The 60,317-nt window shown below is 40.5% G+C and overlaps 4 protein-coding genes across 7 annotated transcripts; all 4 read left to right on the top strand.

Annotated features, from left to right (window-relative positions):
- The first annotated feature begins 2,175 nt into the window (after nucleotides 1-2,175).
- Nucleotides 2,176-21,301, top strand: SLC30A5 (solute carrier family 30 member 5). Its single transcript, XM_010395364.4, has 16 exons — nucleotides 2,176-2,456; nucleotides 2,622-2,744; nucleotides 5,167-5,233; nucleotides 6,543-6,628; nucleotides 8,014-8,101; nucleotides 9,853-9,940; nucleotides 10,740-10,816; nucleotides 11,916-12,086; nucleotides 12,722-13,010; nucleotides 13,373-13,581; nucleotides 14,588-14,745; nucleotides 15,365-15,494; nucleotides 15,900-16,125; nucleotides 17,480-17,706; nucleotides 19,630-19,758; nucleotides 20,339-21,301. The coding sequence occupies exons 1-16, from the start codon at nucleotides 2,383-2,385 to the stop codon at nucleotides 20,507-20,509; spliced, it is 2,313 nt and encodes a 770-aa protein (XP_010393666.2). The 5' UTR covers nucleotides 2,176-2,382; the 3' UTR covers nucleotides 20,510-21,301.
- A 2,325-nt stretch (nucleotides 21,302-23,626) lies between these two features.
- On the top strand, nucleotides 23,627-31,960 carry CENPH (centromere protein H). 2 transcript variants are annotated; one of them, XM_039567061.1, is made up of 9 exons: nucleotides 23,627-23,959; nucleotides 24,708-24,763; nucleotides 25,980-26,028; nucleotides 26,406-26,480; nucleotides 27,149-27,205; nucleotides 28,060-28,123; nucleotides 28,421-28,472; nucleotides 29,657-29,817; nucleotides 31,100-31,960. In XM_039567061.1, the coding sequence occupies exons 1-9, from the start codon at nucleotides 23,916-23,918 to the stop codon at nucleotides 31,184-31,186; spliced, it is 645 nt and encodes a 214-aa protein (XP_039422995.1). In that variant the 5' UTR covers nucleotides 23,627-23,915; the 3' UTR covers nucleotides 31,187-31,960. The 2 variants fall into 2 exon arrangements, with proteins under 2 accessions (XP_039422995.1, XP_010393667.2); XM_010395365.4 differs by lacking the exon at nucleotides 23,627-23,959 and adding an exon at nucleotides 24,407-24,612.
- Nucleotides 31,961-32,087: 127 nt separating this feature from the next.
- MRPS36 (mitochondrial ribosomal protein S36) lies at nucleotides 32,088-37,744 on the top strand. The gene is made up of 4 exons (XM_010395366.3): nucleotides 32,088-32,157; nucleotides 33,198-33,261; nucleotides 36,019-36,221; nucleotides 37,467-37,744. The coding sequence occupies exons 1-4, from the start codon at nucleotides 32,119-32,121 to the stop codon at nucleotides 37,482-37,484; spliced, it is 324 nt and encodes a 107-aa protein (XP_010393668.2). The 5' UTR covers nucleotides 32,088-32,118; the 3' UTR covers nucleotides 37,485-37,744.
- Nucleotides 37,745-39,654: 1,910 nt separating this feature from the next.
- On the top strand, nucleotides 39,655-59,687 carry CDK7 (cyclin dependent kinase 7). Of its 3 annotated transcripts, XM_039566889.1 has the most exons (12): nucleotides 39,655-39,805; nucleotides 39,998-40,057; nucleotides 43,498-43,531; nucleotides 45,376-45,443; nucleotides 46,763-46,831; nucleotides 48,159-48,269; nucleotides 49,420-49,538; nucleotides 50,555-50,654; nucleotides 52,404-52,490; nucleotides 54,214-54,363; nucleotides 56,549-56,696; nucleotides 59,459-59,687. In XM_039566889.1, exons 1-12 carry the CDS (start codon nucleotides 39,746-39,748, stop codon nucleotides 59,482-59,484), a joined length of 1,032 nt encoding a protein of 343 aa, XP_039422823.1. In that variant the 5' UTR covers nucleotides 39,655-39,745; the 3' UTR covers nucleotides 59,485-59,687. The 3 variants fall into 3 exon arrangements, with proteins under 3 accessions (XP_039422823.1, XP_039422824.1, XP_039422825.1); XM_039566890.1 differs by lacking the exon at nucleotides 48,159-48,269; XM_039566891.1 differs by lacking the exons at nucleotides 39,655-39,805; nucleotides 43,498-43,531 and having other exon boundaries at nucleotides 40,010-40,057.
- The last annotated feature ends 630 nt before the right edge of the window (nucleotides 59,688-60,317 follow it).

Genomic DNA, 60,317 nt, shown 5'->3' with positions numbered 1-60,317 from the left:
TCTTTGAGGGGTAACAAAGACATCCTAGGACCACCGCTAACATTTCAACTACCCTTTCCCCCAGATTTCTAATCTTTTATATACTCTGATTTCACAATTTAAGTCTTCAGGAGTATGCAACATTCAGGCAAACAGAAACCACAGCTAATACACATCTAGAATTAAATGAAACAATAGATGTTTATACTTTATTTTATGTCTCGATTTTCTTACCTTTCCTGCATGTTTTGCAGGGATTAAATAAGAGTCAGCTCAAATCCTATCCAAGAACTCCTTACCCTGCATATGGTTTCTTTTTCAATCATGAAGTCTCTGGGTTTAGGTCTATTCATTCTGGGACTTTAACTTCTCTCTCCTTCATCTATTCCTCATCTCATTAGAAGTCATTTATTTTCACCATTCCCTTGAACAACCCTAACCAATTTGACCGTGTGGTTTTTGATTCTGCAGTTTTGGTTTTTAGGTACCTGCCCCCCATCTTTGCAGCAGGATAGAAGCCATCTGTGTGTGCAGTGGTGCTCCACTGGAACATATGAACATGCACATCTGATAGACCCTGGCAGGGCCTAGTAATGTGTATTTTCAAAACTCACAGAGTTATTACATGCTTTCACACGTGATAAAGTTCACATGCTGACACCAAGACACCTCTCGGCCAAACCAAATACAGCTGCACCAGGCTGACAAGCCAGGAGTGGATTTCCAGTATGTCAAGATTATGCACAGGTCTAAGTTCATGTCCTAGGTATATTTATGTATATACAGGTGAGACAGGACTGCTGATGTGGCAGGACACAGGTCCTCCCAGGAGGTTCCTTTGAGCCAGAGGTCCTGCTGGAGTGCAGAGCCTAGGCAGGGGTGTCTTGCCACCGCTCCAGCCTGGGACACCCAGCACCCAAGAGGATGCCACCTGGCAAAGGTGCTTGAGACATGTTGGGGAGGCACCCACTGGGGACCAGCTAAGTGAACTGGCAGGCCAGTGACTTAACACCACTCAGCTTGTGTGAGCAGTCACTGCACAAGTCACTGGAGAGCCAATGATGGGCAGCAGGCTGCCCCAGCATGCCGCATATACCAACCCTCAGAAAGCATTGAGGATGCATGCCTGCATCCCCTGGTCTTTGCAATGCTGTCATTCAACTCACACATTTGCTTTTGGTGTTTCCCCCTGTTTTGGTCGCAGGAAGTTCTCCCCCGTGCCTTACTAGCCTTTTGCTCTTCCTTTCTCTGCATGTTTCTGACCCAGTGCCCTGATTCTCACTTTCTCCCTTCTTCCACATCACTCGGTCTCCCTACCCGGCTCCCGGGCTATCCACCCACTCCCGCCTCTCGTTTGCGCTCCGCTCACTTGTGCTGTTTGCCAACACCTCCATCTCCCGGACACAGCGTACACGGCACGTAATAAAACTTTTTTTCACCCCTCCCCTACTTAAAAACATTATCGACATCCTGTGGTTGATCCATGGGCTTCAGGGACTCCGAGTTCCACAGGAGACAAGGCCTGTGGATTAAACTTTGAATGGGTCTTTACAAAGCAGAGACGGCATTTCACCTAATATGCTTATGCTTGCCATGCTGAGGTCTTCACCTGCACTGGGAACAATTTGAAAATCTCTAAATAATTTTTAAAAATCTTTGATTTTTGACTATTGAAATTCTGGAAATTTCATTTGCCAGCAGTCATACCCCTCTGTGCTCCCATCTCTGTATCTCTTCCTAGTTAAACTCTACCCAAGTCTGTTTCAAAGAAATCCAATATGCAGCTGACCATTGGTGAGCTAATTCAATACATCAGTACATTCTTGATTTCTTTTTCCTGCCTCAGTACTGAACTGCGTACCAAAAATCATGTGTTGCGAACCAAAACCAGAGAGCTTGATACACGGCTGGAAGAAAGCAGCTAGCTCACAATACGGACATTTCCAATTTTCTTTCTCAGTTTTCCCATTAGTTTCAACTGGACATTTGAAGCCGTCGGCAGGGAAACAGTCTCCTGACGCTTGATACTGGCGCAGGGCTTTGTGCCACAATAACACAAAATAAACTGATTTGCATTAAAAATAAATAAATAACCGCTATCGCCGCCCCCCGCCGCGCCCCGAGGGGAGGGAACCGCGCCCCTCACAGCCCCGGCCCCGCCCCCCGCTGCGGCGCCTGCGCACTGCTCGCGCGCACGCGCGCTGGCGGGCGCTCTGCATCGCGTACTTCCCGTTCCCGGTTCCCGTGCCGCTGCTCCCGTTCCCGTTCCGCTCTCCCCTGTTCCCGTCTCGCCGCTCTGCCCGCGGGCGATGCGGTGCTCCCGGCGCAGGGCAAGCGGGCCGCGCCTGCGCGCCTGAGCGCTCGCAGCCGTTCCCTGCAGGAGCTCGCTGCCTCCGTCCCGCCATGGAGCAGCCGTACGGCGGGCAGGCCCTGGCCGGCGGCGGCGCGCTGGGGCCTGTGGATGTGCCCAGCGCCCGGTAACGGTGGCGGGGGGGAGCGGCCGCCCTGCCGTCTTCAGGGGGGCAGTGGGCATCGCCCCGCGTCCCCTTGGAGGCGGGGGTGCCGGCGGCCTCCGCTGAGGCGTCGGGGCCGGGCTTGGGCGGCGGCGTGGCAGGTGCCAACCGGCCTCTCTCCTTCTGCAGGCTGACTCGGTACATCGTGCTGCTGTGCTTCGCCAAGGTTTTGAAAGCCGTGGGGCTGTTTGAATCCTATGATCTCCTGAAAGTGGTCCACCTCGTGCAGTTTATCTTCGTAGTGCAGCTGGGGTGAGTGTGCAAGCGTTGGAGCCTTGTTCCCCACTGCTTTGGTTCTTTGTCAGCATCAAACTTGTAATCCTGCATTATGTTGTTATCGTTTACTCGAAGAGAAGAAGGCATAATAGTGAATCCGGGAAGTTCATAGCAGTGTTTTTGCTTCACATTTCTGTTCACTGCAATTTCAGTATCTTGGAATGTCTCAAGTTGGAAGTGACCCATAAGGTCCATTGAGTCCAACTCTCTGCTCCTCATACAAATATCTGAAACTTAAACATATGATCAAGAGTGTTGTCCAGATACTCCTTGAGCTCTGACAGGCTTGGAGCTGTGACACTCCTGGGGAGCCAGTTACCACCTGGAGGCCGGCCACCCTCTTAGTGAAGAACCTTTCCGTAATGCACAGTGTGGATTTACTCTGATGCAGTGTTAGTCCATCTCATGCCCTGTCATTGGTCACCAGAGATCAGCACCTGCCCCTCTACTGAGGAAGGTGCCACGAGGTCACCCCTCAGCCTTCTCTAAGCTGAGCAAACCAAGTGACCTCAGATACTCCTGTTGCCCTTGAGACCTTACACCATCTCGGCTGCCTCCCCCAGACACAGTCTAACAGTTTCTAGCATGGAGGCTCCTAAAACTGCACACAAGACCTGAGCTGAGACCACATCAGTGCATTGCAGAGCATTGCAGTCATGTCCCTCGAGCAGCTGGTGATGCTGTGCTTGAATGCAAATGCACCCCAGGACACAGCTGACCCTTTTTGTTGACCTATATTCAACTTGCCATCAACCCAGACCTCCAGATTTCTTTCTGTGGGGCTGCCTTCCAGCCTTTTGTTCCCTTCTTCGTGCATACAAGCAGGGTTATCCCACCACAGATGGAGAATCCAGCACTTTCTCTTGTTAGATTTCATATTGTTGGCAGTTGTCCAGCTCTCTAGTCTTTCCAAATGTCTCTGTAAGGCCTCTCTGTGCTCGAGAAACTTCAGTGTTTTTCCAGCTTCAAAGGTGGGCCTACTCTGACAGTGCTCACAGTGCTGGTGGTCATGGTGTGACTGTTGCTCCAACTGGCAATCAAGTATGACACAACTGTGCCCTCACTTTCCCCCATCCCAGGGGGCTAGGGAGAAGAATCAGGAGGAAAACAAAAAGAAAAACTCGTGGGTTGAGATAAGAAGAGTTTAATAATTGAAATTAACAAGTTAATGAATTATTAATAAGTTAATAAGCCAAATATAGTAATAAAAGGAAGGGAGAGAGAAAACTTGATAAAAACAAGTGACATACAATGCAACTGCTAACCACACAATGACTGATACCCAGCCCACCCCCAAATCACAATCAGCCCCCCTTCTGGATAGCTTCCTCAGTTTATATACTGAGTATATGGCATTTATGGTCTGGAACATCCCTTTGGCCAGTTCAGGCCAGGCCTCCAGCCCATCCTGCCTTCCAGCTTGTTGTGCACCTGCTTGCTGCCAGAGCATGTGAAACTGAGAAGTCCTTGATTTTGGATAAGCGGTACTAAGAAACTACCAAAACTGTGTTATCAACATTGTTCTCACACTGAATCCAAAACACAGCACTGCACCAGCAATAGCACTGGAGTAGCAGCTACTGAGAAAAAAATGTCTCAGTCCAAGCTGAAATCAGGACACTTGGGCACATCCAAATTTTGTTAACAAGGGTGTAGAGGATAAGCTTTCTTTTTTATAGTTTGTGTTCCTGTAGTTCTTATCAGATTCAGTTGTTGTTTTTCCCAGATTGAGGGCTGAGGTATGAAAGCTGATAGCAAATACGCAGAAACAACCTTTACAGACAAAATCCTGCTTCCTGTTTACTTGATGAGATGTAGAGGAGCATTAATGTAATAAACTTGACAGAGTTGGAACAGTTGGAACTCCTGTTTTTTCCTTTTATTTCATATTCATGTACATTTCTGGACTTCTCTCTTGCACCATAGGTTTTTTTTTTGCCCATCACTTTTGATCCCACTTGAAAAAGTTGTGTGCTGTGTCTTCTATTCCTACAGGACTGTGTATTCAGCATTCTATATATGAGTAAGCCTTTTGGTATATCTATCTTGCTAATAAAAATCAGTATTATTTCTCTTCAAAACTTCTGAGATCAGTTATTTTGATTTTTGTAAATAACAAGTCGACTTCTTATTAGCCATTTTCTCGAGAACTGGCATTTGAAGTCGACCAGAACTGAAGTTCATTGTCATCATTGTAGTACTGGTATTTGACACTGGTAATGCAGCAGGGAAAATAAAATCAGTGGATGTGGTCAGTGTGGCCTGTTAATGGAAAAAATTGTGGAGGAAGCCATTTTGTAAACTGAGCCAGATATGAGAGACCTAGTTGTTTAGATCTGGTTTGAATAAAAAGCTGACTGCTAATACACTAATAGACAAAACTTTCTCCTTTTGACAGGTCTGCTTTTTTTATGGTTTTGTTCCAAAAACCGTTTTCTTCTGGAAAAGTGGTAACCAAGCGTCAGGTGAGTTGACATATGTAAGAGTGACTTGCATCTTTGTAAATATTCTTGGCAATATGGCTTTTGCCAAAAGTGAAAGGGGAACAAAGATTACTCCACTTAAAAGATGTGGTTACAGTTTCTAGAGGTGTGCAACTAGCTCAGTGTCTTGTGGGCTAAAACACTCAATGTTCTTAGCTTTTGTCAGCTTCTTTTGAGAGTGTAGTGAAAAGACTGGTCCTTATTGCCATTCAAGCATCTACTTTGAGGAGTGGATTTTCAAAAAGAGTCTTAAGCTTAGTCAAAAAGCTAAGTCTACTTAGCTGACTTTGACAGTTAGACAGGCAATTTCTGGACTGCCAGAATGTTGAAATGCTCCAGTCTTGTCCCTCAGAACAGAAGAGTCCTTTCTGCATGTGATGAGGGCCTGATCTAACTGCTTGTCAAACCTTTGTGAGTTCCCAGTATCCCAAGGAGTTGAGAGTGGGGTCGGGTTGGAACCTGCTGATTTGTAAGAAATAAATTTTCTTCACCTGCTTCATATTCATCTTGGATTTATGTAATTATGTGTGCAAAAACTTGATCCAGTGTGTACGCTAAGTAGACAGAATCTGAAGGAAAGGCTCAAAGTGTTCCTTGTGTCAGCTGCTTTCATGACTAGATATGTATAGCAGAATTTTAAAAGTGTGAATAGGAATAAATGGCATCTTTGATTTGAATTCAGAAAAATCTGTCCATACATGGTTTTACTGTTGCTAAAAAAATTTAAATTCTAGATTTCGAAGATATTATATTTGTTGTAGGTACTTTGTCTTGTTTAACATATTTCCAAAATTAATTTCTTTTCTTCTAAAACTTGCATTTAAAGTTAATAATGTATTGAATATCTGAATTACAGCCTGCTTCCTGAAGAAAGAATTTAACATATGCATAAATATTTGTAAGCATAAGGTCTTAGTCTCAATTTTGTATGGTTTATCTAGTTCTTTTTATGTTTATCCAGTATATACAATAGATTAAAAAGTAGGTAAATGGACTTGCTATTTTTTTCAACCATTTTTCAGGCTTTTTGTTGGAGAGAACGCAAACAATGTTACAGAATCTAGTACTGTGGTAGAAAAAAAAATTCTGGTTCACAGTATGTCCAAATAAATCTTAGTTGCCTGGCAAAGTAGCTAAGAAGACAATCATACTTTAAATTGTAATTATAGAACTTACAAAGCACATATCTTCCCCTCAATTTCTACAGCTATTGTGTTAAAACAATGCTAGTAATAGGGTGTTTATTTTGAAACTCTGGAGAAAATGATAATGAAATACCTTTCTTTTGTAGTGGATCAAAATTTTTAAGCATGCTGTTGTTGGATGTATCATTTCACTCTTGTGGTTTTTTGGCCTCACTCTTTGTGGACCACTGAGGTAAATACATATCTACTGTAAATACTGTTTTTCTTTTGTGATCCTTCCCTGTCTTGCTCCTTTGCTTTTTGTTTTCTGTCCGTCAGATCATGCTGCTAGCCACTTAATGTATATTTCGAAAATTTATTGAGTCCTTATGAATTTTCCTGTGAAATCTTTAGTGCTTGGAAGAAAGTACATATACTTTCTGTAGGTATTTAAGTGTGTAATTTTCTTCACTGCTTCTTTTATGAGATGCCAGTGAAATTCTTGATAATGCTTAAACACTTGATGTGAGTGATACATCAAGGTCACAGAATGTATTTTTTGTCATTTCCCTGCCATTAGTGTAATGCCAATTGTTTATTTACCTGTTTGGAGTCCATGGCTTGACGGCTAGTGCTAGCAGCTGGTATTCCTTTGACAGGCAAATAGAATCAATTTCTGCACTGGTTGCGGGGTACTTCTTTATCTGGTTGGCTGTGTGCTCTGTGTTGAAATTGGGTAACATTAGTGCATGTACAGGTAAAACCATTTGTGCTGTGTGTTAGCACTATTGACTGAGTAATTATACAAGAGTAGCTAGACTTACAAAAATGAAGGTTAATATATTGGAAAGCATGTTTCACAAGAGAGAGGAAAGTAAAGCCTTAAATTATACATTTATGAATGTGAAGTTTTATCATCTACACAGGAGAAGGCATACCTGAGAGTAATAATGCTGTGATTAAGTTATTACTCTCATATCTTTCTGGATGCTGGCAGCCTGCCCAAACAGAACCATTTACATGGGTCCTAGCATGTTGTATTGCTATGCAGAGGATTGCAAAAGCACTTGGTAAACTTGACAGCAATAATTACTTCCATGTTCTGCTCAGAAAAGCTGTCCTTACAGCTTGTTAGGCAGCCTTTGCTGTCTCAAGGAGGTAGTGTGTCAGCTAGACTTTTTTATTTTGAGCAATTAAGAGGTTTTGGCATAAGCTACTAGGTTATCAGCCCCTCAATAAACAGAGTGCCATGCAACAGAGCAGGATGTCTTTTTTTCTCTGGGAGCAGAAGCTGGTTTAGAGGAGGTATTGTAGTGGGAATATTAAGTCCATCTTGAGTAAGTTAGTATCTTGTGTTGTTAGAAGAAAATACAATTTAAAGTTATTTGTAAATTAATAATTTTAATCTGTTCCTTGATTTAGGAAGTTCTTGTTTTGTAACATGTATAAATGTCTGCAGCTAGATCTATTGCTGGTGAAGGGAAATTGATCTGTGTTTATTCTTTTTAATTGCTTAAACCTGCTGTTGTAATCACAGGATAAATCTTCGTTGTGTCATTAATTTTAGCTGAAATAGTGTATATCAAGGTTGTGAGGTAAACTCATGGTAAATGGAGTATTTATTTCACTTTTTTATAGAACGTTGTTACTGTTTGAGCACAGTGATGTGGTTGTGCTGTCACTCCTTAGTGTCTTGTTCACAAGCTCAGGTGGAGGACCAGCAAAGGTATTTAAAAATCTATTTTACCAAACGTAAAACATACTGAATCCTATAAATTCAAGTACTTCTTTACCTGAAGCAAACCGTGGTTCAGATCCATGTTCATAGAAATATGTGCTTTTTTAGTTTAATTAGTGGTGGAATTTTAAGATGTACTACTTGAATTAATAAATACGGCATTGAGAGGTAACCAGTACGTGAAGGTGTTGGATATCCATGGCAGATACCTGAGAAGTTTTTCTGTTTATGGGCAGAAAAGAACCTTGAGAATTATTTTTGCACTTCAGCATTCTTTGTAATGGGATTTTGGGTTCAAACTGGCAAAAGAACATCGTGCATGTAGTGGTCCTGACCCTTAGACATTGAAGTCCAGCAATGCAGTCTCCAGTTCCTGGCCTAGAATCTTCAGTGTGTTTAGCTTTTCACATACATCATTTCTTTCTGCCAGGAAGTTCTCTTAAGTACTTTTATGTCTGCATGATCCTGTGTGTGCTGAATACTTAGGCCCTTTCATTTAACTGAAGACCTATACTTGAGGCGTGCTCTGTCTCCAGTCCTGCTGTACATACTTTTGCAAGGTGTTCTCTAAATGTGCCCAATCAGCCCTAAATTGAATGAACTTATCCCAATACCTAGCAGTTTTGAGCACTTTCACTCAAAAACAGTAACAGGTGGAGGAAAATACCTGCTGTTATATACCTGAGGCGAGAAGGGAAGTCTCAACTTTGGTACCATCTCAGGCTGTAAGTTCTGAAATCTGTGTCTCATAACTGCACTGGAATCCCCTAAGCACTTTCAGGCAGCCTTAGAGTAAAGTCACAGTCATCTGCACTGACAACTCTATGCTCACCCCATGCAAATTGAGAAGCTTAGGGCATCCAGCATGAAGATCATGCTGAAGACAAATTATTTTCTCCAGCCAGCTACCAAAAGGATAGATGTAGAGCTTCAGAGATTCTTTGTCAATCTGTATCTTAGTGGGCCACATTTGGTAATTAAGCTGCATATCTTAAGGCAGCAGAAACAAGGGAGCAATAACCCTGTCCTCTGAACGTTTCAGCTTTATGAAATGAACTGATCAGATAACTTTCTGAAACAAGAATGTGATAGCTCTATTGGACTTTAGAAGATTGTAATAGTATTTTTCAGACACAGAGCTCAGTATGTAGCTAAGATAATGAATACCAAAAATTGCAGTGGTTTAAATCTGGGTGGTGAAAGCTGTGGGAGCTGGGATTTCATCACTACCTCTGTCCTTTCCCCACAAAAGCACCTCAGAGCTGTTCTTTCCCTTAGTCTTTGCATAATTCCCTAGCCTTTAGGTCCTGTAAGACAAAATTCAGTAGTTTGTACAGATCTTGTTTGTAGCTCATTGAAGCTACAAAACATTGAATCATCAGGCTGAAGTAGCAGTGCATTCTGGCAGGCAGAAACACACCATGAAGAAGAAAGTAATCACACTTAAAGTTTGTAGGATACCAGCTTCTAGCTTGCTACAGTGGTGATGTGTCCTGAGTTATCTGGTAAGTCTGAAAATCAGAAAAAATGTGAAATGATATTGTCATGGCCACTTTCTTAAAAATAATAGGGGTTTCATTCATGGTTTTCTTTCTGCAATATGTTACATAGATCAGGAAGCAGGGAAGGAGGGGACTTACTTCCTGGATTTTTTGATAGTAATCTATTGTAGCAGATTGTAGAAATACTTAGGGGTTTTTGTTGTTTGGTTGTTTATTGTTTGTTTGGTTTTTTTACAGACAAGAGGTGCTGCATTTTTCATCATAGCTGTCATCTGCTTACTACTTTTTGATAATGATGACCTCATGGCTAAAATAGCAGAACATCGTATCCTTTCTTGTTACGTGTAACAGCAAGTGACTCTTACTACTGGAGCAGAGAAAATGTGAAATTGAGTGTACTGAATTAAATTATAATTCGACTGTTTACCCAGCACTGCCAAGCACACCACTAAATCGTGTCCCTAAGTGCTACGTCTTCATGTCTTTTAAGAGCTGCCAGAGATGTTCACTCAGCCACTTCGCTAGGCACCCTGTTTCAGTGTTTGATAATCCTTTCTGTGAAGAAAAGATCAACACTGCCACCGAGCTTGGTGCCACCTGCCAACTGCCTGAGGATGCACTTGATCCCCTTGCTCAGATCACTGATAAAGGTATAAAACAGGACTGGCCCCAGTACTGAGCCCTGGGGAACAGCGCTGGTGACTGAACCGCAGCTGGATATAACTCCACAAATCACCACTCTGGGCCCAGCCATCCAGACGGTTTTTTACACAGTGAACATGCACCTGTCCAAGCCAGGAGCAGCTGGTTTCTCTGTGAAGATTGTGTGGGAAATGGTGTCCAAGGCTTTACTGGAGCCCACGCATCCACAGCTTTTCCTTCATTCACTAGGCAGGTCACGTTGTCATAGAAGATCAGGTTGGTCAGTCAGGACCTGCCTTTCACAAACCCATGCTGGGGGCTGGGCGCAATCCCCTGGTTGTCCTGCACATGCCAACACACCATAAAGCTCAGTTTGCTTACATCTGCTTTCTGTGTTCTGCTACCTTTGCGTATTCTTGTTGTTCCTGGTTAAAAAAAAAAAAAGAAAATCAAATGAAACTCTTCCTTAATTTTTTATTTAGCTGAGGGGCATCATGACAGTGCTCTCACTCATGTTCTGTATACAATCATTGCTTTCCTGGGTGTTGCAGATCACAAGGTAAATAAGTATTTTAGAATATCTATCTAAAGTTTTGTAGGTAAGCTATTCACCAGCTCAGAGCTAATCCATGCCGGAATGAAAACCAAAAGGTTGAACATCCCCACCCCATATTGGAACTGAACTAGCACTGTAATTTTTGCATACTGATCAGAGTATGAAGAGCTTCAATAAAGCAAGCTAAACCATGTAATATTCAACCTCTGAAGCTGGTAAGGACTTCGCTGTAGTGCATAACCTAAAAAGTCTCATTAAAATTACCATGAAATATTCTGTCATCAGTGTTCTGGATTTTTATAATGCTTTGTGTACAAGCCATTTCTTACTTTTGTTGCCTGTGTTTTGTTGGTGCATCTTTAGCTTTCCCTAGTTTTTCCTTTACATTAAACTGGTATTTGAAGACCCAGATTCTGATACCTCTCAGTAAGATAGTCCAGTTGTAATTGGTGGTATGAATAGCTGTCTATCATAACCTTACTATATGGGGTTACCTGGCTGATTGAGTTGTGTTAGCTTAGTCTTGCTGAAGTGGCTTCATTAAGGACTAAAACAGAAAAAAGATGTGGAGCAACTGAGAAAGTGTTACTATAAAAATAAACCAAATGTTAGAAAGACTGGTTAATGGTGCACAAAAGCAAGTGTGATCTAAGGGAGATGAGATGCTGTGTATCTTGTAATTAATTTACAGAACAATTTTGAAAGAGTATATTGTAAAGAAATGTGATACAATATGATCAAAGGTAAGTAGATGAAAAGGTTATGAAAGGTCTAGAGGACAAGATATGTGAACCTTTGGGGGTTTATGTATGCTTTCAACACAATTTTAATAATGGAAGATGGAAAAAACAAGCTTTGGGTGATTTTTCTTCCTCAGGTGGTGTTTGCTACCGTTTTGCTGCTGGTGTATGCCAATGAACACTATCGAGAGTTTAAAATTCAGCTCATATTAGGCTGTTGGGAATAGTGCTAAGCTATCCTAGTTTTGGTTTTTGTTGTCAGGTTAAGAAAAGCACATTAATCTTCTCTCCATGTGTCACTGTGTTTGGAGTGAGGTTTTTGGTACTTAAGAAATGCTAATGGAATCCCTTTATGTCTCCAGGGTGGAGTACTGCTTCTGGTACTCGCATTGTGCTGTAAGGTTGGTTTTCACATGGCATCCCGAAAACTATCTGTAGATGTAGGTGGAGCCAAGCGTCTTCAAGCTTTGTCTCATCTTGTTTCCGTCCTTCTTTTGTGCCCATGGGTTATTGTTCTCTCTCTGACAACAGAGGTAAGGTAATAAATACAAAGATAAATTTTATTTTTAAATGCTTTTGAAGTGCAATTTAAATATTTCCTTTAAGATACCTTTAAAATTACCAAAGTTGCTGTCTTTATTTTTTAGTAAGCTTTGTTTGAATTTTTTCCATTACGCTTTTCTTCTATATTTGTTTTTGTGTGATACTATCTGTGTGATACTTTAATTTCCTCTTTTGTGTGATAACTGTATTTCATCCTTCTAGTTCAGAAATTTTATCTTGAGTTCATCTACTAACTTTTCACAAGCATTAATGACTATATAAATACAGCGCTCTTTTATCCCTAAGAAGTAGATTATTTATTGTCATTTTAAAAAATGCTCTTTCTGCCTGCATGCATAGGGAGAGTGGGCCTTTGCAACCATGGCATTGCATATGGTATTCCTTTAAAGAATGTGAAAGTATTTAAAATAAAGTACTTTAGTGCACTTTAGACCTATGTCTCTTTCTATATCTGGAATGATGTGTTTATATGATAAAGTCTAAAAGTATTTATGTTTTATGGATTAGTGAAAACACTTGTAATTCAAGTTAACAAGCTTTAATGCTATAAATACAATCACTCTTCTGGTGAGCAGTCCTGTTTGAAATTTATTTTTTGTTGCAGAGTAAAGTAGAGTCTTGGTCTTCTCTCATCATGCCTTTCGTAACAGTCATCTTCTTTGTTGTGATCCTGGATTTCTATGTGGAGTCCATATGCTCTGTGAAGATGGAAGCTTCCACGTGTGCTCGATACGGATCCTTTCTTATTTTCATTAGTGCACTGCTTTTTGGCAACTTTTGGACACATCCAATAACAGACCAGCTACGAGCTATGAACAAGCCACCTCACCATGAAAGCACAGAGCATGTTCTTTCTGGAGGGGTGGTAGTGAGTGCTGTCTTCTTCTTTTTATGTACGTATTCTAAATTGTGGTTAAATCTGTGGTCTTGTGTAACTGGAAGGCCAGTTAGAAAATTGAGGTGTGCGGAATTCTTTTGGATGAGCTTTTATGGATTCTTTTGAATAAGGCAGCCTGTAGCTTTTCACTCTTTTACTGTCTGTCGGGAAGGAAAAAAAGGAATGTGATAGATCTTTTGTGGAAGTGATGATCTAATTTTACATAGCAATGAAATCTAATGATAAATCTCAAGATGAAGTTGACAATCACTTTGTTGCCTGCAAACTTCATGTAAACTTTGATTGTTGATTAAACACATTATAAACTAGCTGTGAAGCTTAGAAACAGCAACAAAAACTTCAATACTTTCCTTGCAGCTGCCAATATCCTGTCCTCCCCCTCCAGGAAAGGGCAGAAGGGTACCCTTATTGGCTATTCCCCTGAAGGCACTCCTCTCTATAACTTCATGGGTGATGCGTTACAGCAGAGCTCTCAGTCATTGCCCCGGTTTATTAAGGAGTCACTGAAACAAATCCTTGAGGAGTATGATTCTAGGCAGATCTTCTATTTCTTGTGCCTAAATCTGGTAAGTGCATGGCTTTTTTCTTCAAACCAATCACAGTAGTGCATATATAATACAATAAGAAGAGTCATTCTTTAAAAGATTCCCATAATCAACTGGTTTGACAGTGACCTTTGATAGAGTAATTTAATTAGTGGTCACTGTTTTATTGTCACAGTGTCACACTGGTTCTATGTATAAGGGTTGCACCAGTAACTGAATATGTGTATGACAGTATGTTTAAGGTTGACTTCAATGTTGCCAGCAGATAAGGTGAAACTGATAAGGTCTTCAAGGATGGGGACGACAAAATAGAAGGTGTGGGATTGATTAGGGTCATTTTGGAGTAGGCTAGTTTTATTTCTAGCTTCTCTTTCTTGAAAGGAAAAGATGATGCAGTATCAAATTTGATAGAACCTCATTTGTAAAGATCTCCAGGAAAATAAGGGGAGAAACTTGAAGTATCCTTGTTAACTGTAAGGAATTCCATTATGGAATATGAAAGATTGGAAAAAAGTTTTTAGGCAGATGAATTAATAGTAGTAAAATGTATGTGGTAAATGTATGTATTAAAAATGATTCCTTGTGTATCCTTCTCAAAATCAGTTCCTAAGATTTAAACAGTCAACTTACTGGTGGAGAAAATGTTGGCATAACAGATTTATAGACAGCATTACTTTTACACTAATGATATGTCAGATCAGAGCTCTTCCATTTTTAATGATAAAATGCTTAGAATTTTGTCTGCAGAATGTTAGTTTAAAATTCAAAATGAAAACTTAAATTCACTCCTGTAAAGAGTTGGGTTTTTATGTGTGAGGCTGTAAGGAGAGTAGGTTCAAAAATGTCTCTTCATAGACTTGGAATGCGTCACGGATTTCACTGGAGGAGAGAAAAAATGGTCTAGAAATACTTTGAACAATAGCTCTGAAAAATATTGAGGGTTCTGTGAAAAGAATATCCTTCTATCTACAAAAACATTAATATAGAAGTTAATATTTGAAAAATTAAAACTCTTATTTTGTTTTAGGCTTTCACTTTTGTGGAGCTTTTTTATGGAGTATGGACCAACAGCCTTGGTCTTATTTCTGACGGCTTTCACATGCTTTTTGATTGTTCTGCGTTAGTGATGGGGCTTTTTGCAGCTCTGATGACAAGGTGGAAAGCAACTCGCATATTTTCATATGGGTATGTATCTTGGGTTCTTTAAGGACTATTTGAAACTTAATTCTTGCTCATTTTCAAAATGTCCTTGTTTGGGATATTTTACTAATGCATGCTTCTGTGGGCTTTTTACTGTGTCTCTTCTGTTCTATTTGTGCTCATGCTATTCTCTTCTTACCTCTGCAAAAAATATGTCTGAAATGTAATTTTCACTTACCTCTACAAGTAAAACTTCTATCAATGTGAGTATCATTTAGAAATTACCTCATTCTATGTGTTTATGTCAAACAAAAATCTATGTTAAAAATCAGTGTTCACATGAAGATCTAGATTCAGCTGATATAATTAAACTTATATGTTTGCATAACAGTTTAGCAATTTGAAGCCCTGAATGGGCAGTATATTTAAGAGAATTCTTCTATACTGCTTTATCCTAATGGAGTTTGGACAGTTGGAAACTGGCAACCTCTTGATCAGAAAAAAAATAACTTAGAAATTCAGGTGCGATTCCGTGACATTGAGGAAAAAAATCATAGCAATCTTAATGCTGTATTAAAAGAATTACAACTTTATTTATTATAACTTTGACATTTGTTCAGAGTACCTATTCTTCACTCTCAAAAGTATGTGTATTTACTTTCAGGTATGGACGTGTAGAAATTCTCTCTGGATTTATTAATGGCCTCTTTCTGATGGTGATTGCTTTCTTTGTCTTCATGGAATCAGTGGCTAGACTGGTGGATCCTCCAGACATAGATACAAACATGCTAACTGTAAGTTTTGTCCTTCTGTTTCAGTGTAGTTTTGCAGTTAATGGTTAATTTATGTTTATCTCCAGGGTGTTAGTCCTTCCAGTATCTGAAGGGAGCTTTCAGGAGAGCTGGAGAGGGACTTTTTACCAGGGCATTTAGCGACAGGACAAGAGGGAATGGCTTCAAACTGAAGCAGGGTACGTATAGATTAGATACTAGGAATGAATTAGATATTAGGAAGGAATTCTTTACTGTGAAGACGGTAAGGCACTGGAACAGGTTGCCCAGAGAAGTTGTGGACTTCCACAGTTTTCCTTAATTAAGTGCATGGTGTTTCTGGTTCTAGAAAAATAAGTTTGTTCTAGAAAATGAGTTTGAATACCTGTGAGGATGCAGTGAAGTTAAAGACTTTTCTCCCTTTCACAGCCGGTTTCTGTTGGAGGGCTGATTGTAAACCTTGTTGGTATCTGTGCCTTCAGCCACGCTCACTCCCACGGGGCTTCTCGGGGAGGCTGTCCTGCACATGATCACAGCCATTCTCACCATGGCCACAGCCACAGCCACGGGCACGGCCATTCCCACAGTGACCATGGCCACAGCCATGGACATTCTCATGGATCCTCTGGAGGAGGCATGAACACCAACATGAGAGGCAAGTACAGATTGTTGAATCATAAGTGATGTACATGATTTCTAGGAGACTGAAGATTTTCAGAATCAGACCTATGCAGTACTATGCATCAATCTAAAAAGTGCTCTCAAGGAGTGATCTGACAGCCATTAAATGTGCTATACAGGAATTGCTCAAACCATTAATGAATTTAACTTGAAGAAACTTTAAATGTTTCTATGCATATATCTTTAATACATAAGGAACTATAAAAAGCAGTAATCTACAGTCTTCACTAACATTAATAAAGATCACTGTAAACCATAGTCAAAAAGCTTAAAGTCCTCATTTCTAAGTTCAAACTGGAAATGAAGGTACAAGGTCTCTATTATTATAAAGATGCTACCATGCTTCTAGGTGTCATGTGACAGCTGGTTGTAAAAACCAGGGAAGGGGATAAGAAGCAGGAGAAAAAATACAGACCAGCAATAGAATATGCTTTTATTTGTGATTCAGAAGATAAGGTGCTAAAGAAAAACTTCCAAATCAAAAATCATAAGCTAACTGAGAAGGGCACTCTATATAAAACTTCAGCATAGGATTTTTTCTCTAGTATTTAGAAAGCAGTTATTTACCAACTGTCTGGCTTATAAAAAAAACCTATGAAGGAATGATGTTTTCTGTGTAAGCTTGTCAGAATATGGTAAATAGTCTCATGCTTCATAGGTTATTTTATGTCTTAACTCAGTTGGTTATCCTGATTATTCATATTCATTATGTCTGTCATTTTTGTAAAGTCTGCCTATACTCATGTTTCAATATTCTTTAAAATCCTGACACTTAACTAGCACTAATCTTACCAATGGTTGGAGAGTATTTTTCTATGCCCGTTGAGTGTACATTGAGAATGAACCCACAATTAAAGCAGTAGAAGGTATAACATTCATAGCAGTAGCACAAAGACAATGCTCTTGTAAAATTGGAGTAGAATTGGCATACAAAAACCAACCAGTACATTCATGTGTGTCCACATTAGCAAGTCAATGCATGTACACTGATCTTTTAACTCTCCATTAAGGATCAATGAGTCCTTATGTACAGTGTTAAATGATTATGCTATATTGTACAAATCCCACTAACAATTTACAGACTATTCTCATATACTTTAGTCTGTGGATGCCTACCTAGATCATTGCCCTATAGAGTAAAAATTGTTTTTACATTAATTTGTAATTAAACATTAGAAAAGCGAAATATTTAGTGTATTTTGTCCCAGGTTAGGCAGAGAGTCATCTCTGTTTGAGGATATTTAGTAAGCCTTACTAAGTTTCTGCTGTTGAACATATATGTACATTTTAGACAGAACTGTTAATTACTTTGTTTGTTTTGGTTTTAGGTGTGTTTCTGCATGTGTTAGCAGACACTCTTGGCAGTGTTGGTGTTATTGTATCCACGATATTTATTCAGCAATTTGGATGGCTCATAGCTGATCCACTCTGCTCTCTCTTTATTGCTACATTGATTTTTCTTAGTGTTATCCCACTATTGAAAGATGCCTGTCAAGTGCTTTTGTTGAGGATACCTCCAGAGCAGGAAAAAGATCTGCATGCTGCTTTGGAAAAGGTAAAATTATAAACGTTTTCGTATACAAACATACAAAGCTGTAACTGTTTTTAATGATTATTAAACTCAAGCCGTTTGGTCAGACAGCTTCTGTTGCCTTAGACAACTTCATGTCTCAGGTTGTTTAAAATCTATTTTGCAGAGAAGTGACAAAATGACTAGTTCTAATGATAAAAGTGGGTTTGCAGCTAAAAAGACTTCCATTGTTTTTTGCTTTTATGAGTAGCCCATGATTTCAGACAAGTATGGTAACAGTGTGGTAAATGTACCACACTGTAGTACTAAGAAAGTAATAATGGCACTTCCCCAAACCTGCCTTTTTAAACTTACGAACATTCAGGCTACAGGATTATATAATGAGCTTGTAATGTCAAGGTTTCTGATTTGTCCGTATCATGAAGGGTATACTGGTTCACAGTAGGTAGGATGGCAAAAAAAGAGCTGTTTCTTTCTAATTACCTTCTGTTTCTAGTCTGTTCTCTTCCTGTCTGGTGCAGTATGGCATCAGCTGTGAGGCTGTACCTAGTCTTTGCTATTGCTTCATTTGAAGTTCCTGACCAGAATCATAGTGTGGACCTCAGTGTGGAGAACTCCTCTCTGTAAAAGAATGAGTTAAAAGTTCTTTGAGGATGCTATCAACTAGAGGCTTCAAGGAAGAGTATGCTTATGGTGTCCTGTCAGTTAGTAGAGGGGGAAGTATGTTCTTGTCTGCATGAGAAAGAAGGGAATGGGAATTGTCTGGGAGAGATTTTTTATGTAGCGAAAGGAAAGTAAGGTGCAGAGTGTGGTTTCACTTTTTCATGAAGGAAGACTAATTCTGAGAGACTGGAGAAGAAGAAAGTACTTTTTGAGAACAATCAAAGGCCAGTTCATTAAAAAATAGAAGGAAAGCATTTTAAAAATTACATCACAGTAAAACAGTGTGCTTGCTGTAGGTTGACCTCGGCCAGCAGCCAGATATCCATACAGCCACTTGCTCACTCCCCTCCTTTCCCACCACCACCACTGCTAGTGGGTCAGGGGAGCATAAGCAAGAAAACTCAGGAACAATTTAACAGATGAAGGAAGAGCAGTGGAAAAAAGGAAAAAAAAGTGGTGTACCACCTCCCTCAAGCAGACCGATACCCAGACGGTCTCCCAACAACAGCCACCTTGGAAGCCAGAATCCCCACTTCATTCTCTACCCCAGCTTTTACTGCTGAACAAGGTGTTATATGGCACGCAGTGTTCCTGTGGACAACTTGGGTCAGCTGCCCTGGCTGTGTCACCTCCCTACTTCTTGTCCATCCCCAGCCTACCCACTAGGGCAAGGGCAAAGTGGGAAAAATACAAAGCCTTGAAACTGTCTGATAGCAAAGAGAAAGCCAGAACAGTCCAGCAATAGCTGGTGTGATAACACACATTGGTGTGTTATCAAAAAGGTTTTAGGCAGAAATCCAAAACACAGCACCTTACCAGCTGCTCTGAAAAACCATCACAGCCAATCCAGAACAAAGATCAATTTGAAAAAATCATAAATTATGGAAAAGAAGTTATGTCTCTGAATTAAGTTCAGCTATGATAACTAAATATAGCTGCTAAACAGTGAGGTAACAAGTGCCCTGGTAGATGCCAAACCAGCATTCTGATTAGTCTATCCATATATGTTCCTATGATCTGTTTACTAAATCAGGGGATTTTTTTCCTCATCCTGTTTAGCATTGATCTTCTGGGGTTTTCATTTAGTTTGACTTTTACCTTCTAGAATTTTACGGTAGTAGCAAGATGACCGACCTTTCAAAACAAGATATTTCTGAATATAGCTTATTTGGAAAGCTGCTGTGCTACACAGTTTTGTTTCCTTGTAAAATATTATCCACCAATAGCCATGTACATATACAAGTTTAAAATTACTTAATTGTTGCTAATGAAATTTCTTCACAGATTCAAAAAATAGAGGGAGTCATATCCTACAGAGATCCTCACTTTTGGTGTCACTCTGCAACTGTTGTGGCAGGCACAGTACATGTGCAAGTAGTATCGGATGTGATGGAACAGAGAATTGTACAGCAGGTAAAGTGCAAGGTTTTTAGACTCTTAATTTCCTACTCGACATCTCCCTTTCAGTCATAGACCGAAGTTTCAAGCTGACACGTATGATTTTTTTTTTGTAGTTCTCCATTATTGTCTGAGAGCTGATCTCTAACGCTGTACTGCCCCTTGCCTGCTAGCTTGAAATTAGCTGTGTAAAGAGTTGTTTTCTAGAACATCTGCCAAAACACTCACTGGTGAAAGTCGCACTCTATCTGCTCTGAGAAAAAAAGGGGAGGTGGAAAAACAGGCCTGCAAAACAGGGAATAAACAGTAGGGATATCTGGATGCTAATCACGCATTTATAACTGGATAGCCACTACCTGTCTGCCGTGGGTTTCTCTTTTCCTTAAAAAGATACATATTTCCTTATGCACCCAGTGTGCAGAAGTTGCAAAGCCATACCCTCTTAAGGTACTCTTTGCTTTCCAGAGAGTTGAATTCTTCACAGTGGTATACGGGGGGGGGTGATGTTTACGGCATTTCAGAGCCAGAATACTGCAAGTTACTGTGAGATACATATGAAGTACAATGCTGAGGTTAACTGTACCATTCTGTTCAGGTCACAGCAATTCTGAAAGATGCTGGCGTAAACAACTTAACTGTCCAAGTGGAGAAGGAAGCTTATTTTCAACACATGTCCGGACTCAGTACAGGATTTCAGGATGTTCTCGCAATGACTCAGCAACTAGAATCCATGAAATACTACAAAGATGGTACTTACATCATGTGATACAAAGTTATATTTGCCAAAGGAGATGTAAATGGTCAAACTGTTGGATTCCCTATTGTATTTTTGCCAGGAAATCTTGCACATACATGTACAGAAACAAATGTACTATATATTCAAATTTTTGTAAGTGTACTATCTTTGTTAATTGGATTGAGATGCTTTTATAAAGGAAATAAGAAGGACTTGAGTACTTGCTGTATATGTGAAAATAGTCAAAATCCTATATACTATACTTGGTGTTTATTAAACAGAAGTCTTGCAAATTGTAGATGAGCACAGATATATTCCATACTTTCTTTCAAGTGTGGAACATCGGTTTTGTAATTTCTTGTTAGCAGTCAGAAATAGAAGTAGTTTATATTGGAATGCAAACATAATCAACTGGGAAATATTTTTCCTTTAAAGGATAGCTTGAAGACTCTTGGAATGAAAAAAAAGTTTATTATGGGGAGTAAAAAACATGAAATCCTGTGTTTTGCATAAATATACAGTTTTTACATTATGTCTCAGCATACAAATCTGATTTCTACACTTAATGCACCAGAGCAAATATACATTACCATTTTGCATTTGTATTGAACTATTTTTTTTAAGAAGAGAAATCCACAGATTTAACAGTGAGAAATAAGGAAGGGGGAAAAAATGAAGACACTTTTCTCTTTCCTGGGAAGACTCAGAATCATAAACCACTCTGTAAAATAAATCTTTTGTACTTTTTGTATGAATAACTGCAAATGCTAAGTTTGAAGGCTAGAATTAATAAATCAGTGAGCATCCTAGCACTCAACCAAACTTCATCTCTTCAAGATATGTTATCCTGTACTTTACTTGATTTTTTTTAGTAATACCATGATAGCTGCATGTGTACTGTAGTCAACTGTACCTCCTGTACTACCCAGGGAAGAAGTTCAGGTTTAGAATGCTAAACTGCAACAGTAGTCTTAGACTTGACAAGTTGCTGAAATGAACAGTAAATTGAGACTTCTTGACTGGAAAGTGAAAGAGAGCGTCTTTAACAAAGAATTATGGATGAGGACTTAATACTGCAAAGAAAACAAATCTGTGTATTTAGTGAAAACCTGTCAATGGGGGAGTAACATACATCTTCAGAAGTAGTTGTCCTTACATCTGTTTACAGGCTTCTTGTGCCCCCTTTTCTCCTTGTCTGTAGCACGTCAATATTTTCCTTGAAATTCAAGAAATTAATTCAGTGGTTAACACGGATGAATACATCTTTCATCACCCTATGTATCACAGCAGTATTATTTTGTCATACTGTTTTCTTGTTTCTGGTATTCAGTGGTTCTTGAATACCATTATAATAAGAATAGACTTGATGTTAGTGAAATTGAAGGACAGGACAGAGTCATAAAGGAATTACATAATCAGAGCAGATTTACCAGGATGTTCTTGAGCCATTTTGCTTACCTTGTGATCAGACTGTTTATACAAATCTGCATGGTTTGTTTTGTTACTCTTCTTCGAAGGAGTTCCTCCCGTGCTATGTTAAAACACTATCTGCAGTACAAGACTGACTGGGAAAACTGTGGTCAGAAGATTTCTAGAAGTTGCACTGCATTTGTGTAGAGTGATGACGATAAAGTGCATAAATCACAGTCCCTCGTCTCAGGATGGTACTGGAGAGTCAGCCACCTCCTCAAAGCTGAATCCTGTTTTTTGCCCATTTACACATTTGTCAGTGGTTTTCTTACCTTGCCTCATCCAGAAGGCTCGTCACTTGACAAGCTACAGTTATGCTCAGTCTAGAACTAGGATGATATTTTGGTTTTGAAACCAATCTCAAACAAAAAGCTTCAGTTAATGTTTACAATGTGCCACTCCTGTTTTGAGGTGGTTGTACTAGACTTGACAGTATTTCAGCAAACCCTATTGTGACATGGAAATGAAGATGATGAAAATGGAGGTGATTCTGTCTTTCAAATCATTATCTTAACATAATTGTAAAGCTTTTGTGCTTGCCACAGTTTTCTCTGAGCAAATAGTGATTTCCCATTTCAGCTGCTAGCGACAGAACCCAAAACAAATCCAAGGTGGCTGGCACTGTGACCATGGTAGTGAAGATGAGCCCATACCTGGATACTTCACAGGCAAGTGCAAATCTACATCTTAGCTTGCACTTGGCAGGTTTTTGCATGTTACCCAGTACACATGTACAGTGTTCTTCGTGGCTGTCCTGCCAGGAAGACAATGGCAATTAGCATTGTCTATCTTAACAGCATCTATCTTAAATTTGTTTAGTCTGTCAATAATCCTCCGAAGAGGGGTTCAGGATTCCCCACAAGATTTATTGGAACTGTGCTATGTGGCGGGTTTTCAAATCACAGGTGCGGGCCAGTTGATTCATATCTTAATACTGGGAGGGCATGGGGAGCTTCAATCTAGTCACCTGATCTGTATGCAGAGAGTTGCAACAAAACACTTTGAACAACTAAACAGGTTTGAAGGGAACTCCGAGCGAGCAGTACATGTGTACCGAAGGAGGAAAATGTCAGTGTTTTCCAGTAATGTTTTATGTCCTGTGTCTTGGCTTCCCCGGTTACAGAAGCCATGGGGGCGTAAGCAAGGCCCGAGTTACGGGCCCGAGAGCGGCCCGCCCGTGGCCGCGGCGGCAGCACCGCGCCCCGTCCTACTGCTCTCGGGTGCCCGGCAAGGTCACCCGGGTACGTGCGCGATGGGTCCGGCTCGGCGTGGGGTGAGCGGGGTGTCACCGTGACTCCGGAGGAGGCAGCCGGGCGCCCCTTCGTGTCCTGCTCTGCCCTCCCCTTCCCTTCCCCTCCATGCAGCTTGGCGGGCAGTGCGGAGTACAGCCGCGGGCAGCCCGGTTTTGGCTTGGCGGGGAGGGTGGTGGGTGTGTCCCTGTTTCACTTTCTTCTGGGACAACCTATTGGTTCCCTCGCTCTCCTCCCCTTCAGCCCTCTTCGGTGCGAAGGGGAGCGCTCGGGAAGCTCCTCAGCTCTGCACGTACGGAGCCGTGCGGTCTTGCCCCGGCTCCGCTCCTCCAGCCCGCCGTCGCTGCCTGCAGCGCTGCCCCTATTCTCCCGTTCCCGCGGCCCGGGGACGCGGCGGTGCAGCTCACACCCACACGCGCCGTCCCCTGACCGCCCTTCTCTCGCCCTCCCCTGCAGTCTCGCTGCGCAGCCGATCCCTCAGACAAGAGGAGCGCGCCGCCCATCCCCGAGAATGGGACGGCGGCCGCCCCCGCGATGGGGCTGCGCCCCCGTACCGCCCTGGGGGACATCAGTAACTGCGTGGCTGAGCCGAAAGTGCGGCCAGTCGCCAAGAAGTTGACGTTGGAGGGGGACCAAGGGCAGCCGAGTGTCAAGTACGCCCCCGTCCCGGAGAGGATGGTCGCTAAGGAGGCTGCTGAGGTTTTCCGCAAAGGAAAATGTGCCTCCGCCAGCCCCGGAGCCCCAGACAGAACCCTGACAGGTACCGTCTGCGGCCTCCTTGTGCTGTGCACCCCTTTCCCAGCCCAGTGCTCGGCTGCTGCTGCGGCCATGCCTTCCTCTGGTGCCCTGACATAGGGGTCGCGAGCCCCTGCAGTGCCGATGGGCCCTGTTCCACCCACGGAACCCTCCCTTCCTGCTGTGGGCAGGCAGAGCAGCCCAGCTCCCCCTCTCCAGTGCAGCCGAGACTCAGCTAAAGCTGCACCGCTGCCCGGCAAAGATCATGTGACCAACAGCGATAAGCCACATTCCAGCTGCAAGGCCTATTGCTTCTATCTCCGCACGAACACTAGGTCAGAGGGAAGGATTATTGCGCTTTACCTAGTGCCCGCCCACTCCGGTTTTTCCCCTTGCGTGCACTGAGCCAGCGCCCCTGCACCTCCCGCAGGCCGGGCCGGGGGCGCGGCCCTCCCCCGCCGCTGCTCTGCGCAGGCGCGGGGCGCGCGGGCAGCCGGGAGCCGCGCGGTTTGAAGGCGCGGCGATGGCGGCAGTGACTGAGGAGCTGGACCGGGCCCCGGCGCTGGCCGGGGAAATGGAGTCGGCCCTGGCCTCGGCGCTGACTCGGGAGCTGGAGCTGGCTTCGGCCCCGGCGCGGCCCCGGGACGGCGGCGACGTGAGTGTTCTCACTCTGGTCCGGTTAGTGCCGACGGGACGGGACAGGGAGGAGCAGCCCAGGGGTGGAATGCAGGGATGCGCAGCCGCTGACCGTTGTCTCTTTACTCCCGCCGCAGCCTGAGGGACCAAATGAAGGAGCAGCTCATGGAGTACAGCACTGCCATTCTTGGCGGTAAGTACATCCCTTCTCGCAGTGGGATCTTGCACTAACAAAGAATGCGACGTGGCATATATATATATATATATATAAAGTCTTTAATTATTTATCAAAAGTGCTTCTTACGATAATAAAATGTTTTTCTTGGCTGTACGTTTTACCACGTTTTCTAGGCAGCTTTTGAAACGTATTTGAATGTTAATGAAGATGCCATATAGTTGTTGCCCACTGCCCTTTCTCTTCTTTTCTGGGTTTGAGCTTAAGACTCCTCTGACACATAGTGATGGTTTTCAGAAGTCTGGTCACTGGGGCTGAAGTCTTGCCAAAAGTCTGCCAAAGTGTTTGGCAGCAATACTGATTTAAGGTGTTTCCATTACCTGAAGAATCACTAGATTATTTGGGTTGAAAAGGACGTTAAAGATATCTGGTTCCAAACCCCCCACCACGCTCAGGGACACCTTCCACTACCAACCTGACAACCTGATCTTGAACACTTCCAGGGATGAGGCATCCACAGCTTCTCTGGGCAGTCTCTGCCAGTGCCTCACCATGCCTCACCACCCCACAGTATATCTAATCTAAGCCTACCCTCTTTCAATTTAAAGCCATTTCCCCTTGTCCTGTCACTACATGCCCTGGCAAAAAGTTCTTCTCCAGCTCTCTCATAAGCTCCATTCACAGAAATGACTCAGTAACATCACCATGCAACCTTCTCCAAGCTGAACAGCCACTCTCTCAGCCTTTCCTCAAAGGAGAGGTGCTGCAGCCCTCTGATCATCTTCACTGACCTCCTCTGGACCTGCTCTAACAGATCCATGTGCTTCTTACGTCAGGAATCCCAGGCCTGAATGCAGCACAGCAGGTGGGGTCTGCCAAGAGCAGAGTAGAGGGGCAGAATCACCTCCCTCAACCTGCTGGCCACAGTTCTGATACAGCCAGGGTGCAGCTGGGTACATGCTCTTCCACTGAACCATCCATTGGCATGTATAGAGCAATGTCATGAACCAGCTCCAGCTCATCTGAAAAGTGCTGAATTAAAATATTTTAAAGCTTAATTATTTCTCTGATACAGATTGATAGTGTAGTCTCATTAACAGTAAAAGAGATAATAAAGCTTGGAGGTAGAAGTAAGAAATAATCTGTTCACACAAAAAATGCTGATCCTTTATGCTCTGTAGATTGTCTTTAAAAGTCTCTGCTGTGCTTTTTAAAATGATGTTCTCTTTTGCAGGTCAAGAAAATTTCCCTGATCATGTAATTGAAGAAAAATACATCCAGAGGTATGTCACTGGATAACTTCAAAATTCTCTTGTAGGTATTCCTTCTTAGTGAATTGCTGGATTAACAACCAGTACTTTGGAGAAGTTTGGTGAAAATAATGGAAACTGAGAGAAAATGTGGGGGAAAAATGCTTTATTCATTTTCCTAATGTATTTCTGTATCCGAGATGGCTTTTAAATTTGCAGTCCTTTATGTGATGGCTAGAATTCACTAATATAGTTTCACATAGTAAATTACTCCTGACCCTAATAATTTGTGGCTTACATGAAAAATTCTTACATTAGATATGTAGAAAGCAAGTTAAAATGTGACACTGCTTTTAAACTTCGTTATCTTCACACTCAGGTTGTCTGTCTTACTGCTTTTTGTCTTTCAGTGCCTCACAAGATTTGCAAAGAGAGACAGAGGAAGTAAAAGTCTCTTTCCAGAACAAGGCATTGGCCTTGAAAAGGTAGAATTTTCTTCACCCTTTATTTGGAGATTTCCTCTCTGTGTGTATAGATGCATATATACATAGGTCTAATTAAAATGGGATTTTTAAGTGATATGGGAGCTTAGATTTTAAGTACCATTGAACCCCATAGGAATGCAGATGGATATGCTGTAGAAAACAAAACAAAAAACCCCCCACCAAAACTAAAAACTTACCAGTTGAAATGTGTGAACCCTAAAGTTACTTCACAGTTATGAAAGTGTGACTGTACAGATCAGAAAGCATATTTCTTGGCAGTATTTTCCAAATGCATATGAAAAGGTGAAAGTTGATAATGTTAGGCATCCCATGTTGCATGGCTGTTTATTTGAATTCACACTTTTGCCCATCTTCCTTTCTGCAGACTCTGGGATTAATGGTGTCCAAATATGTTGGTCAAGAGGAAAAGGAGTTGTCAGTCTCACAAATAATCATTGATACTTCTTTCTTGTCCTGAGAGTTAAGGCCCATTTTTAAAGAAGTGTGTTATTTAAAAGGTGCTGAATATTGTGTTTATAGAATTTCAATGTGAAAGTGGACAAAAGTGGAATTCTGGAAATTATCTTTTTCTATTACTTATTTAAATCTGCTTCTTTCTGTTTGCTATGAGTTCTCATCAGTCTTATGTTCCTTCTTACACTATGCAGGATCCAGATTATGGATATCCTGAGAAACAAAGTGAATCAAGATGATGAGGAGTCACGGTAAGGTGTTCTTGGGGGTCAGATGGCTAGAAAGGAACGGACTTTGCACAGTTTATTGTGACACATTTCTAGATTGTTTCATTTTACCTCTTACGAAAGCAAGCTTCCTTTTTCTAGACCTGACAAAATGATACACTGTCTACCTTTTGGCTAGAATCAGCATGATCAGACCTCATACACCCACTCTAGATTTACAGACGGGCTCTGAATTTACCCACCTTTGATGACAGAGATCATAACTCTTGATTCACTAGTGAGAACTGCTTGTAGCCAAGAGAGCTTTTTGTCTTTAGTGCCTGAATTACCTGCATTTATAATAGCTGAGCAGATTACAGGCTTGTAACAGGGCCTTGCCTCTGCTTTGCTGCCTTTATTAATTAACCATGTAGGAGCAAAACGTCTTTGAAAAAGAACTGGAAGCTTAAACATATTTAAAAGTAGCTTTCCACTTCCTACCTAATATTAGCAGGTGGATGCATATGAAATGTAATATGAGAAATTTCATTTCTATCAGAAATACAGCTAAGGGATTGCATCTCCATGATTTAGGAGCTTAAATTCGTAGCCATTTCCAAATAGCTAGACTTTCTTGATGCCTTCCAAACTCTGTGATTGAAAATGTTGGACAGCCTTAAATGAAATCTTAGGGAAACCGAGAGAAAAGTAAGGGAGCTCTTTGGCCTCTTCAATGATACTTAGTATATTAACTGTAAAAAGTGTGCAGACATGTAATATTATTTTTCTGTTACAATAAAGGAGAAATTCTTTGTTTAAATCAAATAAAGTTGAATAAAACATTTATGATATTGACTTATATCAGTGGTCTTACGGTATGCAACTGTTTCCTTCTTTAGTCTGATCCTGGAAACAATGAAACACATAATATCGCTCAGCCAGGCAATAATTGAATATCAGCAGGTGAGTGGCCGTTGCAGCTTCTGTTGCTGTTGTGCAGGTCAACCAACCTCAGCATGGGCACTTTGAAAGCAACAGGACTGCACAAGTCCTTTGAAGCTAAATATGTGGTGATAAGGGTGAAGTTCCTACTCACCAATAATCTCAAAATTATTGAGAGGATTACTTAAAGTGAGCGTGTAAGTAAGTATGTTTTAGAGTTGCCCTTAGCTGTGGATTGCGCTTTTGTGGATTTGAATTAGCATCTTTCAATATTTTTGGAGACAAGAGTCTGGAAAATACTTTCTTTTTCCCTTTCAGCGAGCACACTCGAAGGAACAGCAGTTGATTGACATTAAAAGGAAAAGACTCTGTAAGTGTGTTATCTGTATTGACTTTGGTTTGTATTTTAATGTAGAGTTCATATAGTTCATATTTTGAAGTTGTTCTTGTAGCAATATTAATTTACATGGGAAGTAACAAAACTCTCAACACTGTTATAAAACTTGTTAAAAGAGTAGGAAGTACTGTAGAGATGAGCTGGTATGTTCCCTGTTTGGACATGAGACTGACACATTAGAATGAGAAATGCAAGACAACACTCAAAAACAATGTGACAGCATTTTATTATTTAATATAAGCTCCCCAGAAAGTAACACATGTTAGTCATTTAAATTAGCCCTATAGCACCTAAAAGATACTTTTTTGTCATACTGCACATTTATGAGGTGTTTGCAGGATAGGGAGGGGATTTACTTACAAAGTGTATATATATTGGTATTCAGTAGTCTTGTTAGAGTGGGTCAAATTTAGGAGTGAAGTCAATACTCAGACTTCATAAGGTAAATGTGTTCTTTCTTTCATGACCAAGTTTGTCACCAATTTTAACAGCTGTTGTTTGATTCATGCATAGGGAGTTGTGTATATGTTGACAGTAATGAACAAACACAATGAAATAACTGTTCACATGGGAAAAATGAACGTACTTCATATCTTTGCAAATAAAGGAAGGAGTGCTCTGCCAGCATTCTTTCAACATATGAACTGTCCCTAAACACTTTTAATCAGTCTAGTTTTTAGCCTGGTTTCCTATAAAAATAGTAAAATTCACTGGTCATGTCCATATGCTTGTTGTATGACTTTGGAATTTGGTTTCAATGAAATCTGAAAAAGGAGTAAGGGTCTTAAAAAGGTATACAAAAGACCTATACAAGTTGTGGCACTTGAAGACACTTGAAAGGGTATAGGACTGATGTGCAAATTAATGGTCCCTGTCTGAGGGAAATGCAGACAGCATACAATGTACTTCCTGTTTTGCTGTTGGCCAGGGAGCCAATTGTTGTAGTTTGATACCAGGTAGCCACTTTCATGTGTTTCATGTGTTGCCTCTTTCATGAAATTAATATCTTGAGGTATATTGGAGGGAAGGAGTGGAGGGTAAAGTTAAGGTTTTTGCAGTGGAAGTGCTTTAGGTGGCTGTGAGGAAAAAAGAATATCTTCAGTTCTACTGTTCACCTAACTACTTCTTAATGCTTCATTTTCCTAATAATGTAACAGCACTAAAAAAAGATATAGGACAGAAACTACGGCAAATTCAGAACATGATGAAAAGGGAAAGGGAGAAACAAGCAGCTGTGAATGCCACTGCAAAACAGAAGTTGCTTGATAAATTAGAACAAGAAAGACAGACAACTACAGTAATTCAAAACGTGTTCCAGGTAATGTTTTATGGCTTTTAGAACCAAGTTTACAATTTTTCATTACACTCAAGATAACATACTGTATGGCAAATGTAACTTACACAAACTGTGTAACTTTTGTGTTTCGAAAACTGTTTTCTAAAACCTTTAACAGTGGTAATGGAAAAACTGTGTATGGAAGGAAGACTTCTATTGCTTCAAACGCTAAAAGCCTGAAATTGTCACGAGCATCTTTGCATTAATTTTTTTGCAGGGTTTAGAGACAGTCTATCAATCTGTCTTTGTTTCCTTGAAGGTGCAAAGATAATGAACTTTTTTGAACGTCTGTCACAGCAATGGCTGTATTTCCTTCTACTCTTCATTGCCTCTGCGCCCTACCAAATCAGTTCCCCCATCTCATGGTTAGAAAAAATAAGTAGGTGTTAATCCCATGTTACCAGTGACCCTCTATCTGCCCCTTCTGACCACATGCCTTCTCTGTGTCATCCCCTGCAGCCCTGTGAAAGCCCTGGCCTGCAGCCACAGCCAGTCTCCAGATCCTTTCAGCAGTGTAGCCTTTGCCCTTTTGGTTATCCATGTGTCAAGGGCTGCCAACTAATCTGTACATGCAGCCAGTTGACTGGCAGGTCACCTGGAGTGTGAAGTCATGCAAAGTGAGGAAGAAAACCTCATGGTTTTGGGTTAAGGTGGAAGGGTCTCAGGCTGCATAAGAATGTCAAGGACAGAAAGAGTATTCTGTCTTTTTGCATTGCATCCTGTGGCTGTGGCTGCTACTGGTTTGCATTGATTACATTGTTACAGCTCAAATTGAGAACGAGAAATCTAACGTTTTACTGGGCTTTAGAATAGGGTCTAAAACAATCTCCTGGTTTTGTATTCCTGAAATTTTCTGAGCCCTTAGTAGAGAAGATCCTTTTTGGTTAAATTTAAATTCCCGTTTTCAATCCAGAATGGCAGGGTGAGAATGTTAACTGTGTTATTTTGTATTTGAGGCAAACTTTATTTCGCATTGTTAAAAACATTCTCTAGGTTTCTGCATTTAAAATAGGGGTAGTATGCAGGCCCCTCTAGGAAATCAAAAAGCATAGATTTGGGGTTTTTTTTGCCTGTGTGTCAACGATAGGATCCAAACCAGTACTTCCTCTTCTCCTTTTTCCCCCTGTCCTGCCTACTTCAAACATTTGTGAATTTCAAGGGCTTTCAAACTAATAATTAAAAAGCAGACTTTCTTTGAGATATTTTACTAGGAATTGTCCTTTTTAAGGGCTTGTTTTAACCTGTAAATCTTTCTCATTTATAGAGTATCATAATTGGAAGTGGAGTTAACTGGGCAGAAGATCCATCTTTAAAGACAATTGTTCTACAGCTTGAGAAAAATGTCTCCTGAGACAGAAGATGTGGTGTTTATTTTATACATCTTATGCATTTTCACTAAACTTGATAGGTTATACATTTCTCAAAGATACACTTCAAGAATTTCTGAAAAGATGTTGTTCTGTCTGGAGAATCAGAGTGTGCCAAGCAGTGCTTTGAAATTGTAAACAATGGTCGTGCAGCTGATAAGATGAAACTACCTGAAGACTCACTTCTCAAACTGTCCTGTCTCAAGCACTCATTTTCCTCTGAAAGGCAACAGTAACGCAAGGAAGTTTCAAGGTTTTATGTAGAAGTGGACTTAAAACTGAGGCTCTGCTGTACCCCTTTCCTGGTGACCAGCAGGCCATAGAGCTTAGGGCGGATGCATGACCTTGCTCTGTCCCAGTGGAAAGCTCAAGCTGGAAAATATTTAGCAAGTCTGGAGTTGGGATTATTTCTGTTGTTAAGACATTATGTATTATTTCAAACAGCAGAAATTTTATGCTCTTGTTAGCAGCGACTCTTGTCTGCAGATGCAACTTCGTACTGTTGACTGTGCAGCAAGCAGTATTTTGCTTACATGTCTTTACTAGCATTTGCGCTTTTTTTAACTGGTGATGTTTGGTGTTTGAAGGAAATTGAGTCGGGGTGGTAGAAATCACTATGTTCCAGGAATGTGTAGTGTCCTTTTTTATCTTGGTGTGCATCTTCACTTTTAACTTGGCAAGTGATCCCAAGCTATTTTTTTAAAGTGAGTTCCTTGATCTAATAATAAGAATAAAGCGTTGATTTTCCTAAAAATGTTTTATTTGGTTTGGAGGCTTTTTTAAACTTACGGTAAAGCGGTTTTTTGGCGGGCCGGGCCAGAGTTCCGGGTCCCCCGCCACGGCGGGCGCTCGTGGCTATGGGCGGGGCCTCGCTCTCTGTGGGCGGGGCCCGGAGGTGCCACTCAGGCTCATCACCATGGGCAGCAAGATGGCGGCTGCCACCAGGGCGGTGCAGGTAAGGGCGGCCCCGGGACAGCGGTGTCTGAGGCAGCCGGGGCTCTGACTCGGGCGGCGGGGCTCGCTTGTCCTGCTGTCGCCGTCGAGCAGCAGGCCTGAGGCGGCCGCGGCTTGGGGACACGCCCCCGGGGCGGCCGGTGTCCTTGGGGAGAGCCGCGCAGTGGCGCGCGCGCGGTGTCGCAGCTGCCTGGTGCTGTGATAGCAGGGGGTGCGGAGCTGGCTGGCAGCTCCTTCCTAAACTGTGTCTCTCCAGGGTGAAAGTGCTTTGTACAGGCAGAGCACAGCTCGCGATTCCGTGTGCTAAAGCGCTGTGGAACTATGGGGTGGTTTGGATTGGAAGGGGCCTTAAAGGTCACCTCGTTACAACCGCCCCTGCCGTGGGCAGGAGCACCTTCACTGTACCAGGTTGCTCAAAGCCCCCTCCAACCTGGCCTTAGACACTTCCAGAAATGGGGCAGCCACAGATTCTCTAGACAACCTGTGCCAATGCTTCACCGCTCTCAAAGTAAAGATTTTCTTCCTAATCTTCGTAATCTTTCTAATCCAAACCTGCCCTCTTTGGGTTGTAAGGTGTCCTCAGAGCCTTCGTCAGGTTGAGCAATCCCAGCTCTTTCAGCCTGTCCTGACAGGAGTAGTGCTTCAGCCCTCTGATCATCTTTATGGCCCTGCTCTGGACTCACGCTAGTACGTCCATGGTTTTTTTGCTTTGGGGACCCCAGAGCCGGACACAGCACTCTGGGTGGGTTCTCACCAGAGCAGATTGTATTGTGACTGCATTCATGCAATGGCAGTGGCTGTTACTGCACATACACACTGATGAGAAAAGGAAGACAAAGCCTGTCCCTGCTCTGGACATCAGGGTGCAGGCCTGCTTCTTAAAGTAAAATTCTTCTTGGGGTAAACTTAGAACTTCAAGAAGTAGTAAGTGTATCAGAGTAGTGGTGCAGAGAGCAGCAGTTGTTTGATACATTGTACATTCCATTTTATTATTTCAAGGTAACCTGTGTCTGTTTCTCTTGCTAACTGGTCTCGTTCTAGGTAGTCAAGCCACATACTCCATTAATTAAATTCCCAGACAGAAAAAGTGGTCCCAGACCTAAAAGTAAGTATTTTGTGTATGGATACAGCTTGTACCACATTTCTTTACATGGACTGTTTTACTGAAGAACCAGCACCTAATTTCTCTATTTCAGCTATACAGCTGAACTGAGTTGGAACAGGGTTTTTGAAACATGCTTGATTTAGTTTACCAGCAACTGTTAGACTTTGTGTACAACTTCTTTTCTGTACAACTGTGTGGAGACACATAATGCATGCACATGTTTAATTTTTGCTCAAGAAAGGTTCACAAAGATTTCCAGTGTTGTTTTTCTACTTTTATATAAAGCCACATTTTCCCAAATACTAATATTTACTGAAATGAATGTGCCCAAGTCAGTTTGAAGCACCTTTAGGTATTCAATGATATTTGCATAAATTATGTTGCATTTTCCTCATTTTTTCTTAGTTGAAGCATGTCATGTATTTTCTGCTGTATTTTCAAAACATTATTATAGCTGGGAGAGACAGCCCTCTGTACATTTTAAGAAGTATTTTCTTGTATTACTAATTAATGCAGAGGAAAAAAAAATCATTGCAATCTTTTACGTTAACTTTTATAACTACACTAGTATTTATGGTATTCCCAATACTATTATATTTAAACCACAGATTTATATTAGCAATATGTTGGTTTAGAAGTCCTTTTGCATCAAAAAGCATCTGAAAGAAAAGTAGGAATTGTCTTTAAAAGCTCTGTTATTCTTACTTCTTTAGAAATTATACTGTGGCATGTTATTTGCCACAGTATTATCAAGCTTGCAATTAACTTTAAGTTTAGTTTAACATTCGAAAGCCTCTACAATGCACATAAATCCCTCTTCTGACTTACCTGTGAACTCTTCAGGAACTATTTTCTGCAATAACTTTCTGTCAAAATCCTGTACATTTTGCACAGTTCAGCCAATTGCTGAATCACCTCTCATGCCAGTGAACTACTTTCTCATAAGCTTGACAATCTATTTCTTGCCTCTTGTTTATCTCTGTGTCAGAAGATTTTTGTGACTGTATCTTTTAAGTATGTTAGACTTTTCTACCTTAATCAGGATCTGTCATCTCGTTAGTAAGCTGCAACCTACTCTGTCTTGCTTGAATGCTGTAGCAAAAACTGCATTTAACTGTACCAGATTGTTACTTCCATAGAGCTAACTGGCTCCTCAGAGCAACTAGGAATGTGAAAGGCCAGCCAGATTCTACTGGGCCTTTTACTACTGCAACATCATGGTCTCAAACAGTGAAGGGAGAGATGTAGTAGAGACTGTATCAGAACTAAAGCAGCAGCAGTAAAACTTCTGATTACTGTACTTCTGATGGTTTTAATTAGCTAATGAGTCTACTCCAACTACACTTCAGACTAACACATAGAGGAAAATAGCAGAGGAAAATCCTTAACAAATCTCCGTACTTTTTTGTGGTAGATGAAACAAACTTTGAGAAACTGCTTTTTTTTTCATATGTAAGGTGTGTTATTTCTTGGAACAAAAATACTTTTTCCCCTGTTCAGAATATGCTGCTTCTGATGAGCTCACTTCTGCCTTGCTCTGTTTGGAATCTTCCATCATTTCTGAACCACCTTGGGACTTCCAGACCCAGTCTTATGACTGACAGCTTCTGAATATGCCTCTCAATGGTGGCTTGGTCACAATGCTGCAGCTGTTTGGTGTCCCAATCCTGCAACTGCCTCAGACTCATTAAGGCTAAAAGTCCCTCCTCTCCTTTGTGGTCATTGGTTTTGTTGGAGCCAGGAAGGACAAAGGAAGGCAAAACGGTGGTGGTTTAGCTGCTCACATGCTTTGGTACATGCAGTCTTCATGCTGCTTATTTTATGGGTGTATAGAGCCTCTGTCCAGCTGTTAGATGTTCCACTTGTCTTGCTCATTTTTCTGGAGCACTGGGAGGGACTTCTGTGAAGCATTCTGCTTTGTCAGGTGTTTCACCCTTAAATATATAGAGGACTGAGTGCTAAAATGAACATATTGCTGTGGTCTTTGTCCTGCCCAGTGGGGTAATTGCATATTTCCACTGTAAAATCCACCCTGGTGGGACAGACCTAAGGTTCGGAATGCTGACTGTGACAACACTGCCTTTTTGTCATCTCTTCTATCTGCACAATCAAGGCAACTTCTCTAATGTGAATTCCTGAAGCTTAGCTCCTGATCCTCACCTGTGAGGAACTTCATGCACTCCTCAGTCTCTGCGTTTCATTAACATTGGCTGTTGATGCCTGATACTTGTTGGTCATTCTGCATTATCATTAACAAAATGTGATAGGATGCCATTTTGTAGTATTAAAAATGGGTACAGCACTGCATTGCATGTTGTGGTCTGTTGTGATTGTGACCTTTATCCTTCTGTAAGCCTCTAGATCTTTTTCATTTGTCTCTCTTTACAGTTGCAGTAAACAAAAAGCATCATCTCAGTTAGTTTTCTACATAATTGCCCACACACAAACATTTACATAACTTTATGCTTTTTCTCCAAGTACAGCTTCCCAGTGAAAGAGCCATTGTTAGGGTATATGCTGATACATCTTCTGTTTCCACATCAGTGTTTCTGCCATTCAAACTACTGTCAGAATTTTTAGATTCTGCACTTGATACATTTAACAACAAAAAAAGCAGGTTATGAAAAGTAGACTTAACTCTTTTAGGTACTTGTTATAACTAATAAGATTTTTAAGCAATGGTAAGTTTTATTGGCTGTTTATTAATTTTACAGTCTATTAATATTTCTGTAAATGGTTTTGAAATCTGGTTTTCAGTACAGGAATCTCTACAAGCAAGTGTGCCATCTCTCCATGCTTCAAAAGCAATGGAATCTGTAGGAGGCGTATCACCGGCCTTTCAAAATGTATCACCCGTTAGTAGAGTACAAGGCACACCAGACACTTCTGAATTAACAAGAACCTTACCTCAGAAATACAGGAGGAGACAAATGTCAGATGAAGAGATTGAATACATTCAAGTAAGTTTTCTTCTTTAGCTTATTTCTACACCTTCTTGTACGGTATTACATAGTAATTCTTTTTAAGTGTGTGCCCTGGGCTTTCATGGTTTTCATATGCAATACCCAAGGTACCAGTTCTTAATACAGAAGGTAGCCTAACTCTCACTGGTTAGCAGCTTGTGGTACCACAGAGTAGAGAGATTTGGACTTAGAACAGATGTGCAGGTAAGCTGGTGATAGTCACAGCCTGCATTAATTGCCACCACTATCTGTTTTATAACAGCTGTTTAATGTGTAATTTGACTGTGCTGGACAGGAGCATGAAAGTCTGTTCTTAGACCAGGAAAGGTTATTACCAGGTGATTGAAGTCCAAAATATTGCTCAAATTAGTTTTGTAAGTTATTTATTAATAAATTAACTCTTGTATTTCTAGTAGTGGAAACATTTTATTAAATTTGATATAAGTATTTTCTTCAGTACTTGCAAATACAACACTGTACATGAAAAGCAAGAAAAACCTGCTTCTGTTCTGTAACAATTCTCAGTTGTAAAAACTGATGATTCACAAGGGAGAATGCACAAAATGCAAGGAATCCGTGAGGTGATTTTGAGTTTGAAATGAAAATATGCTTGCAAAGCTTTGTTAAACAGTAAGGATATGTATAGCATAACCATGTTAGTAGAGGAAATAATTTTTCCTTCATGTATGTAAGTATGCTGCATCTATATAGTAGAAACAAAATCAGTTATTTCCCATAGTAATACACTTCTTCACTTTTTGCATAAGTTTGCTTAACAGTGAGGTAAGTTGTAAAATAATTTCGTTGGGAAAATAATGAACTGAATACCTTTCTGATTTCTCATAAAGATTGTAATGACTCTGGCTTTGTTTTTACTTTGCACTTTGGGATGTGGGCAGTAAAAGTAACTTTAAAACTTGTGTTTCCTGTCATTGTGTTTGTCGGACATTTTTAAGGTTAAGAGTCAGGTTTCTTCAGAGAAAGAGACATGGAAGCAGCTGTAACTGTAGGTTGCATGTGTTGATTTTTTTGTATTCTCCCTTAAAAAATGTAGCCGTTACTGGTAGATGCTGGTATTTGACACTCTGTGCCTGTTCTTATATAGATAAAAAAGTCAATATTTAAATCAGAAATTAAAACTAGAACTATGTCTCTTAGTCCTTAACAGTGCAAAAGAGAATTTGATCTCAGTTTTACATTCCATTAGTGGAATATATTTAACTGTATGCTTTTCTTTTACAGCGTGGAGGTCCAGAATAAGTGTAGAAGATAGTTTGTTAGCCACTGCTGAAGAATGAGGTATTATATTCACAAAAAAGGTGTTTCCTTAATATTAAAGATTATTGTATACTAATAGCTTTAATAAAATCCCATATGATGGATGAGAAGATTGACACAACACACAAGATACTGATTTGTGACTGAGAAGGATTTTATGTTGATGGCTAATAGCAACTGAATATATGTAATGTCTGCACAATTAAAATATTTTTCTAATTAGCCATTTGAAAAGTCAACAATCTAACAGAGTAAGTTTGTTTTTCTACTGATTGAGATCACAAAATCACAGAATGAGTCAGGTTGGAAGGAGCCACAGTGGGTCATCTTGTCTGACCTTCCTACTCAAGCAGGATCATCCTAGAGCCCATGGCACAGGATTGTGTCCAAATGGTGCTTGAATATTTTCAGTGAGGAAGATTCCACAACCTCTCTGGTCAGTCTGTTCCAGTGCACGGTCACCTGCACAGTAAAGTTCTTCCTGGTGTTCAGGTGGAACTTCCTGTGCATCAGTTTCTGCCCATTGCCTCTTGTTCTGTTTCTGTTGCTCAGCACCACTGAGGAGAGCCTGGTCCATCTTGGCAATTTCCCTTCAGGTACTGATGGACGTTGATGAGGTCCCCTCTCAGTTGTATCTCTTTGAGGCTGAACAGGCCCAGCTCCCTCAGCCTGTCCTCATAAGAGATGCTCCAGACCCCTCATCACCTTTGTAGCCTCCACTGGACCCGCTCAGGAGTTCCATGTCTCTCTTGTCCTGAGGAGCCCAGAACTGGACACAGCTCTCCAGGTGAGGCCTCACCAGGGCTGAGTACAGGGGCAGGATCGCCTTCCATGACCTGCTGGCAATGCCATTCCTAATGCCCCCAGGATACCATTGGCCTCCTTGGCCACCAGGACACTCTGCTGGCTCATGGACAGCTTGGTGTCCACCAGGACCCGCAGGTCCTTCGCTGCAGAGCTGCCCCCCAGCAGGTCAGCCCCAGCCTGTGCTGGTGCCTGGGCTTGTTCCTCCCCAGGTGCAGGACCTGGCATTTGCCTTTGCTGAATTTCAGACGGTTCTTCTCTGCCCATCTCTCCATCCTGTCAAGGTCCTTCTGAAGGGCTGCAGAGCACGCCTGGGTATGTTGGCCATTCCTACCAACTCTGTGTCCTTGGTGAACCTGCTGAGGAGGCATCTGCCCCTTCATCCAAGTCATGGATGAACAAGTTGAACGGTTAAGCATTGAACCTTGGGAGGCACCACTAGGGACAGGCCTGCAACCAGACCCTGTGCCACTGATTTTGACCCTCTGGGATCTGTTGTTCAGCCATTTCTCAACCCATCTCACTGTCCACTCATCCAGCCCACATCCCTGAGTTTGTCTATGAGGATGTTGTGAGAGACAGCTTTGAAATCCCTGATGAAGTCAAGTAGACAATATCCACTGCTTTCCCCTCATCCATCCAAGCAGTTGTTTCATTGTAGACGGCAATCAGGTTGGTCACATGCTACTATTCCTGAATCAGCTTCTTGTCATCCACACAGGTAGAGATGGCCTCCACTGTGAGGCATGCCATCACTTTTCTAGGGATTGCGGTAAGGCTGACTCACCAGGGTGACTCACTGGTAATGATTTTACAGGCACGAATGGGACACTGAAGTGCTCTCAGAGATGATGGCTGTTCTTCACAGCTTTGCAGCTTTGTTATCTTACAGACTAATTTTTTAAATAACAGCAAAGCTTGGGCATGTAGGGAAATGAATTTTCAAGTGAAAATTTCTCCAGAAGTATTTACCTCTGATGGCTATTGAATGGGAGTTTTCATTAGTATATTGCAAGTAATTGTTCATAATGAAGAAACTATAGGAGTATAGTTAAGAATTTCCAGTAGAACCTAACAAAGTGGCCGAGAACACACTTTCTAGAGAGTAACATTTTTCTATTAAAATATACCTATCTACGCAGAAAGCATGCAGAGTTTTTGCCGAATGTCAGACCTGAGATCAGGGTCAAAACAGAAGCAGCCTGTGGGACTAGCTGTTGCCCGTGGCAGCACGCAGCCGCAGTGACAACGCCGCCGCACAGCCGAGCCGAGCACCCGTTCGTGAGGGAAGGGCGCGTGCGCCTGGCCCAGGGCGGCTGCGCGCGCAGGGGGCGGGCCGGGGCGGGGCCGGAAGCGGCGGGGGCCGCGGGTGGAAGCGCCGAGCTGGGCCGTGGCCGCGCCGTGGTATCCCCGCCGCTCCCTCCCACATCCCGCCGGCTATGGATGCGCGGGCCCGCGCCAAGCGCTACGAGAAGCTCGACTTCCTCGGGGAGGGGCAGGTGAGCGACCGCGGCGGGGACCGTGCGGGGCCCTGGGGCTGCAGCAGCCCGGCTGGGCCCGGCTCCTCGCGGCAGGAGGGGGGCGCGGGGGAGCCGGGTGGTGCCCACCCCGGGCCTGAGCGGGACTCGGCGGCCTCTCCCTCGCACGGTCCGTCAGCCCCTGCTCACGACACCATCTCTCTCTGTCCCCAGTTCGCCACCGTCTATAAAGCCAAGGACAAGACGAATAGCCGAATCGTGGCTATTAAGAAGGTGAGCGTCAGAATGTTTTCTCAGTGTGTCGCTAAGTGCGTGGTTGCTCTTGACCTACCTAACGCCTTTTTTCTTATTTTTTGACCGACTTCATGGGAAAGGGGATAATACACATTTTTGTTTCTAAAGAGTTTTGATTAAATGGTCTAGTTAACTTATCTGTAATGCCCACCCGCCCCAGAAGAGGGAGTGGCTTTGCTGTGTTTCTGAAGGGTTGTATGGTCTGTGACTTGAATTCCGGGTTATTTATTAGGTTTATTCAACAAACAAACCAACACACACGTATTCCCAAACTGTAGACTTTACTATACCTTGATGGTTGTGGGTTTTTTTCTTTTATTTTAAATCTTTCCTGCTGCTGTGCCCAATTTCCTTCAGTCCAGAATGTTATCCCTTATTAAGTTCCTTAAAATTTATAGAATCATAGAATATACTGAGTTGGAAGGGACCCATCAAGATCATCGAGTCGCAGCTCTCATCCCTTTGCAGGACAACACAAGAATCACACCATGTGCCCAAGAAAATTGTCCAAACATCTCTTGAATTTGTACAGGCTTGGTGCCTTGACCACTTCCCTGGGAAGCCTGTTCCAGTGCCCAGCTCCTCTGGATGAAGAACCCTTTCCTAATATCTAACCTTAACCTCTCCTAAGTCAGCTTCATGCTGTTACCTCAGGTCCTGTCATTTTTAGACAAATGGTTTCCTGAATAATTTAATTAGAAAAGCCTTGCTTCCTGCAGCTTTGTCCATTGAGATTGGCATCTCATGTTGATTCCTTTTCTAATAAATACTTAAGTGGCAAGCAACATCTCTGTATTCTTCCTCTGTCACCTGACCCTGCTTCCACTGGGCATACACCTGCCTTTTTTACCTTATATTCAAGAGGACATCACTGTTCAGCCCAGTTGGCCTTCTGCCTTGTCTGCTTGACTTGTCACATTTGGGAATTGCCTGCTCTTGTGCCCTTAGGAGGTGATGCTTAAAAAGTGGTCAGCACTGATGGACCCCAGCACCTGCAAAAATGCTGTCCCAGGGAACTTACTAATTCCATGAGCAGCCTGAAGTCTGCTCTCCTCATGTCCAGGGTTGAAGTTTTGCTGGCACTTTCCTCTTGTCAACAGGGATTTTAAACTCAATGGCTTTGTGGTTGCTGTGGCCAAGATAGCCCCAATTTCCACTTCACTCAGAAGATTCTCTCTGTTGACAAGCAGCAGATCAAAAACGGCATCTTTCTGGGTCGGTTCCCTTAGGACCTGTTCCACAAAGTTTTCCAGGACTTTTAGGAATCTTCTGGCCCAGGCTGTACCAGTTGTGTGATGCTTCCACTTGGTTTCTGGGAAGTTGAATTCCCCCATAAGGACAAGGGCAGTTTACTTGGAAGCATCCACTAGTTCTTCAAAGAATTCACTGGTGTCATCATCCTGGCTGGGAGGTCTATAGCAGACTCCCACAATGACATCCGCGTTATTTGTTTGTCCCTTGGTTCCTGTCCAGAGGCTCTCAACTGTGCTGTTGCCAGTTGTGAGTTCCATACATTCCAGCCCTTCCATTACATATGATGCCATGCCCCTGCCTCTTCTGCCCTGCCTACGTCTCCTGAAGAGCCTGTAACTTCCCCACGGGGCACTCCAGGCACAGGACTCATCCCACCAGGTTTCCTTTAAGTCAGTGATATCAAATCTCTAGGACTGAGTCAAAGCTTTGAGCTCCTCTTGTTTGTTCCTCATGCTGCGTGCATCGGTGTAGAAACATTTCAGGAGTTGTGCTCTGTAGCCAGCACCGCATGGAGCAGATGGAGGTAGCCCATGAGTGTTTGTTTCCTCAAGTTTTGACACGCCATCCCACTGATCATCACTGGCGAGCCTGGTATTTTCCTTTTCCCCCTTTCAAGCCAGTTTAAAGCTCTGTCAATGAGCCCCACTAGCTCCTGTGCTAGAGCTCTTTTTCCCCTCTGAGAAAGGTGTAACCCATCAGGTGTCAGTAGAACAGGTGTTAAATCATTCCATGGTCAAAGAACCCAAAGTTTTTCTGATGACACCAACCTCAGAGCCACATGTCAATCTTTTGGATCTGCCTATTCCTATCAATACTATTTTTTCTTACCAGAAGGATTGAGGAAATCACTACCTGTGCTCCATATCCCCCTATAGATTGTCCTGGGACCGTGAAATATCTTCTGAGTGTCCTCAGTCTTTTATTTGTTATTGTGAACAACCAATAATGACTAGTAATCAGAGGGCCTCACTAGACTGGAGAGTTTCAGTAATGTCCCTTATTCAGAATGACAGTTTTTTGATAAAATATGACAAAAGTGATCTTGGATCTCCAACATGGTTGTTTGTATACAAGTGATGAAAATGTTTACATTGTTGTGAAGTGTTTCACTTGTTCCTATCTGAAGGGATTGCAGGAAGATTTTGTATTAAAAATGGGTCTTCAGCTGTTCTTTGTGAGGATGAAAAATGCATGTTACAGCAGTTTCTTTAGTTATGACTCTACTCAACAAAGTGAGTTGTGTCAATAGTAAGTAATTTTGTTTAATGCACTAATCCCTTTTAGCATTGCAATACTTCTCTTGTATGGTTGATACTGGTAGTAGTTGTGGTGAAAAGCATTCTTTATTGTATCAGAATATTTTCTTAACTTTTATCACCTGGAAATATCTAAGGTAGGATTCTGGACTTGAAATTTCAGGGCATTAGATGATTGAGACAAAAGGATTTTAAGTCAGCTCAAGTTTACAGCCTATGCTAATTTTACTAGAATCATTCTAAGGTAACTGTCAATTACTTAGCTCTCATTTCTCCCTGAGGATAAGCTCACAAGTGATATAATAAAGCTTTGTGGCTACAAAGCAGTTTATGCTGTCAGTTTGCATTATGACTGGTTTCAGTGCCATCATGGCTATTTTTTTGTAAAAACTAATGCTGTAGAGACAGTTACTTTTTAAGGGGAAAAAAAACTCCAACTAAAACCAACCTAGCTGGTAAAGTGCTTCATTATAATAAAACTCATTTGTGGATACAATATGCTGCTAGCAAGAATTTCTCTTGCTTCTTTCCAGTCCCGTGAGATATTTTTCTCTCTCAGGGAAGATATTTTCAGAGTTCTATAAGCTGTGAATACCTGCAACCTTGCAAAGCTTTGTTTATGTACAGTAGAAAAATATTTTGACAATGGATGTTTTAGGATTTTTGCCAATCACCCCCAAGGGGTGGCTGATCCTTTGACCAATTAGACTATGAAGAAAAAAGTTTATAAAAGAGTTGTAAAATAACTAAAAAAAGGAATCTTGCTGCACAATGCCTGCCTGTTGGATCTCTCTTCTCCTCCCTACCGCTGCGGAACACTGTGATACTCATTCTGTCGTAGAAGGGCAGTACTAAAAAATGTATTGCCCACCACCGTAATCTTACTTAACATGAAATATTTATTTTCAGATTAAACTGGGGCATAGATCAGAAGCTAAAGATGGTGAGTTTTAAAACAAATTCGTGCTCTAGAAGCTGTGCTTTGTTTTCTCTGGTTTTGTAAATTGATACATTAATTTCCTGTAACATACCTTGGCTGAGAAAATTGAACTCAATGCCCGCTGCAAGGCTTAGTAGAGGTTTGCTTCACAAACTTCAGGGACAGCCAAAAGCAGCATAGATACCTGCATGCATGGTATATATCTAAATATAAATATATAACGTCTCAATTTTAATGGAACTCAAACATGAATATAGCATAGAATAATAGTAATAATAATAATAATAACAGCACTGAGTTTAGAATACCTTTTTATATCAATACATCTCTGTGCCTTAAATATTTAAGACAAGCAAGAGTATTTTTGTCCATTTTCAGATGTTTCCTTTGTTCTGTTTTTGTGATGTATGCTGAGGCAAAAGTTGATAAAAAAAAGATCAAAACTTCTGTCTCTGTGTAAGTTTTTTTAATGTTCAGCACTGTAGAGCATGTGCTCTGATGAGCCACATGCCTCTAGGCATGGATATGGCAAATTGAAACCGAGTAATCTTGGTCTTCTCTTATAGCCTGTGGGGCGCAGCAGAATTTTGTGTGCAGGCTGCTGTCCTTCAGGAATCCTGCATCAGGTTACCAGCTTTCCAATGAAGAGTGTTTGCGATCAACTCTCCAGTTCCTTTCTTTTAAAGAGAAGCTGATCACTCATCCCAGAGTGTCACAGTTGAGCTGACTGCCTGAGAGTCGTGATCCACATGGCCTTCAGTGGCCTGATGTCCCTTATGGACAGTCATTACTTTCGGCCTCTACAGTGTCTAGCTGTAGATGAAAGATGTTATTAAAAATAATGATCATGTCTCCTTTCCCTGTGTTATCTCATAACATGGCATGCTTTTTTGTTTTCATCTAAGGCTGTGCCCACTCAAAAGCAGCCATTGTTAATTTGATTCCAAAACAGATAATTTAAACAGGCAAAGCAGGAATGTAAAGCAATCCATGTAGCTTTGCCCAAAACTTTGCTAGTCTTAGCATTGAATCATATCCCAGGTTTTAGGAGAACACTGTTTTTCAGTTCATGTGCAGCTGCAGCTTCTGTATGATATACCACAGGAGCAGTTGCTTACCAGTCAGTTTTCATACAAGCCACACACTAGCATTTTTGAAGGAGGAACTGGTACCCTGCAGGAATCATGGTTTGATATAGTGCCATCAGGGTGACTGCTGAAGGGCATCATTTGCTTTCTGTTGGCTCTTGATTTTTTCTCTATAAAATCTGCTTGTGAAAAGATTCAAGCAAGAAGGAGCAGGTTTTGGTCACTCTCTCTTTTATGCCTTACGTATGCTACAGCATGAATACAGAAAAACATGTGCCTTGCATTTTTAGATAGTACTATGTTAAAAAGAAAAGAGATTTATTCATGATGTTTGACAGAATGCCTCCCTCTGGAAGTGAGGCATGTTGAGGAACTGATGTTTGCAAGATGAAACTTTTCTTAAAAATTAAAGCAAGCTTTCCAAATACCCTGAAAAAGGTGGGGGGTTTTTTGGGGGGGGTTTTTTTTGCTAGGCCTTCCCTTTTTGCCAAAATACAGACACGTTGCTTCATAACTAAACCTTATTGCTGTGGTGTAAAATAGACTTGCTGTGGAAGAAAGCGTATGACCACTTTTATTCTGCAGTAATTTACTTAGTTATGGTAATATACTTGTTATTTAATAAGTTGTTGAGTGTTAAGAGTGCAATTTGTAGTAGTAAATAGTCTGTGAGTAGCAGAATGACAGGTTTATTTGGAGCTTAATTCGGAGTTTTTAGTTTTGTTCTTTCATCTTCATTTCTTCTTTCCATCAATATAGGAATCAACAGGACAGCCCTCAGGGAGATAAAACTGTTACAGGAGCTAAGCCATCCAAATATTATTGGTGTAAGTAAAATAAATGCTAGCTCTAGAATCAGTCTTCAAATACTTTCAGTAGTTCAACAATTGTTATGGCAAAATGCCTATTTCAATAACAAAGGCAAGTATTTTTTTTAATCCTTTTAGTTTTTAGCCTTGGGCTACGTAGATATTAATGGTGCGAAGAATTGTGAAAATTTAGGTTACTTGGTTTTGCATCTCTGATAGAAATGCAAATGAACACAGTGCTGAATTTACCTGATTGTTTGCTTCATATGGAATTGGTGACAGTCAAAAAGCAGGCTTTTTAAGCAGTGGTAAAGGGGAAGTCATGTGGCTTGTTAGATTTTAGCACACAGATACGATGTTTAAAATCTCCGTTGGAAGGAGTAAAACCTGCATCTTTTCAGCTTCAGTTGCACATTGGTAGACTTACACCTACAGATACCCAGCTGGAGCTGAAGACATTTTGAAGTTAGCTCATAGTGATAGTTAGAAAGTCTGTCAAATATGATCGAGCAGACCAAATACGAGTTTTCCATATACTTCTCAAAGTGGAAACATTGTTCTCTTCTGAGTTGTGAACTTGCATTCAAAGTGGCTGCTTTAGCTGTTGAGGTTAGAGAATATGCAGAGAAGGCCAACTGAAATGGCAAAGGGGTGGAGAATATTCTTTATGAAAAAGTGAGGAATTCATCACTCTGGAGAGGGATAGGCTGGGAATGGGGAGGTCTACAAAACCAAAGTGATAGGTGGTGTCCATGCAGAACTGGTATTTCCAAACCCCACTGTACTAGAAATAAGAGATGTGTTTAAAACCTACTGGCAGCAGGAGTGCAACCTGTACTGCTTCACTCAGTGTGTAATGAATTTCTAGGATGTGTTGCCATGGGCAATGTAGAAGCAAATTGCATCAACAGTTCAAAGAAGAATTAGGCAAATTTATGATCAGGAAGCAAATACACAGACCTGAATCCATGGGCAAACTTAAACTGGTCTCAATAAAGGGTAGGAGTTCTGTAGAACAGCAAAGTTTTGAAGATAGGGTGTGCATTACATTATCTGTTGTAGTTAACATGATAAAGTTAATTCTTTCTCTTTTTTCCTGTCTCCAGGAGGGAAGAGTGATCATGTAAAATGTTATTTCCGTACTTAATGGGGATTTTTTTCTGGTTTGGAAATTGAGTTAAGAAACTAAACTGAGTAAGAATTTTTGTGTTACAAGTCAAAAAACTTAAACCAGTTCTCAATAAGCTGAAAATCCACATGCAGACTACAATGGTGTTGAATTTCAGAAAACTGGAAGAATCAGAGCATACTTAATCATAATGTATATTGTTTTGCAGCTTATTGATGCATTTGGACACAAGTCCAACATTAGTTTGGTGTTTGATTTTATGGAAACAGATCTAGAGGTAAGATTTTTAAAGACTTTTTAAATTTCAGTATCTTAAGATGGTTTGTGAAAGTGCTGCTTTAACAGGCTTATATTTGCCCATATTAGAAAGGTGGCTTTTATTATGTCAGTTGATGAAGATCGTGTCTTAAAAGTAGCTTGAGTAGTTTCAGTTTTTATGAGTTCTTATTTAATTCCTTTACTTTTAAATACTTGTCAGCATGATCTTAAAGAAACAAATTGTGTTTACTGTGTTAGTTTTCTGGAACTCCAGTCAGAGTGTAGAACCTCTGTCACAGATCATTGCTTCTGGAAGGGAATTGATAAGCATAATATCAGACATGTTCAGGTAAGTGTGACACTAAAATATACCAAGAGATGAGCTGGTAGAAAATCACATGCACTTAAAACATTTTTTCAAATGTAGCAATGCTAGGTAATTGCAAATCAGTACCTTACAGATACAAGCTTGCCGAAATTTAAATGAATGCAAGACTTGAGAAGGTTAGGTCAGATTTTTGCTATTGAAAGTAATAAGTAGACTTTTGGAGGATTCATTCTGTTTACACAGTAGCTATGCAGCGTTTAGAGATGAAGAAGATTGGTGTTAAAAGAAAAATAAAATAATCTTGTACTACTGATGCTGTGGTCTTTGATGATGTGCAGTCTTTAAACTGTATTGTGGTATCACTCAGGCTGCCACTGAGACTGCTGCCTGTTGTGATTAATCATATGCTGCATACGTGAAATTTGTGTTGTCTTACCTCTTCTGTAACTCAAACAACTTATGAAAGGCTACTACTGAACAGGACAGTAGTATTAACAAACAAGCTTTGGGGTGTTCGCATAGAATTTTAATGTTAAAAATCAAAGAATGTAGAAAACTTAAATAGATTTTTTAAAATACAGTGAAGTGGCCATAACTTCTGGTCTTTTTGGAAACAGAAGAGGAAACCATTGTATTTACAAAGATGAGTTGCTTAGGTTGCAAAGAGAAAGGAATAAGTGGAAGCATAATTTCAGGTTTACTGACACATTTATCATTTGTATGTGTATATCTTTGTCTTGGAAGTTTGGGTATCAACATGGAACTGAGATTAAATACTAAACTTCTGTTTCCCACACATTTTTTCATTGGCAGGTTATGCAAAGTTCATATAATCTATCTGGATGCCCCATTTCAATTTCTGATCTCCAGAGCAGGCCTATTTTTCTGAAAAAAGGGTGAAATGGTAGAGAATATGTGACTGTTAATTTGTACTTTGCTGAAATGACTATTGAGCAGAAAGAGTGGAAATAAGTTTGTCTTGTGTGCCAAGTTTTGCCATCACTTTAACACTTTCCAGGTTATTATAAAGGATACGAGTATTGTGTTGACACAGTCTCACATCAAGGCATATATGCTGATGACACTTCAAGGATTAGAATATTTGCATCAGCATTGGATTCTACACAGGGTAAGCATGTACTAAATTGACAGCCTTCATACTGCAACAAAAATCACATTGGCTAGAATTAGAGTCTTAAGTCTAATGAAGGTAGTTTTGGAGTTCAGACATTCTCCTTCCAAAGGCATTCATAATTAGTGTTTTGGAAAGATAATAGCAGTACCAGAAATGTTAAGAATTACTGATGTGGTTTGACTTCGATACTTACATAAAAGGTTCTCCAGTTAGATATGACGGTAATTATCACTATTAACTGGGTCTGACTGGGTTGGATTGGACTTTTTTCACAGCAGCTGGGCTCTTGAGGCTTTCTCCTTTGTATCAGGCAGTGTCAAGGCTTTCTCTTTTTCCCACTCTGCCCTTGCCCTGATGCATAGGCTTGAGATAGGCAAGAATTAATTAAGGACGAGACACGGCTGAGGCAGATTACCCAAGTTGTCCAGAGGAATACTGCATGCCCTGTAATGCCTTGCTCAGCAGTAAAAACTGGGGTAGAGGAAAAAAGGGGAATTTTGGTTTCCAAGGTGGCTGTTGTTTGCAGACCACGTATTGTACTCCTTTTGGGAGGTGGTGAAGGATTTCCATTGCCTTGCTTGTTTGCTTGGATTTTTTCTTCTTTCCTTCACCTGTTATACTGCCTTTATATTGCTCCTAGAATTTTCTTTTGATCTTCTCTTCCCTATACCGCTGAAGGTGGCATGTGGGATGAGAACAGAATGAGCAAATGACTGTGTGGATACTTTTCTGTTGGCCAGAGGTCAACCCACAAGATGTTGCTACTGTATTGAACTGTGTGACTTCTGTGATTTCTGCAGTTATTTGAAGTATTGGCCAGGTCTTTTTGTTATTCAGTTGTCGCCTATGCAGATAACATAAATGCTGTACCTGCAGGAAAGGTAAAACCTATCAAATGGCTTTTTTAAACTCTACTACATAAATGTGTTAATATTTAAATGAGTCTGTCCCACTATGATTTTCATATATGATGGAATACTTAATTCCTGGGGGGTTTAAATTTTTTTGCTCACAATGTAGGTTTTAGGATAGAATCAAATCTTTCATTTTACAATACTGTTATGATGTGTCTGCCAGGAGATTCATTATATGTCTGTTTTTATCAATCCTGACAAATGCCATAATTTGTTTTCTATACTGACAGGATCTTAAACCAAATAACTTGTTGCTAGATGAAAATGGAGTTTTAAAATTGGCTGACTTTGGCTTGGCAAAATCTTTTGGAAGCCCAAATAGAGTTTATACACACCAGGTAGTAACAAGGTAAGACATTCTATTTTGTTTCTTACACAGAGATTGTTTAATTGTTTTATAGGTGTTTCTTGAAATATGTCATGTCAAATCAACATATTCAGAGTGGCATCTATCTCATGTGATGTGGTAAGAGCTACATTAAAAAAAAAACCACAGGGAAGCATTGTTTAACAAAGTCTCCATAAGAACTGCTAGAATATGCATCTGTGGAGTTTGTTCTGGTATCTATCAAAATTATACTATTTGAAATGTGTGTAAATAGTATGTATCTACTTACAAGCCTGGATTTTGGAGCAAGACAGCTGCTATTTTCTGATAATCACGAGACCTAGAACCATTTTTGGAGCTAGCCACATTACCTATTTTGAGACAAACAGTTGAACCAATTAACTTATTTATAAATGTTTTATATGGCATGCTTATATATATAAGGAGCTGCAAAATGTGCAATGTGTTGCTTTCTGACTGCTGTAATGCTAAAACTATTCAGGCAAAGCTGGTTTAAGACCTTTATTCAAAAGACAGAAATTCTACAGTAGTTTCAAATGCAGTGTCATTTCATTAAACTTGATTGTTCTTAGGCAGTGTAAGTAGTTGTTTCAAAACAACAAGGCTCATTTTGCATAAAAGTAGTCTCTGTACTTAGGTCTGTTGATATGGAGATTCTTGGAAAATGGGAGGAATTCTGTATTGCTGTGATTCATTCAACATAAAATTTTAAGAAAATTTCAGTTTACCTGCATGTTAAAAACTTTCTTCCTTGCATGTCTGCAGTTCAGTACTTGTAATCAGGTCAGTTGAAACTGTAGTTAATCTGTGGTTGTAGGTGACCCTATGGTGAGGTGTGACAAATTTGTTCATTCTTTTTTAAACAAAACAATTTGCAGAATACAGGTTTTCATTGTCTGAAAAATATATAGGCAGAAGTAATACCCTTTTTTTTTTTAGCTTTTGCATTGCTACAATACATAGCACTTGATATGAGCAAAGCCAGGTGATTCTTCCAAAATGTGTTTTCTTTTCAGGTGGTACCGAGCCCCAGAACTATTGTTTGGGGCTAGAATGTATGGTGTTGGTGTTGATATGTGGGCTGTTGGTTGTATTTTAGCTGAATTGCTCCTCAGAGTAAGTATTGAAATGTAAGCATTTTGTATTTGCCCTTCCGTGCATGATGGCTTTTTATGTGGGTTTCTTCTTTCCTGCTAACAGCACCAGGTTAGCAGGCTAGAAGACAAGCTAGAAGAAACTTTCCAAAAGCTTGTTAGCTGTAATGAAAGTGGTTTTTTGGAATAGACTGAGGTTTCAAGAACATCAGAAGCACTGGCAGTCTTTAAAAACAGCTGGGTAAAATAGTTGAAACAAACTGTCACAGTCTTGCCTTGGAAGAAGCCAAGTAGGTAATGCTAGCAGTCCACAGACATCTATTTTGGTCCATTATCCTTCTAGAAATGTAATATCACAGATGCCGTACATGGGCTGTCCCTTATACTCTGTCCCTCAATTATAATCACCGGTACCTTAATTGTGGGTTTATTTGTAGTGAATGAAAGAGTAATGTTTTTCTAAACTGCAATTGGTTGACAATACTGGAATGAAGCTGAGGGTTAAATATCAGGATAATCCTATGGCACTCCTGAGTGTGGTACACAGATGTAATGGTACTTGAATATTTTCCATGGAAGTAGAATGTTTATCATACAGCTCTTTGGAGAAGACATGAAAGTGTGAGGGGACCAGTGGAGGGCTGGGGCACAGACACAGCTGAAGGCATGAAGTAGCCTGCAGCATAATTTATCTTCCATGATTAAGTAGCTTCTGCTTGGTTTCTGCACCTTACTTAGAATGTTTTTGTGGCCATATCATAACCAGACTGGAGAGCTTTCTGTGTGAAAACACCTTGAAAGAAACCTTTCGCCTTCATTGGTCACACCAAATAGGTGTGCTGGTTCAATTTGATTGGCAATTCAGACATAGAAATGTACAGTGGCTCTTTAAGCAGCCCTGGTGATGTGTACATAAATATGCATTAGACCTGCTAAAGTTGAATACATTTAAGCAAAGTTAAAAAGCAAATAACTCTTGAATTCAGTTGATTCTTTGGTTTGTCACAAAACAGAAAGTGTATTATGGTTCGGTTTTTATCACTGTGATATTTTGAAATGTGTGTGTCCTTTTTCAGGACAAGGCAACTTTTGGGAGCTTTTAATGAAAGCAGTGTGTATTCAAGGGGCTTTTGTGGTGCTGAAATGAAGTTTGCTGTCTACTAGGAATATTCATTGTGGTGTTTCTGTCCTAATTAATACAACAGTTCCTCTAATTCTTCATAAATTTGCTTTGGTCACCAAGTGTCTTTTTACTTGCATTGTGTGCCTGATATGCTAGCTACAAGTTGGACGGCAGATATCCCCTTTTCAGTCTTCTTCTTTGCTTAAATGAGATGTGACACTGATCAGACAGTTTTCTGTCCTAGTGGGTCTCTACTCTCCCTCACGCTTTCATTTCATTTCATTTCATAAGGCTAACTTCTGCAATCCAGAGAACAGGTGGTGAAAAGATCGCCATGACCAACTGACTTTAAGCTGACAACTGAGATATAAAATATTTTCTGTTTAGTTATTTTACATTAATGTGGTTGTGGTGTAATCTTCTGTTTCAGCTGTCTGCTGTCAAGTCAGTGATATCAAGCCTGGGTTCAGGAAACCTTCAGAATCTATTTGGGCATGACTAGAATGCCTCAAATATCCAGTGTACCTTTTTGTGAGGAGATGGTATACAGAGGGCTTTTGCCTTGCAGTTGTGAGGTATCACTCAAAGCTTCTTTCTAAAATTGAAGTTCAGAAGTTAATTCAATCAAATGCCGTGTCCTTCTCCCAGGTTCCTTTTTTGCCTGGAGACTCTGATCTTGACCAGCTGACAAGGATATTTGAAACACTGGGCACTCCTACAGAAGAACAGTGGCCTGTGAGTCTTTTTGTTTAACAGACTGACATTGCATTTACTTGCTACTCTCTATTTTAGCTCTTGAAATTAAATGGTTATACCAGAATACTTGGGTAGATTTACAGAAGGCAGTTGCATCTCATGAAGCAGCTGAGATTTGTTGTTTCTCTTGGCAAACCACTGGTCAATAGCAACAGTAACAGCACTTGATTTCTTTCTGTGTGCACCGTTTCCTATGGCTACTGGTGTGAGATTATTGTTGCTGATTAATGTTTTTGAGATACTTATTTAATTAGCGTGCTTTAACCTAGAAGGCTTTAATCACTTGCAGAAGTAGGAACCATTTGTGGGGACCTAAGTTGGACTGGGTAAATTACAGTTTGGGGATAGTGAGAAACGCAGACCAACAGCTTTAAGGATAAACAATGTACCTCAACAATGGTCCTGTAACAAATACAAATTAGTAGTACAGTTATCTGAGATGACAGCAAATTGGGTAATACCAGGCCAAACTTATTGTCGGGCCACGCAATGACCTACCTAACCATGGTTATTAAACAGACTGATTGGAAGTGGGACATAATGTCTGATGAGCAACTTGTACCAGCTGACAGGCACATGGAGTCCTGAATTCCCTGATCATGCTGTTGTGTTTTGTTGTTGAGTTGTGGAAGCACTTGCTGGACTTGTTCACATCTGCTCCCTCTCCGTGCAGCTTTTCCTTAGTGTAAATGGTCCTGGAATGCTATGGTATGTGATGACAAAATGGATCTGTAGCCAAATGGAGAAATGCTGTGTGAGGCACTGCTAGCCCCACACAATTCTGATATTGCTCCAGGATTCTAAATAAAACACATGAAAGTTTTTGCAATGACGTTTCTGCTTCCTTTGGAGAGGAAGATTTAAGATACAGGTGGGGAAAAGAGAGAATAGGACATTGGCTAACACAACTTAGATGATGCATTCCCAAGTTCATTTCCAAACACATACATTTTAATAATTGAAATCTTTACTATCAAGATGATAACTGATTAAACACATTTTTGACCTAGTGTTAGTATTTTCTTTTACTTGGACAAACTTGAAGTGTGACAACTAGGGGTTTAAATACTTAAAACATTACTAAAGTATTATGTTTGGGTAATTGTTACAATTATCTGTGTAATTTTTATGCTAGAATGTGAACACAGTGGTATTGATTTCATACCTACTGAACAAAAGAGTATGCAGTTAATCTTTTGTTTAACTTCTTGGTGCATGTTTTCCTTCCCTCCTCCCATTGCCCAAATAAAGTTTCAGTTGTGCATTTAAAATCAAAATGCACACGATATTCAGCTAACTTTTATTAATGTAGAGAAAGTGAAGACTGACTCTTCTGTGAATCTTTTCCCTCCCACCATGTCAGTTCATTAAAGGAAGTTGTATTTCATTTGTCTGACCCAGTCTAAAATTCTTTCATGCTTCCTTTAGCCGTTTTTCTTTTTGAACTGGTCACAACTAAAGCAAGGGAAGGACAGATCATTTGGAAAGGGAAAGTGTGAAACAACTGTAACAGTTATTGAAAAAAAAAAGCTTTTATGACCTACTATCCCTACATTTATTTTATTTCAGTGACCAAGTATTAGCAAGGTGTTTTGAAAGATGAATTGCTTCTGCTGAAAGACAGCCATATGAAGTTCCCTTTCTGTGAAAAGCTGAACTCCTTCTAAGGAAAAAACAGACATTTCATTTTTGGTCTTTGTAGGGGATGACAAGTCTTCCAGATTATGTCACATTTAAGCCTTTCCCTGGAATGCCACTTCAACATATCTTCAGTGCAGCTGGTGATGATCTGCTCAATCTTCTTCAAGGCTTATTCACTTTTAATCCTAACACTAGAGTTACAGCTACTCAGGTATAGTACATTTGGGTTATCTCCTAATGTCCATTAACCTACTGTTAATATCACATAAATGTGTTTTGAAGCCAGTAAGCCAAGTTTGAAATGAAACATCACATTAATTACTAGAAACATAATCCCAGTGTTTTATAGAGAGAACTTGTGGGAAACACAAAAGGTGGAAAAGCTCTTAGGTGTGAGACAAAAGCAGGTTTCAGAAATAAAGCAAAAGAATTTAGGAATCAGCTCTGGCTGCAAGAACTTGAAGATAGAAGAAGATACAATTATATAGCAAGCAAGGACATTAAAACAATGATTAGAGTTTCTAGGTTTGGCTGGGATAAGTTTTGAAGTTGCAAAAAATATGCTTAGCAAGATAGATAAGTTTAAGCCTAATAATGGAATATTGTGCATTATTATATAAGGCATAACAAGCAAGTATTGTGTACAACAGCTGTATGTGCGTTACTGAAGATTGGTTAAAACAGTTGTCTGTAAATTTTAGAAGCATGCTATTGGTTAAAAAGCTTTTAAGAATGCTTTGTAACAAGGAAGTCTTTGGCTGCCTGTGATGACGTGAGCCTTGTACCATCTCTTGTGTCTCAACTTTGTACATGAGACTGATGCCAGAATAAAATAATAAAAAAGGCTCCTGGAATGTCTGTCCAGGCTCCCCATCTCATTTGCTCACCGAAAACTCCAACAAGAACTCTTAAAGGCATGGGTAATGCTAACTGATCATCTCCATTCCCAGTGTAAAGTGAAGGTAGACAACTAAAAGTGTATGAGCCATGACCTTCCAACAGTCATATTTGACATGCTAAATTCAGTCACCTAAAACTTGAAGGTTAAGTTTTAACATAGCTTATCTTATTCCCTGGGTTTGAAAGGTTTTCCTCCTTACTTCATCCAGTCTCTTCTTCAATATCATTTAAACTTTTATGGTGCTTTTTAAACATAAAATTCTGTGGTGATTTAAACCATCATTCTTATCTAATTATCCTTTTCCATTATACTTTCAATTTCACTACTCCCTGATGAGGAGAAATGAAGGACTTAGAAGAAAAATCTTGCAGAATATTCTGGTTCAGAGTACTGATTTCTGTGATGAGGAATATATACCAGTTGGCAGTTTGAAAACTGTATTTCTGATACTTCACACTGATAAGGAAGCATGCAAGAAACAGCTGTCCCCTTAGGTCCAGGACTCCCTCGTTGCTGGTTGGACACAGCGGATCTGAATCCAGAGATTAGTGCATGTGTTATGTATCCTTTTACTAGAAGATTTTTTCAGAGCACATTCAGGCTGTTTTGGCCACCATCTTTAAGAACATTCAGTGTAAGTTTCCAGATAATTAGTTCTGCTGTGCTTGGGACACCACTGTAGTAGTTCATATGAATGAAGTAATTTTTAGGTCATATTGTAGGATAGTGACTTGAATGTATGTTACTTTTCTAGTCTAAACTTTTCATTGACAATGCCGCAGTTTAAGACAGGAAACAGCTTGTGCTAAGTGTGTTGGTTTGATTTATAGCTGACGTTGAATATCATGTAACTGGCATTAGCAGGAGTATGATTACCTAAGAGACAGCCATTTTTTGTTAACCACACTTCATGGTTCCTAAAATTTAAAGTAAGGTATGTAATTCCACTACATGAAACCAACCTTGCTGTGGCTAGTGTTTGTCTTCTGCTCTAATAAGAGTGATGTCTTCCTCACAGTTTAGAGTAGAAACAGCACAGTTAAAGAAATATGGGGGAAAGACCCATCTTAAAAGCTAACAAAACAGCTGGTGTCCAGATCCTAAATGTGATCAAGACTTCAGATATATTCCTTTAATTTTTCTTTATTCCTACTTTCTTCTTTATCCTCATCTCATCTATTCAGAATGTAAGCTTTTCATAGCTAGAAGCTGCTTACACAAGACTTTTTCAAAATAATCTAGTTTTGTCAGGATGTCTGAGCACTAGTTAAAAATAAGAGTACACAATTATCCCTTGCTTTACAGGTCCAGGTGGGGTGGACAGTAATTGAGAACACAATCTCTATTTGCCCCAAGGCCACCCTGTAGTACAAAAGTTTTCAAGTAGTTTTTAAGTCCCAATTGCAAGTGCTTTGTTTCTCTGTAACCTCTTTATAAATGTTGTTTTGGCACTTCATATTAATTACTTGGTTCTTTTTCTTCCATTATCATTAAGGCATTGAAACAGAAGTATTTTAGTAACCGACCAGGACCTACTCCAGGAAATCAGCTGCCAAGACCCAACTGTCCTGCAGAAGCTGCAAAGGAGCAACAAAATGCACTTTTAAATTTAAAAAGGAAAAGAATAGAAGGAATAGATCAAGGTAAATTCCTAATATGTCACCAGTTTTAAATAGGAGCTATGTGCTCAGAGAGAATGGAATGCTTCCAGTGTTTCAGAAGAAAAACTCTCTGAATGAACTAATTCCTTGGGTACTGGCTGATGCCCTTTGGTTTGGGGTCAGAATTACTTAGTTCTGTGTTCTAACAGAATTAGCACAAAACAGGCTCTTCTGTGATGCTTAGGAGTCTATTTGAAGAAATACCCTATTCCATTAATATCTGTGATGGAGAGTGGTACTGCCCAGTAAATTATAGGCTGTTATGATGAACCTTTTTTTTTCCTGAGACATCTTACTCAGGTGGAAGTAATTTAACTTCACACCACTTAAAAAAAAGAGAGTCTGGAACATAGTGTGATACTCTGTAAAATGATAGGCTGGAGAGTGTAGATCAGATTCAGAAGAGAGATTTCTGCTCACTCTCTCTTAAGGTAAGGAAGTTAACTGTTAAGAACACTCTGGATAAGGAACATTAAGCGCACTTCTGTGACCCACCTCCAGTCTCCTCCAAGCAGTATCATGTATTTCATATCTTTGTGGAAAGAAAAGTGCTCAGGACTCAAGACCTATATCTGACATTAAATTACTAAGGCCTTCTATTAGGGGGGCAAATACTGATTCTTAAACTCAGAGTTGGTCTTCTGAAATATGCTAGATATAAGCTGTCAGGTTAGCATCAGCCTTTTGTTATTGCCAGTATGAGACAGTTTTAATATGAGTGACTTTTTTTTTTTGAATGGAGCTACTTCGATTAAAGTGTATTTCGTCTTGAGTTCAGAGGACAGCTACCTTATTAGGGTTTAACTTACTTTTTAGGCACTTTGAATTGTTGTTTCTAAGTCTTTGTCAAATTAGAAGTAAAATACATTAGGTTCACTACCTTAAGATTTCAATCTCAAAAAAAAATGCAATCAGCTGACTACTTGCACACTGTTTTCTGACCCCAGTACTATGGGTCACCTGACATGTGGGAACTTGGCAAGTTACGATAGTGTAGGCAATTAATTTAAGCATTTTAGTTCCTTTTCCTAAGATCATATGAGGGTTTGTGTTTAGTGTTTTGGAGTATATGCCCTAAAATGTGCCTGTTAACTAAAGGACAGGAAAAAGAGAGAAATGCTTCCTTGATTTCTGTGACTTAATGATTTGAATTTGTGCTTTTGACAATGAGCAGAGTTTCCAGAGCTGTAGCAAGCTAGAACAATAATTGCTTTAACATCTGTCCAAAAGTCTTATCCTCAACAAGAAGAGATCATGCTTTGGCTATAAATGAGGCATTAAGGAAGTCAGCATTACTTTTTGAGACCTTTGAGCATTGGTATAAAAAGCAATATCATTTCTACCAGGAAGTGGAGACATGATGTATTTTCTAATGTGGATTTTCCATAATGTTCTGTTACTACCTTAGCTGGGCTGACAGAGCCAGAAGGTTTCAAAGGTAGTTCCTCTAGTGCCAACAAATGTTAAAGGAGAGAGCCAGTGATAGAGCTAGCAAATCTGCTGCCCTGGATTTCATTTGCTATTCTTACATGGCATTACCATCTAAATTTAAAATTTGAATAGTGGTTTGGAAGAATAATCCTCCAAGTCTTGGTTTAAATAAAATTTGAAGGACAGCATGTTTTTATTGCTATAGCGGGTGGAATGTGCAAATGTAATTTCAAAGAAAAATAAGTTGCATTTCCTGAAATTCTTAGAGTGGCCTGTGCTTGCATCCTGCAGAGAACATTTCTTTCCTCTAGCCCTGTTGAGGCAGCACTCCAGAACTTGGCAGAATAGACTGCATGCTTGCCGATGGGTATCCTCCTCTAAAATATTGGCATCAGGAGCTGACTGCTAGGATAAAGATTTATACCATCCCCATGTGTGCTGCTTTTCCACAAGAACAAGCCCCTGTAGGCTGTGGGGCATATTCACCAAATTTAAATACTTCTCAGAAAACAGCCTCTATTCTCAGGGGAAAACTATCACTAGATGGATGACTGCCTGTGAAAAGTATTAAGCATGCATGCTTTATATCTACTGCTACCACTTCTTTCTGATCAGTGAGGTTTGTGGAGACTCTGATTCTGTGATGACATCACTGCCCATCTCTTCCCTGGCACTTAACCAAAAGTAGCGCTGCTTCCCCAGAACACCTATTTCTAGTCCTATTAATACGCATTCTTACAGAGCTGTAGGTACACAAAACAGGGATTATAAAGGATGGTGCACTAAATTTTTTCCTGTGTTAATTCAGCATAAGGAACCTATCTAATATCAAAACTATTGGTTTGGGAAAAAGCCAAAAACATTCTATTAATACCTAAGATTAAGAATTTGTCCTGGATTTGACAGCATGTAAGAAAAAGCCTTAAGAGTGTGTGTGTGTGTGGTGGGACAGGGTTAAGCCTTAGAACAGCTTGCTCTTCTTAGGTTTCAAAGTAGAATTAAGTGGTTAGTTTTTCATATCAGCAGTTGGCTAGTTAGCTTTTTATATGAACAAAGAAAAATATTTACATGTATCCTAAATGTGGTTAATACTTAATTACAGAATTTGTTACTTTTGGAATACACATACTGATTCAAGTGAGCTTTGATTCTGGCAGTCTTTCAGAGATCTTGTTAGAAAATGTCATCATGTACTGCCACTGTCGTAAACAGCATTTAGAAGCTAAGAGTAGATGTATCTTGAGAATGGTATCAAACTTTGGGAGGGGGCTGGACCTCTATACTTTGCTAACAATGTGATTTACACTTTTCAGGATTACCAAAAAAACTGATTTTTTGATTGCTGTGGATGATGGATGAAAATGAGGGAAAATGCCCTGAGTGCCAGCCATTGATAAAACGTTTTGATAGTTGCTGAATGGTTATTTTTTCATATTTACGTATTTAAAATATGAATTTATAATTTCCTTACTGAAACTAAAGTTTCATTAACCCTTCTTTTTACAATAAAAACTGTATTGAGAAAAAAAGAAGATTCCTTTATCTGGTTTACTGTCTTGTTCCTTTGAGTCATGCTCTGAGGCAATAACTGTCAAAACTGCTCGCAGGCTACAGGTGTACACAGACTAATTTTGCAGAACCTCTGTGCTGAATCACATGCTATCCTGTACAGATGTATATCCTAAGGGGGAAAGCTACAAATAACACTTTCTTCTCACATGCAGCTTAGATAAATGTATGACTGTCTTCCAGAGCTATAATAAAAATGTATTCCTGTAAGGAAAGGGTAGGATGGTTTTTGTTCCAGTTAGTAGGCTCAAGTATTAACAAATGAGTTTGCATATGCTCTCTCAGCAGTCATACATTAAGACTTCTCCAAAGACACATCCACTGCCTTGAAAACAATATGATGTGCAGATTGAATATGAATTGTTTGGAGGGCTTTTTTTCGTATTCCAGTCTTCCAGGAGAAGTTACCTGAGAATATAGAAATGCTGTTTCCTTCACAGCCTTGAAGATTGCAGTAAGAGACAGAGGAGGGAGATCCAGCTGGGGAAACTATACTGTACTAGTCCTCCTGTCAGCCTGCCTCTGTTGAACAATCCATAGTGCAGACACTGGACTCAGCTTTGCCTGAATTCCAGCATGCAAAAGTAGCAAAGTTTCTGCTGG

This window comes from Corvus cornix, chromosome Z (genome assembly GCF_000738735.6).
Source record: "Corvus cornix cornix isolate S_Up_H32 chromosome Z, ASM73873v5, whole genome shotgun sequence".
Classification (NCBI taxonomy): Eukaryota; Metazoa; Chordata; class Aves; order Passeriformes; family Corvidae; genus Corvus; species Corvus cornix.
Note: the sequence above shows the minus strand (reverse complement) of the source record. Positions and strands in the feature narration are given on the sequence as shown.

Bases quoted from the DNA above. Each gene is read 5' to 3' on its own strand.
- SLC30A5 (XM_010395364.4), top strand. From the start codon at position 2,383: ATGGAGCAGCCGTACGGCGGGCAGGCCCTGGCCGGCGGCGGCGCGCTG. The intron at 15,495-15,899 runs GTAAGTTTTGTC...TCCCTTTCACAG, and splicing joins TAGATACAAACATGCTAACT to CCGGTTTCTGTTGGAGGGCT. The intron at 17,707-19,629 runs GTAAAATTATAA...ATTTCTTCACAG, and splicing joins TGCATGCTGCTTTGGAAAAG to ATTCAAAAAATAGAGGGAGT.
- CENPH (XM_010395365.4), top strand. From the start codon at position 24,458: ATGGCGGCAGTGACTGAGGAGCTGGACCGGGCCCCGGCGCTGGCCGGG. The intron at 27,206-28,059 runs GTAAGGTGTTCT...TTCCTTCTTTAG, and splicing joins CAAGATGATGAGGAGTCACG to TCTGATCCTGGAAACAATGA. The intron at 28,124-28,420 runs GTGAGTGGCCGT...TTTCCCTTTCAG, and splicing joins CAATAATTGAATATCAGCAG to CGAGCACACTCGAAGGAACA.
- MRPS36 (XM_010395366.3), top strand. From the start codon at position 32,119: ATGGGCAGCAAGATGGCGGCTGCCACCAGGGCGGTGCAG. The intron at 32,158-33,197 runs GTAAGGGCGGCC...GTCTCGTTCTAG, and splicing joins CTGCCACCAGGGCGGTGCAG to GTAGTCAAGCCACATACTCC. The intron at 33,262-36,018 runs GTAAGTATTTTG...TCTGGTTTTCAG, and splicing joins AAGTGGTCCCAGACCTAAAA to TACAGGAATCTCTACAAGCA.
- CDK7 (XM_039566889.1), top strand. From the start codon at position 39,746: ATGGATGCGCGGGCCCGCGCCAAGCGCTACGAGAAGCTCGACTTCCTC. The intron at 50,655-52,403 runs GTAAGTATTGAA...TCCTTCTCCCAG, and splicing joins TAGCTGAATTGCTCCTCAGA to GTTCCTTTTTTGCCTGGAGA. The intron at 54,364-56,548 runs GTATAGTACATT...ATTATCATTAAG, and splicing joins CTAGAGTTACAGCTACTCAG to GCATTGAAACAGAAGTATTT.